The 72089-nt window shown below is 34.2% G+C and overlaps 4 protein-coding genes, 2 non-coding genes and 1 pseudogene across 12 annotated transcripts; 5 read left to right on the top strand and 2 right to left on the bottom strand.

Moving 5' to 3' along the window:
- The first annotated feature begins 14650 nt into the window (after positions 1–14650).
- Positions 14651–21226, top strand: LOC25484135 (kinetochore-associated protein KNL-2 homolog). Of its 5 annotated transcripts, none has more exons than XM_039827820.1 (10): positions 14651–15422; positions 15946–16307; positions 16388–16532; positions 16623–16788; positions 16886–17218; positions 17343–17630; positions 17755–18327; positions 19679–19737; positions 19819–19892; positions 20957–21226. In XM_039827820.1, exons 2-10 carry the CDS (start codon positions 16138–16140, stop codon positions 20958–20960), a joined length of 1812 nt encoding a protein of 603 aa, XP_039683754.1. In that variant the 5' UTR covers positions 14651–15422; positions 15946–16137; the 3' UTR covers positions 20961–21226. The 5 variants fall into 5 exon arrangements, with proteins under 5 accessions (XP_039683754.1, XP_024634936.1, XP_024634939.1 ...); XM_024779168.2 differs by having other exon boundaries at positions 14653–14943; XM_024779171.2 differs by having other exon boundaries at positions 14654–14943; positions 16073–16307.
- A 2042-nt stretch (positions 21227–23268) lies between these two features.
- Positions 23269–27151, top strand: LOC25484134 (kinetochore-associated protein KNL-2 homolog). Of its 3 annotated transcripts, none has more exons than XM_024779159.2 (9): positions 23270–23445; positions 23542–23624; positions 24633–24777; positions 24920–25067; positions 25179–25502; positions 25595–26167; positions 26371–26429; positions 26587–26663; positions 26797–27151. In XM_024779159.2, the coding sequence occupies exons 1-8, from the start codon at positions 23371–23373 to the stop codon at positions 26617–26619; spliced, it is 1440 nt and encodes a 479-aa protein (XP_024634927.1). In that variant the 5' UTR covers positions 23270–23370; the 3' UTR covers positions 26620–26663; positions 26797–27151. The 3 variants fall into 3 exon arrangements, with proteins under 3 accessions (XP_024634931.1, XP_024634927.1, XP_013468353.1); XM_013612899.3 differs by having other exon boundaries at positions 23271–23445; positions 26587–26659; XM_024779163.2 differs by lacking the exon at positions 26587–26663 and having other exon boundaries at positions 23269–23445.
- A 2397-nt stretch (positions 27152–29548) lies between these two features.
- Positions 29549–29620, top strand: TRNAW-CCA (transfer RNA tryptophan (anticodon CCA)). Its single transcript has one exon. It is a non-coding gene; the product is annotated as a tRNA-Trp (tRNA).
- A 67-nt stretch (positions 29621–29687) lies between these two features.
- On the top strand, positions 29688–45256 carry LOC25484132 (nuclear pore complex protein NUP214). The gene is given in 18 exon segments (XM_013612898.3): positions 29688–30050; positions 30141–30334; positions 31772–31940; positions 32344–32490; positions 33155–33279; positions 33678–33790; positions 34405–34553; positions 35145–35313; positions 36485–36620; positions 36743–37783; positions 38370–38522; positions 39432–39489; positions 39826–39959; positions 40036–40160; positions 41120–41465; positions 42703–42892; positions 42979–43835; positions 43838–45256. Coding segments are annotated over 18 exon segments (5493 nt in total). The 5' UTR covers positions 29688–29863; the 3' UTR covers positions 45038–45256.
- Positions 45257–48362: 3106 nt separating this feature from the next.
- On the bottom strand, positions 48363–52306 carry LOC25484131 (ADP-ribosylation factor GTPase-activating protein AGD7). The gene is made up of 4 exons (XM_013612897.3): positions 51445–52306; positions 51164–51241; positions 49293–49902; positions 48363–48774 (listed from the first exon to the last, which is right to left on the bottom strand). The coding sequence occupies exons 1-3, from the start codon at positions 52201–52203 to the stop codon at positions 49294–49296; spliced, it is 1446 nt and encodes a 481-aa protein (XP_013468351.1). The 5' UTR covers positions 52204–52306; the 3' UTR covers positions 48363–48774; position 49293.
- A 5926-nt stretch (positions 52307–58232) lies between these two features.
- On the bottom strand, positions 58233–58333 carry LOC112418768 (uncharacterized; annotated as a pseudogene).
- Positions 58334–70763: 12430 nt separating this feature from the next.
- TRNAK-UUU (transfer RNA lysine (anticodon UUU)) lies at positions 70764–70835 on the top strand. Its single transcript has one exon. It is a non-coding gene; the product is annotated as a tRNA-Lys (tRNA).
- Positions 70836–72089: the final 1254 nt, after the last annotated feature.

The following is a 72089-nucleotide window of genomic DNA, read 5'->3' as shown; positions in this document are numbered from 1 at the left end:
AGGTTATTGAAATGATGTTAATTTTATTATTATTTTTGTAGATATGGCCGATCAGGACCCCATTGATCCATCTAAGATGATTGGTGGTAGGCGTGCGATGACTCAGAGCCACCGCAGGGAGAGGCAGAGCGGCCACATCCCAAAGAGGGGTAGAGGTCGGAGGGCAGATGGCTCAAGAAGCTCTCAGGCTACACAGCCTGAGGAGTCACAGGTTGTTGACCCGTCACAGCCTGTTGACCAGACTGGGGTTGAGTACCTGAACTATCAGGATCAGGTACAACATGATGTGACGGATGGTGGATATGACCAGGATCATATACCACAACAGCAGGATGCAGGAGACGAGGATGACATTGCAGCAGCTGCTGCACCGGAGGTGTTACCTACGGACCCTCCCTTTTCTGGTAGACCGGCTGACTTGTCCTTGCTCCACTCTTATGCCGGTCATGTGGCGTTGCCACTCTGGTATAATTCAAATAATGTAAGTGTATTTTTTTTAATTGTTTTTTCTTTATGTTAAAATATTTTCTTTAATTTAAATGTGTGTTTGTTTAATTATTATATCCACTTTTATATGTTTTTTTTTTAATTCTTTTTCTTTATGTTTAATTATTTTCTTTAAATGTGTGTTTGTTTTAATTATTATATACACTTTTATATGTTTTTTTTTTTAATTCTATTTTTTATGTTTAATTGTTTTCTTTATATGTGTTTTTGTTTTAACCATATTTATTTTTCTATTATTTCAGGTTCGTAAGCTCCGCGTGCTTAAACCGATTAATCATGGGGCCAAGATTCTCACTCTCGGACGCCCTAACGGGAATGAGAATTGGTTTTGGGATCCGCTTAAGCAGAGCGGGCTACATGATTTGGTTTACTTGGGGTACTCCACCGTGCCTCATGCCCTGCTAATGACTTTATGCGAGAGGTGGCATCTGGAGACCAGCACCTTTCACATGCCCATGGGGGAGATGACCTTGACATTGGATGATGTCGCATGTCTCACGCATCTTCCTATTGAGGGGCGGATGTTGGATCATGGGAAGAAGATGCCGAGGCATGAGGGAGCGGCACTGCTGATGAGGTATCTGCGTGTGTCCCAGCATGAGGCTGAAAAGATCTGCAACCAGGAGTACGGTGGGTACATTAGCTACCCGAGGCTGAGGGACTTCTATACCACGTACCTTGGTAGGGCCAAATTTTTGGCAGGTACGGAGGATCCTGAGGAGCTTGAGGAGCTTGCGAGGGTTAGGACTTATTGCGTCCGGTGTTACCTTCTCTACTTGGTCGGATTTTTGGCGCATTTTCCAGGGTTTTACAGTGTTGATCTCAACACTGACTATGTGGAAAACTATCCAGTTGCAGCGAGGTGGAAGCTCCAGAAGGGTCATGGGGAGGGGATCACGTATCGGTCACTGCTTGATCGTATACAGTTAGATGATGTATGCTGGAGGCCGTACGAGGAGCACAGAGAGATCCAGGACTTCGAGGAGGTTTTCTGGTATTCTGGGTGGATTATGTGCGGTGTCCGTAGGGTGTACCGTCACTTGCCCGAGAGGGTTTTGAGGCAGTACGGATACGTCCAGACCATCCCCAGACATCCAACTGCTGTTAGGGACCTCCCACCGTCTTCCATTGTGCAGGTGTTCGTCGACTTCCGCACTCACACGATTAAGGCGGACGGTCGGGGTGAGCAGGCAGGAGAGGATACATGGCGGGTGGCGGATGGCTATGTCATATGGTACACTAGAGTGTCTCACCCTCAGATCTTGCCACCTATTCCAGGAGATCTTCCGAGGCCTGCAAATGAAGAGCAGATCATTGCAGACCAGTGGGAGCGGTATGAGGCGAGAAGCTCGCCTGACACCTATGACATGGTTAGTGGCGCTGTTGCCTACGCTGATGTGCAGTTAGGCCAGGAGGAGGTCATGAGCATGACCCCTCAGCAGTGGTTTGAGGCCATGACCCATATGAGGGAGCAGATCGCGCCGATTTTGACCAGGAGGAGAGCCCAGAGGCCGAGGAGGAGGCACCATCAGCAGGATCAGGACCAGTAGTACTATTTTCCTTTTTTAGGACTTATTTTTTAGTTTTAGTCTTTTGATGACATTGATTTGTATATTTGTATATTTGTATATTTCTACTTTGACGACATTATTTTTAATTTCATGGGCTTGTTTTACTTTGTTTAATGTACAAAAATGTTGGTTTAATTAAGTTGTGCATTTGCACCAATATTTTTTTGTTATTTGAACCGTTATGATGAATTTTAAACGTTTGTGTAAAAATCTGGCTTTCAAAATAATTTAGAATGATTTTGAAATGTTTTTTAGAATGATGAAGATTTCCTCGGCATGAAAATTAAAGTTTGTTCTTGTAACTTCATGTATTGATAATAAGCAATTTTCAATGAGACGTGATCGTTACTGTAACGCCCTAATTATTTATTTAATTATTTTATTATGTGGAGTATATATATATTATTATATATGATGTTTGATGCTTTATGCGGAGTATATGTACGCATATACTTGTATATATGTGATTTTTTGGATGTTTTATGTGGTGCATTATTTTATTATATGGTTTATTTAATAATAATTAAAATAAGTATGAAATAGTAATTATTTTGAGGGTTGGGGAAATAATAGGAGTTATCAGAGAAGTTAAGTGTAATTAGGAGGGAGTTACTTTTAAGAGGGAAGTTATCAGAGAAGTTAGAATTAGTTTTACGTAGAAGCAGTTTTTGGGAGAAAGCAAGAGAGAACCAAAGAGGAACCAAGAGTGGACTTTTGCTGCACATTTCTTTCTGCAATTTTAAGGTAAGGGTGAGGTTTACTTCAGTATTGTAGCTATTAAAGTCTGATTTTGAGTTTGACAGGTTTTGGTGAGGAATTGGGAATTTGGGGTTTTATGATAGAATGATGATTTTGAAGTTGTAAGCATGTTTTTGATGTTAGAATTGGGTTCTGGTTGCATAGAACACTTAATTATGTATCTGTAAACTGATTTGGGGAGTGATTGGAAGGAAAATGGAATTTTTGGGAAAAACCAGTTTTCTGCCCGTACAGAAGTTCATCGCTCGCCTCGCGAGTAGCTGTGCTCGCCATGGCGAGTGAGCAACTTCATAGCTCGCCTCGCGAGCAGTCCAACTCGCCATGGCGAGTAGCCCATAATAAAACTTGATTTTTGAAAAGTTGTTATAAGATGTTTTGGGGATGGTTTAAGGTACCTAGATGATTTTAATGATGAATGGTGAAAGTTTTAGGTTAAAAAGATGAGTAGGGAACTTAGAATTTGGATTTGAGTGAGAAAATGGCATTTTTCCCGAGAGCACCTGATTTTCACTCGCCTCGAGTTCGCCTTGAACTCGCCATGGCGAGCTAGTGTTTTTGTGAACTCGCCATGGCGAGCAGATGTGCTCGCGAGGCGAGTTGCACAGTTCCTGAGTGCTAACTTGCTTGTATGATTAGTAGTGGTTTGAGGTTGTTGGATTTGAGCATATTTATATTTAATTGTGCATTATTATGGATTGATGAATTGCTGGTTGTTGTTATTGCTGATGGCTATGATGTATGATTATTTATTAAACCATACATGTTGTATTAATTGGAGTCACATGGAGTTGCATTGCATGGTCAGTTGTATGTAGATATACACAAGTAGGTCCATTGCATATGCATAAAACAGCGGTGAGGGCTTCGGTCCTGGAGTACTAGTTGCTCAACAGCGGTGAGGGCTTCGGTCCTGATTGGTACCACATGCATAATGCATTTCATTAAGAAGTCTAAGATGGTGTCTTAGCAGTGGTCATGTCATTTGCATGAGTCTTGGTTGTTGTTCGGTTTTATCTGATGTTGATGTTGATGTTGAATATACATTTATTTATATATATTCATTGTGATCTTGATGTGTTGTTGATGTTATTGGTAATATGTACATTGTATACATACTTGCTAAATGGATTATTATGGTGATGTTGTTGTGACTTGTGAATTAAATATTGATATTTGCAAGATTAATAAGTTTGAAGTAATAGAGTGTTAGATTCATTTGATGATTTTAATATCTATATTTATTGTTGTGAATCTCACCCCTTCTGCTTGAAAACGTTGCCCTTCCTATGGGTAACTTGCAGGTGATCCTGAGTAGTAGGTGGTGGCTCAAAGTCGTGTCTAGGGCTCTGATACGTGGGATGGGAATTATCATTTTTTTTTGTTATTGTTGCTTTTCCTTTCCATGTATCAAATTTTGGAACTTGTGGTGTGGAGCCTTTTGTTGTCTTGAACTATGATGTTGAACTATGTTAAGGCCTTTAATGCCAAAGATTAGTGTTGGATGTTCATGAGGTTATGGATTTTGAAAACTATTCCGCTGCTATGTTTTCATATATATAAGTTGATTTGATTTAAATAGTTTTATTTTCTATTTAAGGATTTTGAAATGACGTGTAGCATGCCCGTTGTGGGATTACTCTGATGTTTATATGCTATTTTATTGCTTTTGGGTAACGGGGTGTTATAGTTACTTTTTTTCTAGAGTGTAGTAGTAGTATTTTATTACTAATGACAAAGTTTTAGTTGTCTAGTCAAACCTGAACACTACTATATAATATAAGTGTGCTGTTGATTTGCTTGCAATTCGTGAAAGAAGATTTGGCGAAGATTGGAGAGAAATTGAGAATTTTGTGAAGTTTTGGATGTTCAGTTTTCCTCGGCAGTTAACTACCGAGGTTTTCTTCGACAGTTTTCTTCAGCAGTTAACTGCCGAAATTTTGAAAATCTGGCTGCAGTTAACTGCCGAGGAAACCTCGGTAGTTAACTGCCGAGGATCTTATGCTCTACAAAATCTGAGAGAATCTCCTCTCATCCATTATTCATCTTATCTTCCAAATAATTTCTTCAAATTTCTCTCAAAATCTCTCTAAAAAACACAATCAAATCCAACCAACTTTATTCAACAAAATCACAAGTAAGTAATTATAATGTTATTAACTTACATTTTAGTTGTTATAAATGTTAGTATTTTTTAGTTTTTGAGTACATTTATTATTTTTTAGTAGATTTACATGTTATAATTAATTTTTAGGGTATATGTTAGTTGATTAATGTTGTTAAAATATTTGCATGATGTTTATGTTATATGATTAATTTTTTTATTTTAGTAAGAGTGTATGATTTAAAATTTTAGGGTTATTTTTATGAATTTTAGACTCTATGTATAATGCGCACATCAAGTGTTCGATGAAATGTTTGAACGAGTTTTTCATTGATTGTTTTTAGTTTCTTATTGTGTAGATTTAAAACAATGGCCGGGTGGATCCACGTTCATGCGCAATTCAACGGCGGAGAACCTCAGAGGTTGAAGGTTCGGTGCCTTGGTGTAACGTTAAGAGGTCTCAAGGATAAACTGACTGAATTCAACCAAAGAGTCAACCCCAGAGACACAAGGATGGTGGAACACGTTTGGTATAAACGTCCAACGCTCGACGAGGGGAGAGTATCATTCACTTGGGTGGAATTAACGAACGACGAAAACGTGACGACCATGTTTTGGGAGCACAACATGTTCCAATGGATCGATATGCGGGTGAAGTTGCTTAGATCACCTGAAGATATCATCAAAAGTTTGATTCCGCCAGAAGAATGTCATTAGTTAGGGTAAGGTGCATTCCAACTACAACAATTGTCTTCCTTTGAATGAGGTAATTCAAACCTGTCAAACAACAGGACTCGAGCATTTCGCGAGCACCTCATGTTTCTCCTTTGAAAATATTAAATTCTTGTTATGCTGGTTTAGATGAAGGTATTAAGTGTCAAGGATTGAACCTCAATTCTGTGGCACTTGAATACCATCATCTAAACCAAGCCTCACAAAAATTTATTCTTTTCAAAGGGAAAACATGAAGTGCTCGGCGAAATGCTTGAGTCCTGTTGTTTTGTAGGTTTAAATTTATCCCATTCAAAGGTAACACAATTGTTGTGGTTGGAATGCACATTCCAACTGCAACAATTGTCTTACCCTGGATGGGAAAATTCAAACTTGTTAATCGGCAGGACTCCAGTATTCGATAAGCCTCTTGAACACTGGTATTCAAGTGTCAAGGAATGCACCTCATTCTTTTGACACTTGAATACCAGCGTTCAAGATGCTGATCGAATACTGGAGTCCTACTGCTTAGCAAGTTTGAATTTGCCCCATTCAGTGGTAAGATGATTGTTGCAGCTGGAAGGTAAATTTCGGAATCTAATGTGTAATGCAATGTAATGTCATAACATATATTTTGTTTTGAATGGAACAATAATTATCTTATTTTGTTTTCAAATTTATTTATTCCAAATGCAATTTTATTCTAAATACCATAATGTCAAACAAAATGTGCGCGACACAAAAATAAAACATAAAAAAATCCAAAACAATTAGGCATTAAAAGCCATTACATTCATTCTTCCTCGTCTCACAAATCAATCGGCTTGTCCGCTACAGTCCCTGCGGTACCTTGTTTTGGTTGAGGACCAAAATAGCATGTCCTCCCGCTCCTCCTCAACCTCGACTGATTGTACACTGGCACCTTCGAACCCTTCTTTTTTTCGGAACCATCGCAAACAATTCCATGCCACGTCATAGGTGATTTTTCTTTTTTCTTCTCATCACCCTGAACGTTACCCTGATTCTGATTCTGAGACATATCTACATTAAAAAAAAATGGCGATCAATTCAACCTATACTAACCTAAACTATCCTAACAATTCTAACCGTTCTAACCTAAACTATCCTAACATATCATAAAATCAACAAATCAATATAATCGAACCTATATAATCGAAATTTAACAAAAAATAACATACAATTCGACCACAAAGCAACAATGCAATAGAATTCAAAAAACTTACTTGTTTTTGTGATTGAAATTGGCTTGTAATGGCTTCAAATGACTCAAAATCGCACCTTGGATAATTCAAAATGCAACAATGGAGTTTTGGAAACTCCTATGCAGTTCTGTTCTTATAACATTTTCCTCGGCAGTTAACTGCCGCCGGTTTCCTAAAAACTTCGGCAGTTTACTATCGAAGGACATTTCCGTATTTTACTCGTGTGGCAAGCCATACTATATGTGGGAACAGCAATTCTCTAAACGCTTCTACTTGAGATCCTTTCGTCTTAACTCAAAGTCTAACAAAATATACAACAGGTTCATGGCTACAAATTTTGACCATAATGTGTTCATGTGAATTTTATATTAACAAAAATGATTTTAAAATCATAAAAAAAAAATAAAAAAAATCAAATGAGTCATAGAAAATCAATTTATGTGATAGGGCAGAAAAACTACTTCAAGTGATACTAATTTAAAACAAACATGGGCAAAAAGAGACCCCTTTATTTATTTTTTGTTTTTTGGTCTCATCCTTTAAAACTCTCTTAGAAATCAAAACCAACCCTACAAGTATAGAAAATCAGAGAATGCATTTTAACATGAAGTCATGAGTCAATCAATTTCAAAAGTGCATAATTTTACTCTTTTTTTTTTTTTTTTTTTTTTTTTTTCATGTTTCAAGACCTCTCAAGATATATATTTAGTAAATTTAAAACCTCAAACAATATAGAACCAACTTATAAGTAGTATACAAAGAAACTCAATAATTTTAAATCACATAATCTGTAAGTTAAGTTTTCATATATAATTTTTTTTTTTGAGGGAATATATAAATTTTAATTGTATCATAAGGAACGCTAGATCTGATTATGTACATAAGCACTTCTAAGATTTCAATTAAAACATGTAATGTACTATTTAATCTAAAATTCTACTTGAGATCCTACTTGATATTTTTTGTCAAGCCTCTGGTCAAAAGATAAATAGAAATAAAACTTGTGTATATTTCTCCAAGAATGTTGATACCCAACTTCGCGAGGATATTTTACATCACACAGGGTTTAATCAGGTTAATAGCTTGGGCATGTATCTTGGGGCTAATCTTGCTCCTGGAAGGAGTTTGAGAGGCAAATTTATTCATATTGTTAACAAAATTCAGAGCAAGTTGAATGGTTGGAAGCAACAATGTTTAACTTTGGCAGGTAGGATCACTCTCGCTAAGTCTGTTATAAGCACAATTCCTTACTACCATATGCAATATGCTAAAATTCCCAAGACAATATGTGATGAGATTGATAAAATTCAGAGGGGTTTCATTTGGGGAGACTCTGATCAAGGTAGGAAAGCCCACCTTATTAGTTGGGATGTTTGTTGCTTGCCTAAAGCTGATGGCGGTCTTGGATTTCGACAAACTCATAAGATGAATGAAGCTTTTCTCATGAAGATCCTTTGAAATTTGATTAAAAATCCGGAAGACCTTTGGTGTAGAGTTCTTCGCAGCAAATATGGACGTAATAATGACCTCATTGCTAGCATTAATGCGCAACCTTACGATTCTCCTCTTTGGAAAGCCTTGGTAAATATTTGGAATGATTTTAAAGGTCATGTGGTGTGGAATATTGGGGATGGTCGTAATACTAACTTTTGGCTAGATAAGTGGGTTCCTAACAATGGATCACTTATGTCTATAGGTAACCAGACCTACATGGATATAACTCTATCGGTTAGGGATGTTCTTAGTCCTTCTGGAGATTGGAACACTGATTTCCTCATAAATAACTTGCCAACTGACACTGTTAATCAAATTCTTGCGCTTCCAATCCCTAATGATGATGATGGTCTAGACACTATTGGGTGGGGTGGAACCAATACCCACCATTTCACAGTTCAAAGTGCTTATTCTTTGCAACATCAGGATTGCCCGATTTTGGAAGGTGACTGGAAAAGTATTTGGAAGTGGCATGGCCCACATCGCATCCAAACCTTTATTTGGTTGGCTACGCACGAGCGCATTCTTACAAATTTCCAAAGGAGTAAATGGGGTGGTGGAATCTCTCCTACTTGCCCGTGTTGTGGAAATGAAGATGAAACTGTTCTTCATGTGCTTCGCGATTGCATCCACGCTACCTAGGTATGGCTTTACATCGTTCCATATGATTTTATAACTAATTTCTTTTCTTTCAATTGCAGGGATTGGTTCTTCAATAACCTCATCAAGAAAGACATTGGGACGAACACTTTAAGTTGGAAGACAACTTTCATGACAACATGTTGGTACTTGTGGAAGTGGAGGAATAAAACTATTTTTGAAGCTGATTTTATTAGGCCGAACAACCCAATTTCTTTAATTTGGAGATTTGTCCAAAATATTGAAGATTGTAACTTGGAGCATGTTCATATTGGTCGAAAGTTGAAGGAAATCATCTATATAGGTTGGAAGCGGCCTCAAGAAGGTTGGATCAAGCTTAATAGTGATGGTGCTTGCAAGGATATGGGGGTTATTGCTGGATGTGGCGGCCTTTTTCGTGATTCAGACGGTAGATGGATCAAAGGCTACACTAAGAAGATTGGAGCTTGTGATGCCTTACATGCTGAGATGTGGGGACTATATTTGGGTTTGGACATGGCTTGGAGGGAACATTACTCTCATCTTATAGTGGAAAGTGATTCAAAGATTTTGATCGACATGATTTCTGATAATTTCAAGTTCAATGGGAATATTCCTGTTTTAGTTTACCGTATCCGGAAGCTGCTGAAGATGAGTTGGAATGTTCAACTCACCCATACTTGGCGTGAAGGAAATAGGAGTGCTGATTGGCTCGCTAATTTAAGCATTTCTACAGATCATTTAAATTTTCTTGTGCTGGAGTCTCCTCCTTGTGAGGTCAAAAGAATCCTTTTTGATGATTTATCCGGGGCTTGCATGCCTAGGAATGTTCGATTAACTTCTTAATTTTGTTTTCTTTTGGGCTTTGCCCTCTCTTGTACCAAAAAAAAAAAAAAAAAAAAACCTCAAACAATATAGAACCAACTTATAAGTAGTATACAAAGAAACTCAATAATTTTAAATCACATAATCTGTAAGTTAAGTTTTCATATATAATTTTTTTTTTGAGGGAATATATAAATTTTAATTGTATCATAAGGAACGCTAGATCTGATTATGTACATAAGCACTTCTAAGATTTCAATTAAAACATGTAATGTACTATTTAATCTAAAATTCTACTTGAGATCCTTTCATCTTAACTCTAATGTTAAAATAAATAACAGTGCATGAAAATGAATGAAAAAAAAAAAAAAAAAAAAACAGTGCTTGAAAATGGACAACAAAATTTGTTTTATGATTGAAAAGAAATGACAAGAAAATTGAGAAAGAAAGGAATATGGTTAAGATACGATGATTAACGCGTAAATACTTTCAATGTATTATTTATTTAGGAGAAAACTTAGGTACAATTCGTTAGGTACTTTTTGTATGGTTCTTAACTAAATTCACTTAACTAAATTCACTATGATTTCCTTAAATCCATAATTTTCTCAAAGTTTGTTATATTAAAAAAATATGTATTTTTAGTTGATAACCATACGAAAAAGCTTGTACATAAGTTTTCTCCATTTATTTATATTTATTTTTTGATCAACATAAATCATGTTACATTTTATTCAAAAAAATAAATAAATCATGTTACATTATGAGTAAGACTACGTTGCTTCTCTCTCAAAACAACATTAGAATTCCAATGAAAGCAATCTTTGGAGTCCTTTTTAATCTTACATGGTCCTGATTCGTTTATTACCCAACTACAATCAAATCCGCAATCTTGATCTCGCTTTTGAATATAAAAGTCAAAGTGATGATCTCCATTGATCCAATTAACACCACAGAAATATTGGGATCTTCCTATAATAAATGTAGGTCTAAACTTGAAGACATAACTTTCGCTAAACTTTATTGTTCGAAACCCAAAATCATAATTTTTATCTTTACAATCAACACCGACTTGCAAATCAGTTAAATTGTTAGTAACAGTCACAGTTACTTTTGTAAAGCCAGGTAGCGTACTTTCACTCTTATTGAACTGTAATGTAACAAAAATTGGCAGTAAGATAGAAGCTAATAACACAAATTTAGAGATTGGAATCATATTGACCGGTACAATGATATCTACTCAAACATTTGATTAGTTTATTGTTATTTATACTATGGAGCTGGATGAATGGGGACCCTTTTTTTCCTTCCACAATTACAATACTAATAAATGCAAAGAATATTAAAGAATACTAAAAGTTTTTTATATGGTCAACGTCATATAATAAATGTGGACATAAGTATAGTTGTAAAAAATACATAAGGTTATAATGATTTTTTTTTAGAGAAAGTAAATCATAGCATATATAACTATTTAAATAAACAACTGTCAAACATCAATAAACTTGCAGCGGAATATTTGTTTCAATATCAACAATTATTTAAATCTCCAATAATATCTTGGCATTAAGCCTAAACAACAATAAATCAACCAACAAAGGGTCACATCATCAAGTTCCAAAAATTGATACATAGGAAGGAAAACAACAACAACAATAATAATAATTCTCATCCCACGTATCAGAGTCCTAGACACGACTCTTGAGCCACCACCGGCTACTCAGGATCACCTGCAAGTTACCCATAGGAAGGACAACATTTTCAAGCAGAAGGGGTGAGATTCACAACAATAAAATATAGATATTAAAATCTTCAATTGAATCTAACACCCTATAAATATCATTTTATCATCTTGCAAATATATATATATATATATATTTCACAAGCAACAACAACATCTCATCAAATCTATTCATCATAATATGTATATAAATATGTATATATCCATCAACAACATCATTATCATTAATATGTCAACTACAACCAACGACCAAGACTCATGCATGACATGACGACACTACTAAGACTCCTCAGATATGCAATTATGCATGTGGTACCAAACAGGACCGAAGCCCTCACCGCTTTTGAATGGTTAAAGCATTCATCAGGACCGAAGCCCTCACCGCTGTGAACAACTAGTGCTCCAGGACATGAGTCCTCTCCGCTGTTTATGCATATGCAATGGACCCACTCGTGTATATCTACATACAACTAGACCATGCATACATTCTCCATATGACTCCAAATAATACAACACGTATGATTCAATAATTATAGCATACATTACAGCCATCAGCAACAACATCAAACAATGATCCAACAATCCAGAATAATGCATAATTAAATATAACTATGCTCAAAACAACAACATCAATCACTACCATTCACACAATAGAATTCAGCACTAAAAAACTGGGTAGCTCGCCTCGCGAGCACTTCTGCTCGCTATGGCGAGTTCACAAAACAGGTTACTCGCCATGGCGAGTTCAAGGCAAACTCGAGGCGAGTGAAAAGTAGGCGCTCTCGGGAGTTTTGACATTTTTCTCACTCAAACCTCAATTCTAAGCTCCCTATTCATCTTTTTAACTTAAAACTTGCTCCAGTCATCATTAAAATCATTTAGGCACATTAAACCATCCCTAAAACATCTTATAACAACAATTTGAAAATCCAGTTTTGATCTGGGTTACTCGACATGGCGAGTTGGTCTGCTCGCGAGGCGAGCTATGAAGTTGCTCACTCGCCATGGCGAGCACGGCTACTCGCGAGGCGAGCGATGAACTTCTGTACGGGCAGAAAACAGGTTTTTCCCAAAAATCCCATTTTTCTTCAATTCACTCCCCAAATTAGTTTACAGATAGGTAATGAAGTGTTCTATACATCCAGCACCTAATTCTAACATCAGAACAGCAATATCTACCCCAAAAACCATTAATTCAACTTATACCCAATTCCTCAATTTCCACTAAAACCTGTTAAACTCCAATTCAGAATTTCATAACTATACTACTGAAGTAAAACTCACCCTTACCTTAATTCAGAATGAAAAATGCACAGCAAATGGATTCTCTTGGTTCTCCTCTCTTGTTCCTGGTTTTCTCTCCCAAAGTTTGGTTTCACGTAAAACAGTTCTGACTCTCTTTTCCTAACTTCCCATTACTTAACTCCCCTTAATTATCACTTAACTCCCCATAATTCTAATAATTTCTATTATTTTCCCAAACCCAAAATAATTATTATTTCTCACTTATTCTAATTATTATTAAAATAACTATATAATAAAATAAATACACCACATAAATCACCAAAAATCATATATTAGACTCCACTTAAATCAAAATAAATAAAACAACATTTAGAGTGTTACATGGTTGCCTTAGCTAAAGCATGTGCAACCTCATTTGCTTGCCTCCTAATAAACTCGACATGAGAGTTTGATAAATTGGTGTTACAGAATTGGACACTGCTGTCCATGATAGAGCCGAACTCGGTGACATCTCCACGACCATTGTTGAAATAATCAGCTATTCTTTTAGAGTCTACCTCGAAATCAACATTTGAGAGTTGAAGTTCATGTATCCACCGAATCGCGTGATATAACGCCAGAGCCTCCCCAACATCCACAGAGCAGATTGGTGTAAACCACATAGTTTTAGAACGAAAATGGTTCCCATCCGAGTCTCGAATACACATACCAAGACTTACCTTATTTGTTGTGTTAGGAAAAGAGGCGTCGACATTACATTTGTATTGGCCACTTCCTGGTTTCCTCCATCTAAGATTTGCATGGTCGTTGAGATTTGAGGAACTTGGGAGGAGATCTGGATTGCCTGATCTTAAAGGGGCTTGCTTACTATTGGCCTTTCTCCAACCATCGAGAAGGTGTTTTGCTCTTTCCAATATGGTAGTAGTTGAATCAGACACCTGTTGCCATAGCTTGAGGTTCCTAGCCTTCCATATACTCCATATGGTAGTGACAATGATTGCAATTTGAGCTGCTGACAATCTTTGCAATTGATTGAAGATGATATCAGGAGCATTATCGAACTGATTTAGAGACGGAGAAATCAAATGCCACATGTTAGCTGTTTGCCAAATATCGATTGAACTTGGGCAATGAAATAGGATGTGATAGCTATCTTCATGTGGGTCGTCACACCTAACACACTCAGAGGGACAATTGACACCCCTGCTTCGTAGCTTCACTCTAGTTGGAAAACAGTCTCTACAAATTCTCCATATCAAATTCTTGACTTTGGGAGGCACTTTCAGTCTCCAGATACCACTCCAATATCCAGGTTTGCGCAGATGATCATTGTTTATGATATCTTCAATGCAGATTCGATAAGCACTTTTGACAGAATAGTGCCCATTCTTCTCCGCCTTCCATATCAGTTTGTCCATCTAAACCTGATGATGTAAGGGAGTCTTTAAGATATTGGTGGTCGTATCTTCCAAAAACAATTGACGAACTAACTGTTCATTCCAGACTTTAACCTCTTGATCAATTAGGTGGCATACAGTGTAAGATTGAAGAGCTATTATGTCATCACCCACAGGGGGATACTATTTCCTGATCCAACCCATGGTGCATTGATTAGGAATATTAAAACCGTTACCAATTTTCCATCAAGCTCCTTGGCGGACCACAACCTTTGCGCTGACTGAAAATAGTATCAAAACGTTGGTTTCCACTGCAGGTCCACGCAAACGTTGGTTTTCCATCTGCAGGTCCACGCAAACGTACCCTCTTTTCCTCTCGATAAGTTTTGATCGGTGGCGGAACCGGGGTGGCAAGGGGGAGCCACCCCATCTCTAAAAAAAAAATAAAAATATTTATACACTGGAAATTCCTATAATGCCCTTAACTAATATGAATATTACCAATTCAATTTCATTTCCTCTTCCCCTTTCTCTTTCATCTGATGCGCGTTCCTCTTTTTTCTTCTCCCAGCCAAAGCAAAACCACCGAACAACATCCACCACCACACCACTGCCGGCGAGCCGCGACCACTCTTCTCCTTCTCCATCCATCACCGCCGCACCCCCCTCAATCTTCTGTATTGATTCTTTAGTTTAGAGAGCTATCTCCATCCATCTCTCTCCACAAACCCTAATTGTTGTAACTTGTAAGGTAATGTGAAATTGAATGTAATTTCCTTCAATTCTGATTCTGATTTGATGATTACATGTTCTTTAGTAATGTGAAATTGAATTTTTTTAGTTTTCGATTGCCACTGATTACTACAGAACTCTGAATGTTTTACTAAGATAAGACATGAATGTTCTGCTTATTATTATGGTTTAGAACATGAACTCTGATTGCTACTGAACTGTTACTTGTGTTTAAATAATTGTATTGAGTGTGAGAGACGAATTCCAATTGAAAGCCTCGGTTTTAAATAATTGTCTTAAACAATAGTAGAATATGAAAGCCTGATAACTAGTCAAATTGTTTTAGAGTTACTATATGTAATTAAGAAAAGTTAACTTACTTCCTTTGCCAATTTTAATCATGTATGGCAATGACTTTGAGAGGAGGACGTAATCAATAATCCTAAATAGTAGAGGTGGAAAAGATGGAAAATGTAAGCTTATTTGATTCAAAAAAATGTAAGCATATCTTCAACTTCTAGCATGCCTAGATGAGCTAATCTTCCTCTATTTTTGATAGTGTTTGGTTTTTCTGTTATGACTAGCATGTTCTAGCAACTTGTCATGAAAAGTAGCAACATTCATGGCATTTTCCATCAGAAAGATCTATCAAACCTGGCTCAACTTTTGAATTCAGCTATCATCGTCTTCTGTTTATGAAAATCAAGTGAAATTGGTTCATTTTGAAATCATTTATGTTATTTCAATGAAATTGAAACCGGCTATTGTTATGAAATTTGAATGTTATTAGAATTGATGTAACATTGAAACCATGTATTGTTAGTTGATTTTGAAACTGTTTCAACAGGAAAAGTTAAGATGAAAAGTCGGGATGCGTAAAGCATCACTTTGAATATGATGATCGGTTTTTAGTATTATTTTGTTGAAATTTTTTATGAACGAGACCGAAATGGGTCGTATTGTATATTATATGATTTATATATTTTAGTTTATTTTTAAAGCTGCCACCCCAAAATTTTAGGTCTGGCTCCGCCACTGGTTTTGATACGAATAAATTTCATTTTAATTACAATATTCAACAAAGATCTACATTGGTAAAGGTGGTTTCACTTTGTTGATTATACTTTCGCGACTGTCCAATGTGATAGAGTCTCCTCTCCTCTCCTCTCCTCTGGGCACATATAGCATTCAGTATCGGCGATTCACACAATCAATGGCTGATTTCACTCCCAATTCTTCTAATTGCACCCCCACAACTTCTTCTTCTTCTACTTCTTCTTCTTCTTGCTTCCAACGAACGGTTACATTGTACGATTGGTGGCTCGTTAAATCATCCCAAGGAAACAACCACCGTTTAGCCATCTCCGGCATCTCTTCCACAAAGTAAGTATTCTTTTCAGATACCCTTGACGTTATGCTTAATTCAATATTATGCTTATTACACATTTAATGTTGTGATTCAGGGAAGAAGCCGTTCGGGTGTTTAATTCCGCTCCTATTATCAAAAGATATGATGAGGTTTCCCTTGAGACTGTCGATGCTCTATATGTTTTGATTAGGGGTTTCATCAATAAACAGCGCACACTGGATAATGGTTTTACTCCTCAGGTTTGTTTGTATTCATAAATGTCAATGTTTTTGGTTGTTTATAATGGTGTTTCAATAGTTTCATTGTTTTTTCTTCTATTTCATGGTTAGATTTTCAAGAGTTTTTTATTTGGCTTTCCTCAAAACTGGGAAAGCTCTTTTCTATCTTGCGTTAGAGAAGAATCAGAAACCGGTACTGATTCGGGCAATGCTGTTTTGGATAATGAATTTGCATTTTATCAAGGAACTTTCTCTGTCGGTAAATATTTCGATGATGGTTGTTAATGATTTGTTGTCATATAGTTGCTGTTTCTTTTGTTAGTTATCTCTTTAATCTCTATATCTCAATGCTGTTTTATTAATTTTTCTTGCAGGTGAGGAAAAGTCCATTCCTACTTCGTCGGTATTGCTTGAAGAGGCCCCAGAGAATTGCAAGACTCCATTCCCCGGAGATGAATGCAAAGTCTCAAAGAAGATGACTGGGGTTGATATTGCTTGTAGTAGTGGTAAAAATAGACGTAGTACCAGGTTGCATAATATTAAAGTCTGTCAGCAGAAGAAGCCGAAGCAGCATCCTGAGTCTAGAGGCCCTTTCAAGCATCCAGATGGAGAGCCGAGCTCTACCACAATGGCCGTGGAAAATCATGATTCGGATAGTGTTGTTCCGGATGATGTACCAGCAAATCTTCCAGAAATATCATTTGATGGTAAATATTTAGATATGTTTGTAAATGATTTGTATGTATGTTTATTCATGTCTTATTTGTTTAATGTTTTATCATTTCCTATACCTACAGTCTCTATATCTTAGTATTTTAATTGTTGTCGCAGCTTTGGAAAATTCTGTTCCTACCTCTTTGGTCACGACAGATTGCAATATGTCGTTCCTTGAAGATGAACAAGATATGTCAATTAAGATGAGTGAGGTCAACAATGTTCATGGTAGTGGCCGGTTGCATAATACTAAGGACTGCCAGAAGAAGCAGCCTGCGTCTGGAGATCCTCTCAAGAATCCAGAGAAAGAGCAGAGCTCTACCTTGAAGGTTGTGGAAAATCATGATTTGGATACTGCTGTTCCTGATAATGTATCAACAAATCTTCCCGAAATATTATCCGATGGTAAATATTTAGACATGTGTGTAAATGATTCGTATGTATGTTTATTCATGATTTATTTGCTTAATGTTTTATCATTTCCTATACCTACAGTCTCTATATCTTAATATTTCAAATTTTGTCGCAGCTGTGGAGAAGTCTTTTCCTACTTCTTTGGTATCACTGGATAAGACCACGGGAGATCGCAATAAGGCATTCCTCGAAGATGAACGGGATATGTCAATTAAGACGGGTAGGGTCAATGTTGTTCATGGTAGTGGCGGGAATAAACGTAGTGCCCGGATGCATAATGTTAAACCCTACCAGAAGAAGCAACCTGCTACTGGAGATCCTGCAACACATCCAGATAAAGACCAGATCTCTGCCTCAGCAGTCTTGAAAATGAGTGATGGAGGACTGGAAAGTCTATCGACACCCGTTCAATCACAAAAGGGAAGAGTAAACACAATGTCTGGGCAGGTCACTAATAAATTGAGTTCCAGAATTTCCAAATCCTTTTCAGCAAAAACCCAAGGACGTTGTAAGAAAAAAAGGGCGACAATTGAAACAGAAGTGGTCACACCTAAGAGAAAAATTATTAAACATGCATCTTCTGTAAAATCTCCTCAAGGAAGGAATGTAAGTCACTCGAACAAGGGAAGTCAACAGAGATTATCCACAGTTTCTCCAGAGTCATTGAGTCTCAAAAAATCCAGATCTGGTAAATTTTCCAATCATTATTTTTTTTTTTACAAAATTTTCCAACCATTGTTCATCTATTCTATAAAGGGCTATACATGTATAAAAGAGAGGCTTAAGAATTTTGATGAAAATGTCATCCTGACAAATTGAATTGGAATTCATAAACTCATCAAAATACATGTGCTTCAGTCAACTTAGTTTCCTAATCTATAGAATGTATCTATTACTCAATTGGTTCCAAATTATACCAAAAAAAACAATAAAACCAAGTACTAGCATTTCAATGAGTTTTTCCCTATACCCTTTGTGTGGGACATTTCTTTACATGTTATTTTACTGTTATATCCAACATTTCAATTAGCAAAGATAGTGAAATTCAAGGACAGAGGGCAATTAATTTTCTGTTCTTGTAATTAGCTTTAAAGCATGCTTGCCTCAGCTTCTTGATTTCGTCATTCAAATCCATTCCCGGAAGTTTCTCCAACATCTTTTTTGGCTTCTCCAACATGGCAATTTCCTCAGTCAAACCCTTTTCCTTAAGGTTCTCGATGAGTAACATCAAACTCCTCAATTTTCTGTGAGACCACCTAGTGATGTTGAGCTCCCTGCATCTTTTTTTCAAAAGGGTCACACCAACATTCATTTTCTCAGCAGCCATTGTTATAGGAACATCAAAATGTTTCTTTATGTCATCATACTGCAATGAAGATGACCTCTTCCTAATGATGCCAGTGCTGCTGCTTGGCAATGCCAATGGAACTAATGACAATTCCTGATTCTCCCATTCATTCTCTTTCTTCACAAAACTCACAAATCCACTTCCAGTTTTCACAGAATCTTCAACATAACCACTCTCAGCAACAGTCTCACCTTTATGATTGTAATGCCCCAACTCAGGCAAGACAACATTGAGGGGTTTTTGATCAACCTCAAAATTATTCTGATCAAGGTGTGGGAGGTTGAAATTAAAGTTGAAATTTTCAAGATCATCGAAGTCATTCTTGTAAATATGATTACTTCGGTATGAAAATTGAGTTGCCCAATCAAACTCAAAGAAATCATCAAATGGCGCAATACCCATGATTTTGTATTTGTCGTTTTGTTGAGGTTGAACATTGTGATACCAGTTGGAGCCTTGAGTGATTTCAGGTTGGGAGGGAGGGAGGGTACTTGATCACTCAGAGTGAGGCACCATTGTTCATTCATGAAGCAACACATCTTATTTACATATACACTCTATTTTCTTTTCATGCACTGTCATTCATATTGTCCAACACTTCTCACCCAATGCTATTGTTAGCATTTTTGTACATGGTAATTTGAAAAGTCATTTACTTTACTCTATTCTTTATGTTTGGGTTATTTTGTAGGAAGGTGGCTTCTACCTCCCTTAGAGTTTTGGCGCAATCAACAACCTATTTATAATATGGTATGTGATATCTTCAACAACCTACTGGAAGATTTACAAATACAATCTTTTAACTTGTTCTTTTTACATTTTACCGTCCAGGACCGTGAGATTACAGAAATTCAGGAAGGTTCATCTTTGATATCACCTTTTAGAGGCTCTTCATCATTGGGCAGGTACATATTTCTTTGTTGAGAAACATGTTCTAGTTAAATCTGATTTTTCACTGCAGAATGACATTTCCTTGTTTTGTGTAATTATCTCTGCCCGTAGTTATCTCTGCCCAACTAACTTAAAAAATTCTCACTAATACTTAACTGAGGTTCTGAAGAAGGGTAGGGTGAGCCCCAGCTTATTTAGAATGTTTCTTCAGTGGGTTAAGAGTTTAATAAGTATAACAAAGTCAAAGTTGTATTTTGAAACATGCCGGCTCATGTTTAAGTTACCAGATCCAAATCCAATGTTAGAATAGTAATTGTCTTCTATGAATTCAATATCTAATCTTTAAGTGTCTGCAAGTTTTGCAATATATGGGTGATTAACTGGCTTCAATATTGGCTTGTCACAAATCTCCACCGCTTGGAGAGGAAAAACAATTCAGTGCCTTAATGTGGGTAAAATCGTGCATTGCACAGAATAATTAGTGATGTCGTTCGGTATGAGACGCATAAGCTAAACCAAGCCTGTTTCTCCTCCTTTTTGAATCCGCTGTCAGCAGATTAGATAAATGTATTTTGCTTTAAATGTTTTAGTTCCCCCATCAAAAATTTGTCGTTATTGACCAATTCCATCTGTCTTTGTTTTCTTTTCACATTATTTCTATGTGGTTTTGGAAACTCAATCATAGTTATTTTCAGCTTTTATTTAAATACCTTACACAGTTACACTTCAAATGGCTTGTCTTTATTTTTGTTAACCGTTAATTTATTTATTTTTCCAACCATATGTCCCACTATCACTGATATTACAATTGATTTATTTCATGAGCTTTCTGAGTTTGAAATTTGTATACATTGTATGACTTATATTTTGAATTACCATCTCCTTTCTTTGAGTATATTCAAACCACGCCAATTTGATTTATTTTTCTGTCTTGTTAATCTCAATTAACTTTTTTTGTATGACTTATCTTTGAACTGTTTTTTAACTTGGCTATGGAGTTTGTTTGGTGGTCAAGAGTTTTACTAATGCTTCATAACAACGAAGTTGGATATACTAATGATTCGTTGTTTTTTATTAGGTGAACTTCTGATTCTGGTGTTTTGGATATGGTTTGGGGAAGTACACCTATATAACACAACAATTTGGAAATAAAAATGTAAAACTCGTTCAAAGTATTTACTGGTGTGTATCTCACTGATCTTTTGGTTCTTAGTGTTGTCTGGGTCATGATAGCTACTTCACTTGCATGTCCATATGTAATATCTTGATCAAATTAAGAGGATCAATGACACGTTTATAAGTTTTACAGTTATTAGCATTTTCATGAGCTGCTGGTGTTTATATTGAACATTATTTTATTATCTTTATTACATCATCGAATATGAGAACTATATAGCTATACTGAAAAGATTTTTTTTTGAAGAAAGCTATACTGAAAAGATAAAAGTATCATTCCTGGTGAGAGGATATATTTTTTTGTTGGGAAATGTTAACTTGTGCGTAAGACACAAGTTTTTTTTATTTTGTCTTTAGATGAAGTGGTAATCCACACACAATTGTGAGGTCCCGGGTTCGAACCCAGGTCACGACGTCCGGCCTTGCAATTTCGGCATTTGCCAGTTGAGCTAGGACTTCTAAACTTAATGATTCAAATATAGAAATAAATTATTGGAATGTGTGCATTTTATTTAGTCTTTAACTTTTAAATGCATTGAATGCACATAATTTTAGAGAACATTTATTCTTTTGGGTTTCTTAACATGTGCCCTAAGGGCACAAGTTCACACTACCCTTTTTTGTTTTCCATTGTTAACTCCTCATGAGTTAATTTTATTCCATATGCGTTGGATACTAATATAAATACCTTTTTTCTTTGAGGAGTGCTATTTGAACAACCAATTTGGTGACAACTTAGGCTCTGTTTGGTAAAAATAGCGGATAGCTGATAAGCTAGCTGATAGCTTTTAGCTTATAAGCTAGCTGGTAGCTTTTAGCTGATAAGCTAACTGAAGTGTTTGGTAAAAATAGCGGTTCAACTAGCTGATAAATGTAAAATGACATAAAGGGTATTCTTAATTCATAATAAAAATTATATCATTAATTTAATTATTTGTAATTTTGTAAATTAATTTTTCTTTAAAAAAATACTTTAAATTTATTAATTTAATATATCCTATGTATTATAAATTAAATTAAATTTTATTCACTAAAATTTTATCTTATATTTATTATTATTTAAGTGTTTCTACTTTATAAAGAAAATAACATTTACCTCAAAAACAAAAAAAAAGGTAGCACTAATAGAGTAATACTAATAATAGAGAATAAAGAAAATAACACTTACCTCAAAAAAATAAAAATAAAAAGTAACACTAATAGAATAATAGTATTTTGTTTCGTAAAAAAAAAAACGAAGGTATATATTTTTTTTTTTAAAAAAAAAAAAGGCCAACTGATATATATACAAAAATTGGAATAAAGGGATAGTAGTCTTTATTACGTAGCTTATTATAAAAATTATAATGGATAAAAATACAATTTAAATGAAATAATAAGGGTAAAATTGGAAGAAAAAGTGAGAAGCTATAAGCTATAAGCTCAAACGCTACTTGGAATAGCTTCTGAAAAATAGCTTATAAGCTCGTGAAATAAGCTATAAGCTCATGGTAAAAAAGTGTTACCAAACAGAGCTTTTTTTGTCAAACGAGCTTATAAGCTATAAGCTAAAAGCTAAAAGCTCTTTTTTTAGTTTCCCAAACAGACCCTTATTTGACAACCATACTTTACAAAGAAAATATGGAAACCATAATAATAGAGAGATAAAGTAAAAAATAATGTGAGTATGAGAGAGAAAATTGTTGCAAAAGTTGTTATTAAATAGATGTTCAAATATCATTTTTAAATTGGAAGAGGAAAAGTGGTTGTAAGTGTCACATAGGTGACACACTTATTTTAAAGGTAAAAATAAAGTGAGTGCAAATTTGTGTTAATTATACTAACTAACATGGCACTACCCAAAAAAAAAAATACTAACTAACAGGGAGAGATATTAAACTATCAAAATGAACGATTGTTTTCATTTTTATAAACAATGAAAATGCGAAAGATTTTTTTTTTTTTTTTGTTATTTTAGAAAACGTACCATCTCTTTTAACAAATAAAAGTGCCATCTCTAAGTATCATTTTATTTCCTTAAAAAAAAACTATTATTTTACTAATTTTTCATCAGAATCGTGAAATTGATTCATCTTGCACAATAACTTGAAATGTTTTACTCATCAGAATCGTGTGCAATATTACACACGTCAAACAAACCCATCAAAATATATCAAGTGTTAAATGAATTTAGAAAAATAAAGTAGCTATAATTGTGTAAAAAAGAGGATTTTTACTTTTCAACTCCACCACCTACATACATAAGTCAAAAAAGTCAGGAGAAAACTACGCAAACTTGCGTTTTTGAAGAAAGTGCAACATCACTCTCAAATCTCAATGGTTGATTCCACTCCTCCAACTTCAACTATTTCTTCTAATGGCACCGCCACTTCTTCTTGTTTCCGACGAACGGTTGCTTACTCACTTTCCCCTTCACTTCACTCTCACCCTTCTTCTTATTCTTCTCTCTCTATCATCTTACTTCTTTTCTTTCTTTTTCCTTTCTAGGTTACTTTATACGATTGGTGGCTCGTTAAATCATCCCAAGGAAACAACCACCGTTTAGCCATCTCTGGCATCTCATCCAGAAAGTAAGGGTTTTCACTTTTCTTACATTCATTGTTTCGCTATTAAAGTCTAAGTGTAGCTCATCTCACAATGTCAAAATTGTGTGTGCGAGTTTCAGTAATACTGAAACAATTATTGTTCGTATGTTTTAAGTTAGATGAAAACTTGGCTTAGGTTTTTGAACCTAATGCAAAAGCAGAAGTCACATACTTCTGTTTTTACTGAAATAAAATTATCATTTTTGAGTCTGGTGAGCATATCTCACTTGATAGGAACAATGCATTGCAATATGCAGGGGCTGAGATTCGAACTCCGGATTCTCCACTTATTCACTTTAAGGTGCCTGCTTAACAAAAAAATAAATTATCATGTTTGACAGTGGTAAAATAAAGCTTCAATATGCAAAAGGTCACCACAGCAGCAGATATCAAGAGTTTGATTTTAGTCCTTCTACAAATATTTTTTTATTTTAGTCTTTGCAATTATTTTTTTTACTTTTGGTCCTTATTGTTTTATTTTAATAATTGCGAAATTCATTCATATTGGAATAGGTACCTGTAATATGTAGAATATTCGATTTGTGTCCCTCAAAATAAGGACTAAAATGAATATTAGAGAGACCAACTTCAATATGAATAGATTTTGCAAGGACTAAGACAATACACCAAGTACCAAAATAAAATGGTGCTAAATTTGCAAGGACTAAAAATTAAAAATAAATCACAGGGACTAAAAGCATATCTAAATCTAAAATCAATTATATGGTTTTGTTTCCCTTGTCGCTGCCAGCTCAGCATTGTGACAGTTCAACAGAAATGATGACTAACAGTTAGCAGTTTGTTGGCTGTTTTTTCAGTAGTTAGTGAGCTAGTCTCTATTGTTAGCTTGCAATGCAAGTTTCCATTTCATATATAAATGCTAGTGTGTATTCATTCTCTCGTTTAGATCATTCAATACAAGATGATTCTCTTTCAATTACTATCATAAGAGGTTTCTAACGTTTTTAAAACACACTTAATGTTGTGATTCAGGGAAGAAGCAGTTCAGTTTTTTGTTTCCGCTCCTATTATCAAAAGATATGATGTGTTTTCCCTTGAGACTGCCGATGGTATATATGTTATCACTAGGGGTTTCATGAACGAGCAGCGCACGCTGGAAAATGGTTTTACTCCTCAGGTTTGTTGTAATAAGTGTCAATGTCTTTCGTGATTGGTCTTGCAAGTTGTTATCTGTAATGATATTTGTTCCTTATTTTATGACTTTGAGTTTGAGTGCTAACTGTGATGGATTTTTGTTTTTTTGCCTACTTTATGGTTAGATTTCAAAGATTTTTTTATATGGTTTTCCTCCAAACTGGGAAAGCTATGCTCTAGAATGCATCGGAGAAGGATCTGAAGCTGATATTGATTCGGCCAATGCTATTCCGGATAATGTATCTGCAATTTGTCAAGAAATCTTGTCTGATGGTTAGTATTTTGGTGTTTGTTAATTATTCTTTTCGATGTCTTGTAGAGATGTTTTGACATTTATCTCTTTAGTCTCAATATATAAGTCGTTGGTTTTAATTGTTGTTGCAGGTGAGGAAAATTTCAGTCCTACTTCGTTGGTGTTGCCTGACGAGGCCCTGGGAAAATGCAAGAAACCATTCGCTACAAAAGAATGCAAAGCCTCAAAGGAGATGAGTGGGATTGATGTTACTTATGGTAGTGGCGAAAATAGACATAGTACCAGGTTACGTAATATTAATGTTTTTCAGCGGAAGCAGCAACCTGCATATAGAGGTCCTCGCAAGCATCCAAATAAAAAACAGATCTCTACCTCAACAGAAGTGGAAACTTGTGATTCAGACACTGCTATTTCTGAAAATGTATCAGCAAATCTTCCAGAAATACCATCAGATGGTAAATATTTAGGCATGTTTGTAAATGATCGTATGTATGTTTCTTCATGTTTTTATTTCCTATAGATCTTAATATTTTAAATTTTGTCGTAGCTGTGGAGAAGTCTTTTCCTACTTCTTTGGTATCACCGGATAAGACCATAGGAGATTGCAATAAGGCATTCCTCGAAGATGAACGGGACATGTCAATTAAGAAGTGTGAGGTCAATGTTGTTCATGGTAGTGGCAGGAATAGATGTAGTGCCCGGTTGCATAATGTTAAACTCTGCCAGAAGAAACGGCCTGTTACTGGAGATCCTGCAACACATCCAGATAAAGACCAGATCTCTGCCTCACCAGCCTTGGAAAAGAGTGACGGAGGACTGGAAAGTCTTATGACACCCATTCAGTCACAAAAGGGAATAGTAAACACATTGTCTGGGCAGGTTACTGATAAATTCAGATCCAGAATTCCCAAAACTTTTTCATCAAAGACTGAAGGTTGTTATAAGAGAAAAAGGGTGACATTTGAAACAGAAGCGGTTGGACCTAAGAGAAAAAATATTAAACCCGCATCTTCTGTAAAATCTTCACAAGGAAGGGATATAAGTCACTCGAACAAGGGGAGTACACAAAGATTATCCACAGTTTCTCCAGAGTCATTGGGTCTCAAAAAATCCAGATCTGGTAAATTTTCCAATCATTGTTAATTCATGAAGAAATACATCATATTTTGTAATTGATAATATATACACTCTATTTGCTTCTCATGCACTGTCATTCATGTTGTCTAACACTTCTCACCCAATGCTATTGTTAGCATTTTTGTATATAGTAATTTGAAAAGCGAATTACTTCACTCTATTCTTTATGTTTGGGTTATTTTGTAGGAAGGTGGCTTCTACCTCGCTTAGAGTTTTGGCGCAATCAAACACCTATTTATAATATGGTATGGGATATCTTCATTTGATAGTCCTTATTTTTCCCAGTTGCATACCATTTATGTCTAGGATTTATTTTCTCTTTAAGGTGGGTAAGATAAACAAAGGGTGAAGATTTACAATCTACAATCTTCTAACTAGTTCTTTTTACACTTTACCATCCAGGACCGTGAGATTATAGAAATTCAGGAAGGCTAGTCCTTTATATCACCTTTTAGAGGCTATTCACCATCATTGGGTTGGTACATATTTCTTTGATGAGAAACATTTTCCAGTAAAATTTTATTAGAACTTTCATGTGGAATGACATTTTCTTATTTTGCTGAACTATCTCAGCTCAACTAACCTAACTAATTCTCTCTAACCTTGTTGCAGGTCTGTTAAAAATGAGCGGAAGAAAAGAGTTTGTACTGAGAGCAAATGCAGAAGTTATAAATAGTGAAGACTGAAGTATGAAGTGTGCAAGGGAAGGAATTAATTAGGGTAGATTACAACAGAACAGATAAATGGTATATAATTAACATGGCAGAGATTTGGGCATAATGGAGATGTGAGTAGGTAGCTAGGTGTATGTAAGAAAAATGGAGTAGAGCCATTGCAGATCCTTGTTGTTCGGTCTCTTTTTCCCTTTCTATCTTGTGTTTTGTTCTTGACTCTAGAGGATTCTCTTCCACTGTATGGAGCTGAGCTCCCTTGGTTAGATAAATAACACTCTTTGATTTTTAGTTTATATCATTTGCCTGATCTGTATATTGCTATTATGTTGTAGCTCGTGATATTTGCAGAAAGTTGAGCTTAATCCCAGAAAAAGTTAGTAGAGAACTAAGGCAAGCTTAAGAGGTAGGAGGAGCAACCAATGGTGTCTAAAGTTGGGTAAAACTGATACCACCATTTAATGCACAATCAACTATCAACTAACAGAAGCAACATGTTTTCCTTTGCTATCAAAACTAAAGTATAAAAGAAAAAGACAATAGTTGCAGCTGGTAGGGTTGTGCAGAAACACTAGTGACCACAACCATTTTTTTCTTCGAGAGGACTACAACCATTTTAAAAAGCCTGTTGAACCGGTTTAACATGTTTTCTTTTGGTATCAAAACTAAAATTTATATGTATATTATTCAATTTCATATTGAGCGAAAAAGGGATGTTGTTGAGCTGATTTGTTCCGGGTTTTAATTGAGTCTGTTATAGAAACTGTGATGAGTGAATATCAATGATGAATATGTATTGAATGTAGCAAACAAGATTGGGAACATCTAAGGACACCTGGATTTACTTGGGTTCTATTTAGATGTTAGCCAGTTCTATGGTTGTCATTGAATTGAAACGTTTGGACTCGAGTTTTACTTAAGTTGCCTTCCTATTTTTCCAGTTTTCAACATTTACGCCATTTTATTTCAATTGAGGTATAAATGATGCCTCACATTAAACATGATAAGACAAATCTTGACTTGTTAGAAAGACTGATTGAGCTTTCTGATCGATCCACCAAGCTACTACTATTTTAAATAAGAATGACTTGGTGTAGAATTCTTGATATTATTTTTTTCGTTATTTAAAAAAATTTCAACTAATTTTTGAATGCGTTGGAATAATTCCTTAATTGCTGAATTTTTAGTGATTTTTTTTCATTTCACTTTTATGTTTGTTTTAAAAGAATAATTCTACATTCCTCTCAAAAAAGAAAAAAGCTACGGTGATAATATTATAAATAAAAATGTATAGAAATTAAATACAATCTTACTAATAAATAATGCATTGCGTATTTACTGTTTTTTTAAGTCTAAAAAAAATAAGTAATGTTTATGTATTATTTTCTTTTTTAAAAGCCTAAATTGGTATTAAAGCCTATTGATTTTGGTCAACCACCATTTATACATGCACCAAACCTAATAGTGATAACCGTATTGAGAAAAATTCAAATCTCACGTTAAAAAGATATGACTCTTGGTTCATAATGAATTAGATCTCCTTTATTTTGAGATACTAGTTGGAGATGAAGACCGAATTAAAGAGCGGTCTTAAGAAGTGTGTGAAGTTTTGCCGTGGTGTGAGATTCAATACTAAATAATAGTTAAGGTAAAAGGCATACATAAACTAAATGACATATCTAGAGGTGTCAAATGGGTTGGCCCGGCCCAACCCGCCCCAAGCCCGAGAGGCCCGACTATAGAAATGGGCCAGCCCGACCCGTTTATGATTGGGCCGTGAAATCTAGGGCCCGGCCCGGACCGGGTGGGCCATGGGCCAGCCCGGCCTGGCCCGTTTATGTTTTATTTTTAAATTTTATTCACTTTTTTTTTTATATATTTTCTTATGTATTAGTTACTCACCATTATTTTTTTGCTAAAATATGATCGGATGGACATAAAAATATAAATAATTTTTACATTAACATTGAATAATAATTAAACTCAAGATTATTCTTTCAATTAAATCAAATTAATAATTTATAAACTTTAAAATTTTAAAACTGTAAGCTAAATTAATCCATATTTATTAAGTTTATTTATTTAAATATTTTTTTGTTAATAAATTTTAAATTAGTTGATAATTTTTTTAAAAAATATGTTGTTTTTTAACAAAAATAAAATGAAATATGGGCCAATGGGCCGGCCCAAAGCCCGGTGGGCCAGCCCCGCCCGGCCCAACTTTTGTCTGGCCCAAATGGGCTTGGGCCGAAAAAGCCCGAGCACATTTTTTGCTTAGTTTTTTAGGCCCGGCCTGGCCCAAAAATATGGCCCAATGGGCCGGCCCATGAGCCCGGCCCATTTTTGACAGCTCTAGACATATCTTATGTAAATGATATTAAAGAAGTACTAATTAAAATTGGTCACTTATTATAGTTACTAATATGAGTTGCGTCTATCATAGGAGAAATATTTTTTTTCAAATACAAAATATTTTGCAGGGATCAAAAACAACAAATTTTTTTTACAGGGACTAAAATTAAAATGAGGCATATTTGCAAGGACAAAAACCATATTTTAGTCTAAAAAAAACAGAATCCTAATATAAAACTTTGAAACATTGTCTACGTAAAGCAGAAAATCGGGGAAGAAATTGCATAGAGACAGAAGAAAAATGGTATAATAATTATTAACATGCAATAAAAATATCGAGTGGATCTGTGGCGCAATGGTAGCGCGTCTGACTCCAGATCAGAAGGTTGCGTGTTCGATTCACGTCAGGTTCATGTTTTTTTTTCTTAGAAAAAATAATTAAAAAGAAAAACTTAAACCCCAAATAATCAATCTCTCTGGACCCTGATTAATTTCCTTTCTTCATTAGCAGCATTTTGGAGTGCGGCATTTTAACGCGCGGTGAAATTGAAGAGTACTCGTCGCACTTGAACTATTCAAAAGACGGTGTTATCAGCTACACTCACACTCTTCTTCTGCAACTCCATTCGATTCACTTCTTCGTGCTAATAGCAGCCATGAGTGCGGTGAAGATCGAAGAACTCGAAGGAGATATAATCCCAACCACCGACCACTTCTTCGTCAAAATCGGTGAACCCGTTCCTCTTAACTCCAACGACTCCAATTTCGATCTCCAAACTCCGCCTTCTCAACCTCTCACACTCTCCCAACGCTTTCGTCTCACTTTCGTTGCTCATTCTCAAGGTAACGCAAACGCAGTTTTATGTTCTGAACGCGCTTTTTATTTTCAGTTATAAATTATCATTGTTTAAGCGATTTTATGCCTGTTTTTAGGGTTTTATGTTGTGAAGACGAAGGACCTAATTGATTCTGGTAACCGAAGTGGTTCTTCCGTTGAAAAGCTGTGTCTTGTTGATGTTGCTATTGGTAGGGTTCGGATATTGGCGATTTCTAGTGATAATTTGACGCTTGCTGCTTGTGCTGCCGGTGATATACGGTTTTACGATGTTCAAAGCTTTCTCAATAAGGTTAGGTTTGATGAATGAACAATGTCTTTTAGTTTTCGTAGACATTATTGTTTTGTACAAGTAAATACACACATTCATGTTTTAGGTTTGATGAATAAAATAAGCATAGTGGAAATGAGCATGTTGTGTTGGATGTGTGGTAATAATAGAAGCGATAAGATTAGAAATGAAATGACTAAGTTGGAGAGAGAGAGTTGGCTAGCACCTATAGTAGAAAAAATGGTGGAAAATGGGCTTAGAAGTGTAGAGGACAAATTGGAGAAGCTAGGAGCAAAGAATTAGAGGAAGGGATTAAAGCTTGGAGTAGCATTAGCATTGGAACTTAGAGTTGGGTTCCCATTCCCTCATCCTCATGCATGGATATAGATTAATCAAATTGGGGTTATGGGATTTAAGATTTAATTATGCAATATGATTACCATGATGCATGCTTAGTGAATTTAAGCAATTAATTATGTTGCATATTAAAATTGATTGATTAACCTTACTTATTTATGATTATTGGCTTTAGGGTTTATGACCATCGTTGACCTTTTCATTAAGGGTATTGACATGCTAGTTCAAGAACTCAGGGACTAGACAAGGGATTTTGTATCAATAAGTAGAAAATGAAAGTGTGTTCACTGGTTAATACTTAGGTTGCCTTAGACTTTATTATGTAGTAGTAAGGCAAGATAGTTAACGCAACACTTAAATGGCTTGTGTAAATAGGGAACTACGATATTATTACTTCATGCGCTTGAGCTTTTATTAATCTTGACTTTTGAGTGCAAGAGAGTTATTAAACGGCAGGATGAATAACTTGCAAGATACAATTTCTTAACTCTCAACATTAACCAACAAAGTCATAGAAAACATTCACCAAGCAACAACAACAACCAAGCCTTATCCCACTAAGTGGGGTCGGCTACATGGATCAAATGACGCCATAGTGTTCTATCATACACCAAAATTCAGCAAGCAAATATGTCCAAAATCACTCTCGTATGGGTACGGGAGAAGAAAAATAACTAAGAACTCACTATATATTAATGTCACATGGAAAACAAATAACTAATAACTATAAGGAGATTAGATCAGATGGAAGATAGTAAGATCACTAGAGGTAGAGGAAGACCTAGAAAAACTACAACATAAACTATTAAGAAAGATCTAGAGATTAATGAGCTGGATCAAAATATGGTTATGATAGAACATTATGGCATAATTTATTTCATGTAGCCAACCCCACTTAGTGGGATAGTGCTTGGTTGTTGCTGCTGCTGTTGTATTGTATGCATGATATCTATATTGAAATAGAACTAAAGCAAATTCAAATTCATCCAAATATGCTGCGAATATGTTTTTAGGAACTGAAGCAAATCTTTTTCCGGTTCACTGAATGGTTTTGGCAAGGACACATGACATTAATATTTTTTCTGTATTATCATTTCCCAGGAAGTGAAACAATCCTTTTCCTGTTCACTCGATAATTCAACCTTTGTCAAGGACATGCGATGGACAACAGCATCAGAAAATTCTTATGCTGTTCTTTCTAATACTGGGCAACTATATCACGGCAGAGCTGGTTTTCCTCTTAAACATGTGATGGACAGTGTAGAAGCTGGTATGCTTTATTCTTTTGTTTTTTACTCACTAGTTAAATATGTTCATCCTCATTATCAAATGTAGCATGTTTTATGTTTATTAATTAGAACGATCAAAGGGTACCAATTAACAAATGTTAAAATTTGAATTACGATTCAGTACATTGTACGAGTGGTGCGTGTTATTATTTTAATTGTTATCATTTATTTTTTTCATGCCGTGGTTGGGAGGTACTTATGATATTGTCTATACATTGTCAAGATGCTTCTCTCTATCTTCCTCCCTTCAATTCTCAGTCACTTCATATCTGAACTGGTGGGGGCATTGGGTGTTTCCTGTGTATTGGAATATTCAAATCATATGTCTGGTTCAATGTATTTTGGCATTCTCAGTTACTTGTTTTAATTTGTTTCTTTGTGAAGTTGATTGGTGTATAAAAGGGACATCAGTTGCTGTGGCAAGGAGAAATGTTCTGAGCATTTTATCCACTAATTTTGAAGAAAAGGTTTCAATTTCATTACCCTTCAGATCCTGGATTGGTGATTCTGAGGAAAATGTCAGTGTAAAAGGTTTGTATTTTTTCCCTTCATTTTTTCTTTTAGTTTGTGTGTGGGTGTACATACAAATTATATTACAGTTCCACTTGTAAGTTATTCCTATTCATATATTTGCTTAATGCTCTTTTGGGCTAACGGTTCAATTAAAAGGATAGTTTGTCAAAGCTATGAAAATGAAAGTGGAGTCGATAAAATAAGTAACATCTCTCTTGTCTGATTCTTTTGTAACCTTGGAAACAAAATTTAGTGTCACTACTTGCAACCAGGATGAAATAGAATCTAGTCATGAAGCTCAGTGATGTGCGAGAAAGAAAGGAAAAGTGTAAGAAAGTAAGAGAAAAAAGCTCAGGGAGGGTGATTTGCTAAAAGTTCTTTTGGGTCCAAGATTCAATAAAAAGGATGGTTTGGCAAAAGCTATAAAATGAATAGTCTTAATTATTAAATGAATAGTATTTATTAGTATTATTTATATGATCAGTATTTATTTGATTATTTAATAAATATAAATAGAATAGCGGTCATCCCACACCTCGCTATCCACCAATCCTAGTTCTTGTGTGCTCCTCTCTGCTATCTGGTACTGATAAGTGATAAAATAGTTTAGAAAGAACACATAAAATTGTTTATATGTCGTGCATTACATCTAATCTAAGTCTTTCTTGAACAATTGTACCAGTTGATTCTGTCAAGTGTGTTCGACCTGATGCCATTATAATTGGATGCTTTCAATTTACTGAAGATGGCCAAGAGGAAAATTATCTTATCCAAGTTATTAGCAGCAAGCATGGTGAAATTTCTGATGTAAGTGCAAAACCTCTGCAGTTGCTTAGTTAATAACGAATATTCTACCCATATCTACACCTCACCATTTAATGAGATCTTAGAAGGCCAAAATAACAGCCATATCGTTTGGTTTTTGGTGAAGCAAACATTAGTTCTAAATATTGATTATGTATGTCCTACGCAACACAGCTATCTCTCTCTCTCTCTCTCTCTCTCTCTCTCACACACACACACACACACACACACACACTATATTGATGCTACCCCATTTACTATATTTACATTTGTACTAATGTACATAATTTCTTACAGTTGTGTTTATAGAATGCCTGAATTAAAATGCCCAGCAGCCAGAGAAAATTGCAGTTATTATTCTCATGTAGCATTAAACTCTCAATTTGTATTTTCTCTTGCAGGATTGTTCTGAATTAGTTGTCCAATCATTCTATGATAATTACCCAGCAATGATTGATGATATTGTGTCCCCTGGAAGTGGCCCCTACCTTTTATTGGCTTATTTAGAACAATGGTAAATATTTCCCATTTAAGTTTGTGAAGTTCTAATCTTGTCTCTTTATTCTCTGTTTCTTGCCCTATTTTTTGTCTTAACAAGTTGACATGCCATTACATCTTCCCTGTTTTAAGGTTTTTATATTGTGAAGTTGGTTATTATAATTTTTTTTTTTTGAGGGAGTTATATTTTTATTTTTAAGCATGCATGTAATCTGATATATGTTATATCGGGTTCCTTACACTACGGATTTCTCTAACTATATGAACAGAACCTGCTTTAGGCTAAAAAGTTTAAAGCCAATATTAAATCTGTTTATAAGTCCAGAATTAATGATTCATGAATAATAATGTCATATTAGTTATTTTCCGTTTCTTTCTTTTAATTTTCTTTGTGAGATCTAACGTTATGGACCTTGTCGGTTTGTCACCTGATCATTGTTTAAGACTTTAAGCATGTTTATATACAGTGAAAAAATTGGTTTTTACTTATTTTATCTATCTGCATGTTTTGAACATGTCTACCAGTTATAAACGTCATTTTATATCTTCCATCTATTTTGTTGAATCTATTTCTCCATGAAACAAAACTTAGAAGTCAAGTTAATGGCTAACTTTTTTTCAATACTACAGCCAACTTGTGATCAATGCCAACATGAAGAATACAGATAATCACATTAGCTTGCTTGGTTGGACACAAGATGATGATAAGAGTGAAGCTGAAGTTGTTGATAGACTTGAAATTGACCGATCCAAGTGGATTCCGAAAATTGAGCTTCAAGGTACTTCAAAATTGATAATACTACTTGATGCATGTTTGGCAAGAAACCTGTTATATTCTTCGGATGAAGGCTGCCATCACATTTTTTAAGTCGATTTTCGTATGAGTTTTTGTTTTTAATTTTATTTTATAAAATAATAATTTAACTGCTAAAATCTTCTCCTCTTTTGTCTGGGAAAACCCATTTCAAAATATCACGTGTTTTGGATCCGACTCCTCTAAAGTAAACAACTCACTTTCGAGAATAATAAAGTGAGTAAATATCAACCGTTGATGAACAAATTGTCGATATTATGTACAATTGTACAGTAAATCTTTGGTGGTTAAAATATCAACTATCGATTTACTCACTTTACTTGTGGTCTTGGTTTTAGATTCTTCAATTGCTACTTAGAACTGAAGTTGAAACTTCTCTGTCTCTCCCTTTCTCCTCATTTTAATTCACGGCGTGCCTACATTGCATGTTTATAGAACCTAATACTTATTAACTCTTTCCTGACCTAACACACCAGCATCATAAACTTTTTCTTGACTTATATCTTGGATTGACTTTATTATTTTTCATAACTTTGCTTGCATGCTTCTTTTTCAGAAAATGAAGATGATAATCTTCTCTTGGGGCTATGTATTGACAAAGTTTCCATATATCAAAAAGTTAGAGTTCAAATTGCTGCAGAGGAGGAAGAAACTGAGCTCTCACCTTATTGTGTTCTTATGTGTCTCACGCTTGATGGAAAACTTGTTTTGTTCCATGTTGCCAGGTAAGTTTTTGAAATTTTTGCTATTGTTCTTCCATTTCATGAACAATATATGATTGATTGTGTTGGATAAAAATAGAAATGAAAGATGCATTTTGGCAACAAAATTGGTCTGAGATTACAGGCAACGTTTAAGGTGCACCATCTAAAACATGATGTATCAATGCACCACTTTTTGAATTTTTAATTCATAAAGGATCCTGTTTAACAAGTGTAAAATTGTTCATATCTATTCTTTCTTCCTCACCTCTTCCCCTGCCCCTCTGTCCCCTCATGGCCCACCGCCATATTCAGGTCAAGCCAATAGCCTCCCCACATAACCACCGGGTGACATAGCTCTATGAAAAAGGAAAGTGTCTAAACTTCATTTACCATTGTTAGCATGTAAAAAATGATGGAATGTGTAAAATCATTGACACTCAAAATGCTATGATACCCTTTAGAAATCAGAATTCTGAAGAGAAAAAATAGATTTTGCATCAAAGCCTCCAACAAGCATTAGTCAAGAAGATATTCAAAACTTGAACATGATGAGTGATATAAAAATTACTAAAAATAGTTCCAAGGAAAATTTGTACTGATTATATTTGAAACCTTTACATCTTTCAACTTTGATCTGCTACAAATTAGCAAAAGGGAACAAAGTTTCTTGAGAACATACAGTCAGAGAGGGAAGAAATTTTAAAAATGGCATGAAAGAAAAGAAAATCAAAGATGAGATTACGGTCTTGTAAACCAAGGCGATGATGATGATATGAGATTTTTTAAAATCCACATAATAAAAGAGTAGAAAGAAGAATTGATGAATTTCCAGACCCACACCCACATTCACACCCGTTTTTACAACCGCTACACTGCAACCTGGATGGTTAATTAAGCACAGTGTGGTTTCACATAGGAGGTGTGGTTCCATGCTTCGGCAGTGAGTTTCATATGTGGACGGGAGCAAGTTTTGCTCCCATATAATCACAGTTCATTCAGGACTTTGTGATGGTTAGATGAAAGACACAGAGATACGGGATTGGGGAAAAACAATATACACGGAATTCAATTGTTGTCCATGGTGTACAGGCGAAGGGACAAAGTAGTCCACTTTATAATCTACCAATATTTTATCTTCTCTATGCACTTCAAAATTTTCATACTTCGAAGGTTGAGTAGTTTTTGTCTTTAGTCTTGCAGGAAGTAAAGTTTCTCCCGAGGTTGATTATGCTGAGCATGATGAAAAAGATGCTTCTGTAAAGCTACCTGTGGATGAAAACTCCACCTTCTCTCATGGATTGCAGAAAAAGGAACGGGAATTGGATCAGGTATTTTTTGGGTTGTCAGTTTTTGGATATTAAAAGGGAAAGAGTTAATCCACTGAATACTGATTGTTCGCGCCTTCTGCAAATGACTGTTCTTAAAAAATTTGTTAAAAAATTATGTTCAGGATGTTGAGGTTAGGGAGGAGAATCGGAAGCCCAAGCATTTTGCTGAAGATTACACTAAGTACCGTGAAGTGGGATCAGCAACAAATGTACAGTCTGTGAAGTCTGATGTGCTGCAAATGGTTCCAGGTGCAGATGTGAAGCAAGTTAATGGTAGTCAAAAGACTGCAGTAATTGGAACAAGTTATAGTTCTTTTCCAGTAAACTTTAATTCTGCTGCTCCTGGTTTGTCAAGTAATAAATATTTTCAAGATGATACCGAGAGGACTAAGGAGCTCCCAAATACAAATAGTTCACGAGACTCACAGAGAGCTTCTTATCAATTGCCTGGTGAAACATTTTCATTCCCAAAATCATCTAACGTGACTTCAGTTTCCGGTTCAAGCTATGTTGATGGCAGTGGTTATCAAAATAAAAACTATACTGTGGGCGCTACAAATGCTAATGCTGCAAACGTGCCTGGTAAAGGATACTGTGGAAAGCCTCTTTTTGTAAAAGATGCCAATGTTGAATCTCCTGTCCTCTATTCTGCTGCAACTATTCCCGGTAGCCTTGGTGGAAAGCCCTTTCTCGTAAAGGATGTGAGTGTTGAATCTCCGGGCATCTCTAGACCAGTACAGAGTGGTGGACAACTAACTTCCATAGGAGCAGAAAGTTCACATTTGTCATTACCCGGAAATTCTACAGCAGAAAGTTCACATTTGTCATTACCGGGTAAAGGATACTGTGGAAAGCCTCTTTTTGTAAAAGATGCCAATGTTGAATCTCCTGTCCTCTATTCTGCTGCAACTATTCCCGGTAGCCTTGGTGGAAAGCCCTTTCTCGTAAAGGATGTGAGTGTTGAATCTCCGGGCATCTCTAGACCAGGACAGAGTGGTGGACAACTAACTTCCATAGGAGCAGAAAGTTCACATTTGTCATTACCCGGAAATTCTACAGCTGGAAAATCATCTATACGAAAGTTTCATCCTTCTAATGAGCAGCATGTAAATTCATCCAAGCCTGGGATATCAAGTTCTGATTTGTCAAAGCAGTTTGGAAATGTATTATTTCTGGAAATCTTTCTTAGTTTTTGCATAATTGATGGTAGATTTTTTTCCCATAGTGGGAACTACTGATGAAGATGTGTGTGTGTGGATAAATATGGAAAAATTACACATGTGGTCCCTAAACTTTATTTCAGATAACAATTTGGTCCTGTATCTTTTTTTCATTGCAATTTTGTTCTTTTGGTCCATTTGCATATGTATTTTCAAGCTTCAAATCAAAGATTCATATGCAAACATAGGTGAAAGACCATAGATTTGAAGATTGAGAGGCTATAAGAAAATTTGAAGCTTGAAAATATGTAAATGAACCAAAAGGGCAAAAATGCAATGAAAAAAAAAGATAAAGGACCAAATCATTATCTGAAATTAAGTTAAAGGACCACAGATGTAATTTTGCCTATATTAGTTTATCATCTATCTCCTCTCCTCTCTTCTCCTATAAGTAGGAGCCCTCATCACCCTGTTCTGTATATTTCTTCTGTGCTATTAAATTCTTATTAGTTATTAAATAGATTATGTATTATTAATTAAAGCCCTTTTACATGTTCTTACTGTGTTATCATTTTTGCCTCTGCCTTAGATTAATGAGATGACCAAAGAACTGGATCTGCTTTTGAAGTCAATAGAAGAGCCTGGAGGCTTTAGAGATGCTTGCACCAGGTCACTACAAAGTTCAATAGAGGAAGTGGAGCAAAGCATGGACACACTGTCTAAACAATGCAAAATACGGATGGTGATGTTTCTTTTGTTGCTTGACACTGTCATTTCATTGACTTGTTAAAACTTCGGATTATTTGTTTCACTTTCTTTTAAGATTATTTGTAATAGTAGTTGTTATGATTCCAATCTACATACATATCAAATGCATACAAGAAGAAGTGCATGGCTTATTCTCCCAACCGCTTCTGTCATTGCTTCTTTTTCCCCTCATCTTTTGCACTACTCTGCTCTTTCTCTTTCAACGTGCATAATCTGCAATCTAGTTGGTGCGGGCATGTGTTGGGCCTGTGTATCTTTCCGAAGTTCAATAGTAAGTAATGTCAGTTAAAAACAATTATTAGGGTTATTTTAAGTGCCTTATCCCACTTAGTGGGGTCGGTAATTACTATATTTATTTATTCTCTTCTAATTAATATGTTCAAGTCTTTTTAACTGACAGAACCATTAGGCCCATCTTTATTTATCCTTCTCTATCTCCCGTGATCAAGGGCATGTTACTTTTCACTCTATCCCCTATTAGAAAAATGTGGCAAAACATCTCATGGGCGTCTCATTGTCTAAAATCTCCAAGTCCATCAGTGTTCAATTGACAAGCAATAGCAACCTTGACCACTATGCAAGTAGTGGCATGTTCAAAGCCCATACCCATGAAAACCAACAAAAACTGCAAGTTGAGCTAAAATAGTCAAAACCCCAATCTCCTCCCTTTGACCTTGTCGTATATATGTTTGGCTAGAGTATACTTGAAGTTTCATATTATATTATTATAGTTTACAACCGATTGGCGTTTCTAGTTCTGCATTCATGTGTTAAATGCCTATTTTATTTAAATGTCATTTACTTTTTTTTGCTGTTGCTGTACTCATGGATTTTTTATTAAAATGATTATATGAATTCAAATTTTGCCTGCTTCACTTTGCAGTGCCAAGTGGATCAACATCTTGAGGAGGTTCATTATCTTCTTAACAAGACAGTACAAGGTAGTATTCTTTTATAGGCAAGTTTATATATATGTGTGTGTGTGTGTGTGTGGTGTGGCTTCCCCGTCCACAGTTTCAATCATGGAACCTGAGCTTTCTGTATGGTTTGTATTCAACTGTATTAATAATTTTTCATGGCCCAAACTTCAATTTAGCCTTGCACAATTTATTCATTACACAAAATAAAAACTCAATTTTTAAATATCGAAGACAACATTTTCTATCATGAGTCCCCGATATGCTAGTTTTAATTACGTAAAATCTTTTCTTTTTCTGGTCAAATTAACTAATCAGTTTTTCCTGGTTTGACCTTAATGTTACCTGGTTGAATATCAGTCGTGGCAAGAAAAGTATACTTGGAAGATATATATAAGCAAGCTTGTGATAGCCGATATTGGGACCTATGGAATAGACAAAAGTTGAATTCAGAACTTGAGCTAAAGCGACAGCATATACTGAGTCTGAATCAGGTATGTGGGTTAATTTGCCAACAAAATATTTTCTGTTGCCTGGGAATCAACAAGTTGTCTCAAATCATTATTTCAGGATTTAACTCATCAGTTAGTTGAATTGGAGAGGCATTTCAATGCCCTTGAACTGAACAAGTTCAGTCAATATGGTGGCCATCACATTGGTCGTGGAGCTTCTCAAAACAGACATGGACCTTCAAGGTATGGTTAACTTGTGGTGGCTTTTGCACTTAGTATAATCTAATGCTCAGTCCGCTTAATGCAGTTCTTGTAATTTGAATTGTAGAGATGTTGGTTTTATCTAGAGCAATTGGCCTGTTTGCCTTAGTATAGATCATTTACATACACTAGTCATTAGGCATAGACATTAGGCTGCCTTTAGGTTTCCTAACCATTTTTTTATTTTACAATCTTCAAAATAATCTATTATTTTGCCTTAAGATTCAAAGGTAATATTTTGGGCTGTGCTTAAAGCTAGTATGTTGAAAGGCCATTAGTTATCCGTGCTTATGTCTTGTCTAGCTGTGTTCCTCTTGTGAATTTAGAGAGGTTGAATGCTGTTGTAATGTGGTAGAATATAGAACAGATGTAATGCAACAAGGCTGCTACTACTCTGCTCTATACTTCGAATATTAAATCATTACTCCATCCGTTTCAAAATGAATGTCGTTTAAGGTTTTTACACACATATTAAGAAATGCATTAATTAAAAGAAAGAAATATGTTATTTTACCAAATTATTCTAATCAACTATTGGTTTGTTTTTCATTAAAGAAAAAATAATACTTTGGAAGTAGTGTATATAGTATTAATTGAAGGGTACAATTGAAAAGAAAAAGTTATTATTGCATTGGAAACTGAAAGTGACATTCATTTTGAAACAACTTTTTTTTGCTAAAACGACACTAATTTTGAAACGGAGGGAGTAATAAATTTCATCTCGGGTTTGGTGGTGGGGTCTCTCTTATTTTGCCAATAATTAATTTGTTGATGGGTGCAAAATACAATGGATCAGATATAGAGATGTGCTGTCTAGATATGCATTAGATTCTAGCTTTTTTCAATTTTTTACTGTTTTACTAAAGTGACTTTAATTTATTTGCAGACACATTCAATCGTTGCATACTTTTATTACTGAAGTGTCTTTAATTTATTTGCAGACACATTCAGTCGTTGCATACTTTACAGAATGCAATCAGGTCGCAACTTGTAGCTGCAGAGAATCTCTCTGAATGCCTTTCAAAACAAATGGCTACATTGAGTTTAAGGTCCCCATCTGAGGAACAAAAGAATGTGAAGGAGCTCTTTGAAACAATAGGAATTCCTTATGATGCTTCTTTTAGATCTCCAGATACGAAAGCTTTTATGAAGACCCCTTCTAGCAAGAAGCTCTTGTTTTCTGATTTGACTAGTAATAATAAAGATAAATCAAAGAGAATTCAAGCCAGTGCTATGAAGAGTTGTGAACCAGAAACAGCTAGGAGGAGAAGAGATTCACTTGACCAGGTTTGTTACTCTGCCTTTGCTTGTTATACAAATATATGCCACATAATTAAGTAGTAAGACTGGTTTGTGCTGCTCAGTTAGTTGCTTGAGTAAAGAATGTGTTGATATATTTCTACTTTGTTTCTTCTACTGTTGAGTGTCATGAGTGAATGGTCTCTCTTATTTAATTGCTGCCATTAGATCAAGATTTCCACGACCACATGGTACTTTTATGTGCATCCTTTTCTTAGTCAAAATACATCTATATATGGATTTTAAAGTCGGGATGAAAATTAGTTTACGATTGGCAGTTGAAGATGTGTAAAGAAGAAAAGAGGAATGTTGGGAATAGCTAAATTGTGTTTACAAGAGGAGAAAAGAATCAAACTCGTATTATCCTCAATGACCAATCCGTTTGCTATTCTTGTTGAGTTTTCTAGAATTTGGAATGCTATTATCTACATGATTCTTTTCTTTGCATCGGCCATGGACATTTTCTGGCTACTTGTCCCATCTCACTGATGAGTCATACCTTGATGAAATTATTCACGGTTGTGATGCACACTAGCTTTAGTTTCAATTTTAAATTTAATTTTTAATTGAAAGCTTCCTACTGTTTTTCTTGGTGGATTTGGAGACGTTTTAATGCATTCTGACTATAATTACTTGTCACAAGATTTCCATGGATGATCATTCTAGGTAGTTTCTTCTTGTTGGTCACAGTACACTCTTACCATCTTTTAAAATTGATGCTCGTTCTGGCCAGCTTGCTGGGTTTTTTATTTTAATATTTGGGTTGTAACTTATAATGATAGTGACTTTGAGCATCTTAAATTATTTCGTAGTATTGATTTAGTGTTCCTTATTGAAAACTCTGACTACTAAAACTACTAAGGAGGAATGGTAGAGTGAGTGTAATAAATTGAGAGTGTTTGCAGCAAGCCTTCAGAGAGGAAAATTGTGTAATGGTTGGTAAGAGAAAAGGAAACGTGAATAAAGAAAGAAAGGGTGGGAAAAAGTGAAGAGGCATAGCTGAAGTAAATTGGTGGCCTAAAGTAGAGAGGCAGAGTCTGTGTATATACTTGCGTTGTTATCCCTTATTTATGCAATTTTTCTGTTACAGTATTTGTTTCTGTTTGTAGCATAACTAGAGGATGGGCCTATAGAAATTATCCAAAGTCATTCTTTGGGGAGAAATCTCTAACCTCGCTATGTGTGGTTCTGATAGTTATTGTATGTTTAAACAACCCTTGTGCAGAGTTGGACATGTTCTGAACCGCCTAAAACTATCATCAAAAGGATGCTGCTGCAAGACCTTCAGAAACCAAAGTGGAAAGAATCGTCATTTTCAAAAGAAAAAATTAAAACTTTCATGCCAGTGGAATTCGCTCCTCGACAAATGGATGCCAGAATTCCCTCAGGTGTCCTCCCTGCTACTGAAACAAAAGGTAATCTGAAATTAATTGTTAACCTGATTCAAACTATGGTTTATAATGTCTGACATTCGATTTATTTATTAATAATACACTTGCAGCAAGCTTTCTGGATTCTCGTCTTGCACTTAAAGGTGTGTCAGAACACTCAAAGACATTTACACCGGATGGCAACCTCAAAGCTCACACTCAAGTTTCAGATTCCAAGTCTCATGTTTTGCAAAGAAGCAAAATCTCTGCAGTTCCCCCACGTCCTGCAGTCATGCATGGTCCTTCCACAGAAACAAGAGATTTGGCTGCGGAAAAGTTGAATGTTCAAAAACTTGATTCAAGTTCAAATAGTGAGAGCAAGCCTTCTTCACTCACGGAAATGCCTAAAAAATTCTCATTCTCTACCCGTTCAACCACAGAAACACCTTCATCTCTGTTTAAATCGAGTGAAATGCCCATTACCAACAATAAAGTGACTACAGCTACAAGTTTCATGATGGGAGACAAACTTTCAGGTGCATTTACTCCTGAGTCTTGGAAAAAAAACATTCCATCCTCAGAGTCGCACTCATCCTCTATTTCTGCAGCTTCAACCATGGTTGGAAAAGTTACTGAGTTCAATTTTGATAAAAGCTGGCCTGAAAAGAATATTCCAGCAGTGCTCAATAGTGGTTCTCGTGAACCTCCTTTGTCTTCTACTAACAAAACACCATCAGTTTCTTCAGTATCATCATCTGTTTCGTCTATAGCTGTGCCTCCAGCAACAGTGTCCGTGACATTAAGCAATACTGCCACTAGTTCAAACATCAGTATAGATTCTAATCACACGTCAACATCTTCAGCCTCAGATTCTCTTCACTTATCTAACCAGGTCCCCAAACAAACATTGTCCCTGTTACCTAACCCTCCGTGCTTGAATTCAACATTGGAATCCCCAAATCAGAGATTCAAGCAGCTGTTGTACCTAATTTAAAGACTAATTCAGATGCTGCTGCAGAAGCGGTCACTCAGCTAAAAGAAACTCTAAATGGTGAATCTGAAATGAAACTTGGATCTTCAAGAAACATTAGTCTTACTAATGAACAGCCTGCCAACAAGGCAACAAACTCTGATACCAACACTGTCTCAGTTTCTCAATCAGAACGGCCTTCAGATGCACCTTTGCAACTTTCAACTTCTTTTCTTACTTCTACTAGTGTTTCAAATGGGAAAAATGAGGGTTTGGATGTTGGAATCTCTCAAGAGGATGAGATGGAGGAAGAAGCTCCTGAGACAAGCAACTCACCGGAACTTAGTTTGGGAAGCCTTGGCGGGTTCGGGCTTGGCTCAACCCCTAACCCATCAATTCCTAAATCAAATCCATTTGGGGGTTCTTTTAGTAATGTAGCAACAAGTTTATCAAGCTCTACAAATGCATTATCAGTTCCCAATGGAGCGTTGTTTCGACCTCCATCTTTTACATTCCCAAGCACCCCATCACCTACATCAACTCAGTCAACAAATTCAGGTGCATTTTCTGGTGGCTTTGGTGTTGGAGCAGCTGTTCCTCCACAAGCTCCAAACGCATTTGGGCAACCGGCACAAGTTGGATCAGGGCAGCAGGTTCTTGGATCAGTTCTTGGTACTTTTGGACAATCAAGGCAACTTGGCGGTGCTCTACCGGGAACTGGTTTTGCATCTCCCCCAGGTTTTGGTGGTGGATTTGCTGCCAGTAATAATACTGGTGGATTTCCAAATGCTGCTGCTGGTGGAGGGTTTGCTTCCGTAGCATCCACAGGTGGAGGCTTTGCAAGCGTTACATCCACTGGTAGCGGGTTTTCTGGATTTGGTGCTCCTGCTGGCAGTGGATTTGCCGGTGCTGCTCCCGCTGGTGGTGGGTTTGGTGCTGCTCCCGCTGGTGGTGGGTTTGCTGCTGCTGCTAATTCAACTGGTGGGTTTGGAGGAGCTGGTTCTGGCGGTGGGTTTGGAGGAGCTGGTTCTGGCGGTGGGTTTGGAGGAGCTGGTTCTGGCGGTGGGTTTGGAGGAGCTGGTTCTGGCGGTGGATTTGGAGGAGCTGGTTCTGGCGGTGGATTTGGAGCATTTAGTAGCCAAGGAAGTGGTGGGTTTTCTGCTTTTAGTAACACTGGAGGTAATAAACCACCTGAGCTGTTCACACAGATGAGGAAGTAGTATTGCATTGCATCTTATACTAGAAAGTTCTTACACTAAAACGATTGGAAAGCAGTGAAACTCCATTATGGTTTTCCAAAAAGAAATAGATAGTAGAGTACGATATCTTCTAGTAAAGCAAACGGTGCAATGTTAAAGTGTAGATTTTTGTTGTCCTTAACTCTTCGATGTAAAACTTTTCCTAAGAAATACATGAAATTTGTAGTTATAGTTACGGTATGCTGTGTTCTGCTTTGAAATCATCTCCGAAACTTGGTAAAAAAAATAAAAAATATTTAGTCCACAGGGATGTACACGGATCTCTGTAGGAAATATTAATACTTAGAATTTATTATTTAGTCTTCATTTTAAGTGATTAATTAATTCATACTAATTTTATGATTGATAATACTTGGATGTTATTAATATGTGAAAAAAATCAAACGTGGTAATTACTCCTTTCATTTCAAATTGTCATTTTAACTAAAATAACTCCTGAAGTAAGAAACGAAAGCTACCAACGAGAGTTGCGTTTAACAGAAGAGATTTGTCTCCTAGAATATAGTGATTTAAAGATCGATTGAATTTCTAGATTTATTTATACCTAATGTCCAAGAGTAACTCATATACAATTGACTGGTGAAAAATAGCCTATGAAAAAAAATAAACAACAATATCTGTCAGACTAGCAGACATGATTTTTTTTTTTTTTTTTTTTGTAAAAATAAATAGATGTTAAATTTAGCAACTGCAAAGTTACACTTGGTGGTGTTTATCCGTAAAAAATAATAATTAGTGGTGTTTAAATGAGTGGTCAAAGACAAGCTATGCACATGCCACATCCTCCATTCGATCCAAAATTTTGCTTAGTCAAATTTTAATTTCAGACTTAATCATAGAACCAGACAATCTCATTATGTGCAGGTCTAATTAGATCAGGTGTCCAGGTCATGAAATGAAAGTTTAAGCAAAATAAAATTATAAAATGATCATAATATTAATATTGTCTATAAGAAAAATCATGTAACTTTGAGGGAAACGAATTTGGTATCTCAATAGTCTTACTTACGGCTAAGTTCCATGTCTCTCATTGCAAGAAACAATCACTTAAATTCTCCACACCCAATCAATTCAGCAAAAGAATGGCTTTAAAGGTGAAGCATGAAAAAAAAAAAAGTCTTAAGAAACCAAATATTTAGATTCCTACCTTAGGTAAGAAATTACATTCCTTGAAATGATACTCACATAAATAATATATTTCTAAGAATAATATTTATATCCATATGTTTTTGATAAAAAAAAATAATTATTTAATTAAAAGAAGTGCAAATAATGTGAGTGGTAACTGGAAGTTATAGCAAGTTGAGATATATTTTCAAGGAAATGTTAGATTCTCATCATTTAAGCATGTGAATAACAATTGTAAAAATTATATGTAAATAACATTTTGGAAAATATAAAATTCTTGAGAATAAATTTTTTAAACTTCAAACAAGTATGAGATTATTGTATTTTCAATCTCACATTCGAAGAATAACAATATAAACCCTGAAGCAAATACACTCACTATGTTGGCTCAAGCTGAGTGACAAAGCAATATGTGAGAAGTAACATACGAGTTGGAGGATAAGGTGTATTTTTTAATCAGAAGGGATAAGGTGTTGTGAATTAATTTTTCTACTTATATTTCTAACAAAATAATTTATTAATATTTGCAATTAAAAACAAGCTCAAGCTCTACAATAAAAGACGAAGTAAGGATGAAAGAAACAGAGGATGCATGTGAAGAGGGAAATGAGGTGTAATGTCTCAAACTAGTTTATATATTAGTGCATGATCATCAAATTCAATTTGGGAATAGAGAAAAGTGGTACTAAAAGTATGAATTGGATTTGTTATATTCAGCGTTCTCAAGCAAAATTAAATTATGCTCCATAATATGTTTTATCTTCAAAAATTTTGATCAATTCACTAATTTTTAACATAAAATTCATTTTTAATCAAAATTAAATAACTTAATTAATAATAGATAATCATTCGAGAATATGAAATAATAATTAAAAGTAATAAAAGTAAAATGAATTGTTGAGAATAAAGAAATTGAGGAGTGTAGGAATAGGACCAAGATTGCAATTTAACGCATTTACAAAGATTGGATTGGATATGAAGTCTAGTTCATATTTCAAGCTCGATGTTTTTATTAAAACAAAATCATAATCAAAGACAGTCTTAACTAACGACCATTGAGTGCATGAATTCAATTTTTTTATAGGAATAGATTGTATTTATAGGGGTAGATCAACTGGTTTGATCTAAGTGTTAAGTAGTTGAAAGTCATGAGTTCAAACTCAGACAAAGGATTTTTCAGACAAAGGATTTTATTCTTGAATGACAAATATTATTAGTTAATTATTAGATTAATATTTACTCATTTGTATGGGTTTGAACTCAAAATCTTCAACTTCTTAATTCTAAACTCAAACCAGTTATAACCCCCAATACAAACGAATAAGGGGATATTAATCTAAGAACTAATCACTAACATTTTCATTAAAAAATAATTGTATTTGGGTGAAGCTGAATGTACATTAAATAACGACAAATGGTGGAGTAGCCCACTTGAGTTAGTGTATACACCTAAAAACAATACATCAAAAAAATACACCTAAAAACTGAAATAAATGAATAAAATAAGTGAAGAAAAAATAAAAGTAAGCTAAGAATATGGAAGTGGAGGAATATTGGGCATGAGCTGTGACGGCTGTTAGCAAATGAGCTGGAGCGCATGACTCATAATTGCTTCTATCTGAAATAACTATGTTTGCACCTTATAAAGATTGTTATAGAATGCCAATGGTGTGTCTTTACTTGCGTTGGAAAGTCACGTCTTTACTTGTGTTGGAAAGTCACGTTAGGAAGTGAAGTTACCCCTTGGAGAAGTGACTGAATAAAGTTATACTCTAAGAACGAAATGAGTGAGTTATGATAATCTATTCTAAGGCAATGTATAGTAGCTATAACCATGAGAGGTCCATGATTTTACCATAACTATTGATGACTTCGAAGTTTTGCATGTAAGTGAACTTAGCCTTGGCGACGTGAGTATGCAACAGAAATGTTTAAGTGCAATCAATCTTCCTAGGATTAGAATACTGAATACGTATGAATTTAAGTGATTCATACATAGAAGTACTCATACATGGCCACGGTGCCAACTAGAAGGCTTTATGTTAAATGAAACAATCAGAAACTATTTGATACACATAATAATGAAAAACTATGAGAGACGCGACGAAGGAAGAACTGCTTATTCAACATCAAGGCAATAAAACCATACACAGTCAAATTAAGAAGCAACACATTCAAAACAATTCTGAAATTTTCTTGTCACAACACTGTTACATCGCATCGCAGGTAGTACTGCTCTGAAGAATTAAGATTTGGGCAATTATGCCTTTCTTTCAACACTCGTAAATGTAGAACTATATTTTTCCAACCGGAGTTCCCAAAATGTTACATAGGAAAAAATTACAAGTGGACAAAGTATACTAACCTCAAAAAAACAATTCTTCCTGCACATAGGGTTTTTGAGTTTAAAAGTGAAAAATACACTAATAAGTTACAGTTGACAGTCCTTTCACATGCATAGTTGTTTTAGGGGCACCATGGCTTTGCCTGCATGTCATCAGTCCGAAAGCTGCGGTAATTTTTGTCATCAATGGAACAATCTCGAGACTGGTAATGTGGATGGATGAAACCTGGTCCAAAAATTATGATATTTTTACTTCAAATAAGAGGTAGAACATAACATACACTAAACCAAACAAAACATAAGTGAATGAATCTTTTCATGTCTGCATAATATGACTATGTCAGGATAAAGTATCAAAACCATTTATTTCCTTTATAGGTTAGTGAGTGCCTTTCTAATTCAATTTCCCTTCTACTTGTCTGCAATGCCATCTACCTTCCACTCAAAAGCTAGAAGCATTCTCCGCACTTAGAGTTGGAATTGTTTAACACGGCAAGGTCATATTAAAGGGAGAGATGAGAGGATCCACTCCCAAAAAATTATAACACTGATATCAATTTCCAACTCCAAGATGCTAAGTGCAGAGTGATAACAATTTACATAAAACCTAGGGAATAGAGACTGGGATGTGCTATAAGAATCTATTTCATTAAATGGTAATATCCTCTCATATACACAGTTATAGGTGTACGCCAGAAATAAAATGTGAAAGCCTACAAAAGAAGATTTGCATGATATACAAACCTTAGAGAAAGCCACCCCCTGTCCAAGCGTCATCTGATTTCCCATTATGTCCAGCAGCTTTCTTATTAGATGCACCTTCATAAAAGTTATCAAATCCATCATCTTTTGCATTATCCCAGCCAGCCCAACCAACATCATTATTGTGGGGAGCCGATGATTTAGCTGGTTCTTCCTTCCTAGAATCTTTGTGGTCCCAATCATCCCAAGAGCTGGGATTGTGAGTACCAGACTGCCCACCAGATGAATAAGGAGTTGATCCTTTATTAGCAGGTTCTCCCTTCCAACTATCTTTTTGGCCCCAATCGTCCCAAGAGTTTGAGCTTTGAGTTTTGTATTGCCCTGATGAAGATTGTTCTCTTCCAGTAGAAGAATTACCTCCTTTGTTCCCTTGATTGAAATCCTGATAGTAGCCATTTCTATCACTCTCATTTCGTTGCCAGTTATTAGTAGTCGAATTTGAGTTTTCTTTAGTGTACTCCTCAACCTTTTGTGAAGCCAAAGCCATAACCCCTTTCATTAAACCCCATGTCCTTTGACCAATCTCTGATGTCTTTTGAGTAACAACAGTGACAGTTTCGTTGACCTTTTGATCATAACCGCCTTCCTTGACCTGAAACAAAGAGCAAAAAAAAATTAGGCAAAGAAAAAATGGGACCAGCAAAAATACCGTGAAAAGCAAACAGTTAGCAGACGTATCATGAAGGTACTTTATCTTTTACTAATATACCAATTAATGCAAAAATGAAAAGGAAAGAAACTAACTGAGAGAGATATGTAAATTGTTTTATGATTTTATTTCAATTGCATTGGACACTTTGTTCCCTATTGAGTATTGACCTCATTCAACAGGCTTTCCTCTATCCCACACTATGCTAAAAGTCATAACTGCATTTGAAAATTCTAATCCAATTAACATCCACTGTTATGAGCAACGAGGCAAAACTAAATGAAAATGGAAATTATACACAAAAAACAAATATTTTATTCACACTTCTCAAACGCCGAGTTAACATTATCAATACGCAAAGAAAAACATTCATTTTTGTCTCATTTCTCCCTTCATTTATTTCTTTTTAGCAGGCAAAGCGACAAATGAATGATTGCATTAAAAAGATAACGGTAAACCAGTATAGTCAATCACACATCATAGCAGACATAAACATTTGTTCAAATTCTACTAGTATGTTATAGCACTACAGGCTGTAGTCTATTTGACAACACTTATCTCGGCATATCACAAATCGTGGACAATAGCCGTTTTTCGAATTCCACGGCTATATCAGCTATTTGATAACACTATAGTGGACTATAGAAGAAGCAACAAATTGAACGAATATTTTATCCACTGTTCTGAGCAACGAGGCAAAACTAAATGAAAATGGAAATTATACACACAAAAAAAAAAAAAATTATTCACACTTCTCAAACGCCGAGTTAACATTATCAATACGCAAAGAAAAACATTCATTTTTGTCTCATTTCTCCCTTCATTTATTTCTTTTTAGCAGGCAAAGCGACAAATGAATGACTGCATTAAAAAGATAACGGTAAACCAGTATTGTCAATCACACATCATAGCAGACATAAACATTTGTTCAAATTCTACTAGTATGTTATAGCACTACAGGCTGTAGTCTATTTGACAACACTTATCTCGGCATATCACAAATCGTAGACAATAGCCGTTTTTCGAATCCCACGGCTATATCGGCTATTTGATAACGCTATAGTGGACTATAGAAGAAGCAACAAATTGAACTAATACATGGCAGAAATATCTCTAAGGTGCATTCCGTGAAACAAATACACATTTTCATCATCAAAATATCAATAACAATCATCTCACCCCATGAACAAAATAATCCAAATACCTTAGAAGTAATCTCTTTTGTGCCAGTCTGAACAGCATTAGCAGCGGAAGCAGCAACCAATGACAACTTCCCAATCCCCTGAAATAATTAAATACAATAATTAAACAAATAAGCAAACACAGACCACTAATCAACTATAAAGCACTCACACAGACAACGGACACAACACTGACACTAGTAGTAATTGAATGTAATCAAATGTGTCGGGTCGTATTCATATCTACAGAGCTAATCAATTCATGACTGGTTTAAAAACAAACGAACTCAAACAATTCCATCACCTGTGAAACAACAGAAAAATAATCATTTTGCTGCGGATTACTCCTCTGCGAAGGCATCGGACTAGATCCAAACCCAACATACTTCCCACCCTGCGAAGGCGGAAGTCCTTCAGGCCTCGACTCATTCTCCGCCATCTTCTTCGCAAAAAATCCCTCTTTACCCGCCGCAGAAGCTTCTAATTGCGACCGCGTATAAATATCCTCCGTCGACCTCGATCTCGCCGGTGCACCACCGCCGTTCAAATTCCTAAAATCCCCCGTCGACTTACTCCTCACATCACCACCCGAACCTCCTTCCCTATCCCAATCATCCCAACCGGAATCATTAATCCGGCGACTCTGCCCCATCGGCGGCCTTCCCTTAGAACCTAAATTCTCCTTAACAACCGGTGGATCACGCCACGACCGACCTTCCGACAAAGCCTGAATCCGATCACGATATACCGAAGCAGCGTTGGTGTTATACTTGGTAACAATATCCGTTTCCTTCGGAATTGAATACTTGGCAAGGAAAGCGTTGAGATTGTCATTACCACCAGCTTCCATTTTCTTGATTTGAATTTCGGACCAAGCATCCATGGTGACGGATCGGACGAAGGAGATGTGAACGCCGAGACCACGGTGTTTGCCGGAGCATTCTAAGCACATGAAGATGCCGTAGGAGACTGATGCCCACTGTGGATTCTTCTGAGAGCAATCGACGCAGATCTTGTTGCCAGGTTGGGATTGGAGGTCCCGGAGCCGCCGTGATGCCGCCATGGATGATCGGAGAATGAAGTGTGGAAGGATGGAAATGAGGGAGAAACGCGGTGGGTGAGGTGTGAGGAGTTTGGAGAAAGTGGTTTGATGATGTGTCGTAGATTATTAACAATCTACTTACTATACGTTGGATTTCGACGTTGATTATTGAAATCGGACGGTAATAAATTTTTTATAATTATTATATTTTTATACGTAAGTCTCGTTTGTTTTTAATTGTTTTCTGCGTAAAACTTTTTGGTAAAGTGAAGGGATAAAAAATAAGAGAGTACTGTAATTTTTATGCGAGGATGAATCAAATTAAATAATACATTAAGGATGGTGTATTGAATTAGGATTTTAAAGAACAATTTTTGTTTAAAAAAGTCTTGAGAATTTTAATAATTTTGAAGATTTTAAAAGACTATTAAGGATTTTAATTTATAAGATTTAAAGTATTTTAAATTATTTTATAGATTTCAAGAGATTTTAACAGATTTTATGAATTTTAAGAAATAATTGAAAAAAATATCATAACACACTCTCTTTCACAAAATCTCAAAAAAGACTCTTTTATTTATTTAACCTTATTTTTTACGGGAGAGCTACACAGAGGGAGAGGAAGAGAGGAAAAGATAGATATATAGAGAGATAGTTAAATCTTAAAAGAAAAAACAATCCTAAGAAATCTCATGTGTTTCATAAAAGACTTTTTCAAGCTAAAATTTCATTAGAAAATCCCATAAAATCCATCAAAATCTAATTTATTAAACAATCTTTCGAAATTTGAATGATTTTGAATAACACTAGATTTTTTTTAAGTGATTAAGAGTCTTGATTGAATAACACAAGACTTTTTTTAAATAACAATGAATCTTAATTGAATAACACAAGACTTTTTTTAAATTGAAAAGAGTCTTGATTGAATACCACAAAACTTTTTATAAAAAAGTCTTTTAAAATCCCTTAGAATCAAATACACCCCCTAAATAAATTGTTAGATTCTTTTTGAAGGAATACTAAATTGTCACATATTAGTTAAAATATATTTGTAAATACTTTTACGATATAATTTGATTGGATGGATGAGTAAAAATTATGTCTACAAATTAATTCCAAGCATTATTACTTAATTCTTAAAGTTTTTAATAATGAGTCCTCAAATTCTAAGAAGAATATACATTGTTTTACTTTCTTATTTTATTTTATTTTCTGAAAAAATACACCGTTTAAATATAAAGTAGGGAGTGGAGATTTTAGGAAGATATTCTGGATTAAATGGGATAATTTTATTTTTTTTGAAAAAAGAACAAGGATGCTTGGGGTTAAGAGGTTAAGAAAATTTAATTTAGTGTTGTTAGATAAATGGTGTTGAGGATGTTGCAGGAGAAGGGGAGTTTATGGTATAGGGTGTGTGCTTGTTACGGGGAGGTTAGGGGGAGGCTGTGTGTTGGAGAGGGAGAGGGTCGGTGTGGTGGAAGACGGTAAATAATATTAGAGACGATGTTGGTATGTTGGATGTGGGTTGGTTGACCGACAACATTAGCCAAGAGGTAGCGAATGGGTCTTCTACGTTGTTTTGGAAAGATCCTTGGTTGGATGGTGAGTCGTTGGAGGTTAGGTTCCATAGGTTATTTGAGCTGGCTTATATTAAGTTGGCGACGGTGGCGGAGATGTTTACTTTGGGGTGGGATGTGAATGGCGAGGCTTGGAAGTGGTGTAGGAGGTTATTTGCGTGGGAGAGGGAGTTGATAAGGGGGTGTGTAACACCCCGTTACCCAAAATCAATTTAATAATAAATAAACATGCATCAGAGTAATTTCCAAACGGGCATGTCACACTACATTTTCAAAATTTCTTAAATAGAATATAAAATCTATTTAATAAACATCCTTCAAAATCATCATTAATTTTGCAGCGGTATATTTGCATCAAAACAACAACAACAACTGTTTAAACCTCCATAATTAAATCTTTGCATAAAAGCCTTATCAACATAAATTCAACAACAATATGGCTACATCAGCAATATCCAAAATTTGATACATAGGAATGAAAGTAAGCATTAAAATCCCATCCCACGTATCAGAGCCCTAGACACTTGAGCCACCACCTACTACTCAGGATCACCTGCAAATTCCCCATAGGAAGGGCAACATTTTCAAGCAGAAGGGCTGAGATTCACAACAATAAATATAGATAAATAATTCATCAATTTGAATCTAACACCCTATTGTAATAGTATTTCATCAACATATATAAACATCATCATTTTCAACATCAACAACAAAAGGTAATTAAAACCAACAACTTCAAGTCATGCAACACTCGACACCTCCACTAAGACTCCTCTACCAATGCATGTGGTACCATAATCAGGGCCGAAGCCCTCACTGCTAATTGAATGGTTAAAGCATTCATTTTCAGGACATAAGTCCTCACCGCTAAACACCGCTTTGAACAACAAGTGTTCCACCGCTTTGAACGACAAGGCGTTCCAGGGCCGGAGCCCTCCCGCTTTTGTGCTTATGCAACTGACTCCACTTGTGTATATCTACATACAACTCCAACAAATGCATATGTATTTATATGACTCACCACTCCATAATGCAACATCATGTATGACTTAATTAAATAGATGCATACATCCCAGTCAATAACAAATCATAATCAATCCAATCATCCCAAAAAAATACACCATTTATAATAGTCATGCTTAGACATCAATATCAATCAACATTCATCAAAACAGAACCAACAACTCAAATACTAGGTAACTCGCCTCGCAAGTACTTCTACTCTCTAGGGCGAGCACAAGAAAAAGGCTGCTCGCCGTGGCGAACTCAAGGCGAACTCAAAACAGGTGCTCTCGAGAGTTTTGACATTTTTTTCACTAAATCTTCATTTTTAAGTTCCATATTCATCTTTTTAATCTAAAAATTGTCTCAGACCTCTCTAAAAACATCTAGGCACTCCAAACTATCCAAATTACACCTTATAACAACAATCTGAAAATCCAGTTTTTCTCACAGGTACTCGCCATGGCGAGTTGTCTTGCTCACGAGGCGAGCTATGAAGTTGCTCACTCGCTAAGGCGAGCACAAGCTACTCGCGAGGCGAGCGATGAACTTATGTACGGACAGAATGCAGGTTTTTCTCAAAAACCCCATTTTCCTCAAATTCACTCCCCAAATTAGTTTACATATGCTAAATTAAGTGTTATATGCAACCAGAACCTAATTCTAACATCAGAACCACAATCTCTACTCTCAAAACCCACTAATTCAACATAAACCTAAAATTCTCAATTTCTACCAAAACCTGTTAAACTCAAAATCAGAACACAATAACTATACTACTGAAGCAAACCTCACCCTTACCTTAGATTTGCAGAAAGAAATGCGCAGCAAAAATCGGTTCCTTGGCTCTCCTCCCTTGTTCTTGGTTTTCTCTCCCAAAACTTGTTTCACGTAAAACGTTTCTTTGACTCTTTCTTTTCTTAACTCCCCAAAATGTAACTTCCCTATATTTCATTAAACTCCCTTAATTCTATTAAATTCTAATTAACTCCTCAACCTCCAAAATAATATTAAATTCCCACTTATTATTATTATTATTATTATAAAAATAAACTATATAATAAAATTTAACACATCACATAAATCACAAATATTAATTAAAATCATTTAAAAGACTCTAATTAACTCCAAAATAAATAAAATAACGACTAGGGCGTTACAGGGTGTGTGGAACGACTTAATTCTATTGTTTTGCAGGTAGCGGATGAGGATAGATGGATTTGGCATTTACACTCTTCTCAGAGTTACACAGTTAGCAATGCGTATAATAAATTGATGGAGGGTTTGCAGAACTCCACTCCTCAGAATTCTCAGGTTCTTTGGCTTAAAATGGTTCCTCTCAAAGTCTCTATTTTTGCTTGGCGATTGGGTCTGAATCGTATTCCTACTAAAAACAATTTATTTAAAAGGAGGGTCTTAGCGGATGGCGAGCAGGGTTGTTCGGCGAACTGTGGTTTAAATGAGGACAGAGATCATTTATTTGTTCGATGTGCTTTTTATGGCAAAATTTGGCAGCTTATTGGCAGTTGGCTCTGTTTTTCTACAACTCTTTACGACAATTTAATGGCTCATCTTCTCCAATTTGGTGGTCTAGGAGGATTTTCTAATAAACTTTGTTATTACATGATTTGGATCGCTGTTGTTTGGGTCATATGGAAGGAGCGGAATCAGTGCATTTTCCAAAATAAAGAGGAAAACATTCGGGTACTTTGTGAAATGGTCAAGCTTTTATCCTTTTGGTGGTCAAAGTCGAAATATGTTGCTTTCGATTATGATTACCAATTTTGGAGGCTTAATCCTATTTTGTATTTTTCTACTGTTATTTAGTGTTGTTTGTTTCTCTGTTTTTTTGTTGTTTTGTACAATAAACTTGACTGATTGTATGATTCTCTGATTTGGTGGGTTGTTTTTAGTACATCTTGTGCTGAAACAACTTAATATTTTTTGTTAAAATATATCATTCTTTGGTCTTTTCAAAAAAAAAAAAGTAGGGATATTTTAATCATTAAGATGTATATGAATTAAAAACATATTGGAAATCAATGATCGTGGATGACAAAATATATGTATTAGAGTTAATGTTTTTTAATTTTAAAATACATTTTAGCTTATATTTATAGAATACTGCACATATAAATAAATATAAATACAAAAACAAATACTGATAAAATATTTTGCATTTACGTGTTTCAAAAAAAGATGAAGGTGAATGACAAAACAAGCGAGTCGGTGTTGTAAGAAATTCAGTTGAGATATAAATTTAAGATGTGAATTAGTAGAATTGTCCATACTTTGTATCAAAAAAAAAAAAAAGAATTGTCCATACTTTTTTTTTGACACAAGAATTGTCATACTTAAAAGTTGCATTTTATGTGGATATATATATATATATATATAAGTACAAGTATTTTCTTTTTACTTTATTTCTCTCTTTTCCCTTTTCTAAACCATAGGAGTTGTAACAAAAAAAAAACCATAGGAGTCATAACTTTTCTTCTTCTTGATTTATCAAAAAGGAGTGACTTAGGGTTGATTTTGACTCGAAATCACGCCTCTAAACTGTTTTTTCCTTTTAGTTAAATAAATGATTTTGACATATTTTCAGTTATCTTTGGTTTATTTTTGTGATTTCGGCGTCTAGCACGACTTTGTTTATTTTGATTTTTCGTCTTTGAGCGATGTGTTTCTTTATTTCCCTTCTTAGTGTGGTGTTTATTTGATTAAGGTTGAAATATTAGTTTTGATCAAGTGCATATTCAATCAAAGACTTTTGCATACAACATTGCAGATTTGAAAACATGAGTACCTTGGTAGCTTGAATTTTGTCATATTTGTAGGCATATATACTCTGCTGTTCTATGCTATTAGCATGAATGTTAGTGAGTTTGTTTGCATATTCATCCTTTTTGTTTTTAGCGACTTTGAAATTGTATTGTATCGATGTAATCTATCAATTTAAATGAATAAATCCTAAGAAGATGGAGAAAAAATCGTAACGCACACAAAATATAGCAAGCATAATAATGGTCGCTCGTAACGCCACATTACAATTTTTTTTTTTTTTTGAGCAAACGCCGCATTACAATTGTAATATGAGATTTGGGAGTTATGCTTTGTGAATTCCAATAGTTTCTTGTAATGATCGGCACTTATATCTTAGTGGGTACATAATGCACGAAATTTGTGGCTTCCTAGTTCTATATTGCTTATAATCTAAGTTTTTCTTTGATACAATATATTCAATTTTTTGGTTTGACAATGGATGATTTGTATCATCATTTTTATGATTATTATGACCTTTTTAGAATAAAAGAAGTTTCTAATGATATAGCGTAAGACTTAGACTTTTCCCTTTTTCACTAAGAAACTGAACTAGAGATTGACTACATTCTATGTGTGCAGATCCATAAAGACTTGGCAGGAATTGAGACAAGCCTTCTTCGAAAATATTCCCCATGTCTAAAATGATGCAATTGAGACGAAAAATAACTAGCTTTTCACAAAAAGAGGGAGAGTCGTTATATGAAGCTTAAGAGTGTTTCAATGGAATTCTTAAGTCATGTCATTCAAATGAGTTAAAAAAATGGTTGATCACTGAAACTTACCAACATGGTTCTAACAATACATACTTTATGTTATGATTTTGTTTTTAGAAGTCGTGTTTATAAGGTTTTTATTTTTATAAACATTGTTGCATCATATGTGCAAATACTAAACTCATACCTAAGGACCTTAGTTTGATCTTACTAAAGTCTTCAATTAGACCATTTCAAACTAGACATGACTTAGATACAACTTGGCTCTAACAATACATACTTTATATTATGATTTTGTTTTTAGAAATCAGTTATTATCTACTAACTACCTATCAAAAGAATATATAGCGTAAGTTACAAGTTAACCCTTTTTTAAATTAAGTCTCATAGTGATAGAAGTTACATTTTAAACCGGTTGTTCCTGCCCTCGGATGCAAAGAAGGTTTTTTTTTCTTCTAAATTTCAAATGCAAAACAACTGATAACTGATGCCTCAAGAAAACACTAAAAAAATCGTGGGAGTCAAAGTGGAATTGAAGCAAGGAAGAGTGAAGATGAAAGATTCATGGAAATAGAGAGAAGGAGAAGAAATTTTTTTCTCCGCTACTTTTTCCACAAATTAATATTTTGCTAAAAATGAAAGTATATATTCTCTTTTTCCAAATTTATTCTTTGAAATAGTTTGACACTTTCATGAAATTTTTCTTTTTCTCTTTTTTAGGATTTGTTGTTATATATTTGTTGCTAATATGTGTATTGGTTTTGAGTAGCAGACATTGAAAATTAAGATACTGAAGTTTTTCCAATTGATCCACCATCAATTATATTCGTTATCTCAAGTCTCAACCTTTTTTTATGTAAGAAATGTGTTTCTTTTCTTATATTTCATCATTGAGCACCATGAGAGTAAAAATTTGGTGTTCTATCTATTATATTTGATGCACAACAATGTATTTTGAACCGATGAATGAGTTCAAATGTTTTGGATTTGCTTAATCTACCATGTATAGCCAAATTGTTCACTAATCTATGATTTTCCTTTTCTTATATGTTGTTTTTAAGGTGGAAGTGAGATTTTTTTTTACCTGACTTATTTGTCTTTGTATGTAGTAAAAGTGGCACTAGAAAAACTAAGACAACTAAATTGATTATGCACTTTCTTAACTTTGTTGTGCAGGTGGTTGTAATAGAGTAGCTGTGGAACAAGTTATTGAAGTCTTTTTTTTTAATCTAATCATGATTTAAGAGATCAATTTACATCCAGTTTTTTATATGCTTGATTGAATTTAATCAACTTTTAGTAACATTCACTACTAGAAAAAGCAAAATTAGCGAGGGAAATTAGTGACGAAAAAAATAAAATTTCTCACAAATTTTTTAGTCGCGAAATTTAGTGACGGAATTAGAGAGGGATTTTACGTTTTCCCTCACTAAATTTCCCTCACTAAATTTAGTTTTTTTAGTAGTGATTGGCCATGCAATGATCTAGGTCTAACAAATTCAAAGTGAATCTAACTCATATGTTTTATGATTATGTGTTCGTATTTGAAGTATTAAGTAAAAGTAAGCTATTCTATCACAAGATGGTTGAAAATTGTTAAACATTATATAAATCAAGAGCAAGATCAGTGTCTAGAGACAGGATTGGAGTCTGAAAGCAACACCATGACATGGATTGATCTGCTACAATTTTATTGAAATTGTAACTTTAAGTGAATATGATTTGAAATGTCAATTAATCATTAGCTTTTATGTCTACTTTTATGATATTAATAAATGATCTTGTAACTTTGAATTTGTTTATAGTTTGGTATAAAATTTGATCTAATGATATTTTATATTAGTTTTTTTTTGTTACAATGATATTTTATATTAGTGGTCATGTATGAAATTTTAGATTACTTTATTAAATTATGGATTATAATTATATATACAATGGTAATAGCTACTAATTTTTTTAGGTTTAAATGTGTCATTGGTCCCTGCACTTTTTTTTGTTTGGCATTGGTCCCTGCACTTTGTAAAAATATTGGTATTGGTCCCTCTGTTAACTTTCTGTTAAAAAAAAAAACACAAAACCAACGGAGTGCCACGTGGCCCAATCATTTCACGCCACGTGGCAACAATATCAATATTTTTACAAAGTGTAGGGACCAATACCAATATTTTTACAAAGTGCAGGGACCAATACCAATAGTTTTGTGTTTTTTTTTTAACAGAAAGTTAATAGAGGGACCAATACCAATATTTTTACAAAGTGCAGGGACCAATTCCAAACAAAAAAAAATATAGGGACCAATGCCAAAATCTGATGAAAGTGCAAGGACTAAAGGCATATTTAAACCATTTTTTTAAAGCAGGTTATTAGGTGAGATCACAAGACCGACTTAAAAACTGTGATTTTTTTTTTTTTTTATCCTTTTTCAGTTTTTTTAAGTGGGTGACCCAACTTAATAAAACATTTTTAAATCGGACGATTCGTCTGACTTAAAATCAAAATAGTTACTAAGTCCGCCACCTATAAGTGGGATTCCCAAGTCCTCAACCCACTTAAAAAGTCATTTTCACCCTATTTAAAAAGTGTTTTCTATACTAGTAAATGTATATTCAATGATATATTTCAATTTTTGTAGTAACTAAAATCAATTTTAATATTATGTACTTTGAAGGATTTCGATGTCTTGATACTCATAATACAAAGACATATATATCCAATGAATTAGCACACATGTCTCTATTTTTCTCATACAATTTATGTTGAAGAAATTTCTTAGGTGACGAATCATAATTTTATTTTAACAAATAGAACATGCTTAATCATGTTCATATCATTCATTCTTAACTAATTATAGATTTTGGTTCTATAACAAAATACAGTGCAACATGAATATGACACAGGGTTTATAATTTTACCTCAATTTCTTCCTTCATATTAGAATCATTGTTATGAAATAAACTAAAAGCACAAGATTAAAGAAGAAGATCGGAAGAAGAAGATGAAAATATTTTGTATTATTCTCTTTTTCAAGTGTGTTCTTTACATTACAATATAGGTCCTATTTATAGGACATAAATGAGCAAGTGAATGATCAAACAAATTAAGGACCACTAACCATGCATTTACTAATGGGGATTATAGGAAGGTGGAAGATTGAAGGACATGGACATCAACTAATATTCATAACACTCCCCCTTGGATGTCCATCGAGGATATGCCTCATTAAAACCTTACTATGGAAAAACCCGATGGAAAAAAATTTCTAGTGAAGGAAAAAGAGTACAACATCCTTTTGTGTCATAATCTGCCTCATTAAAAACCTTATCAGGAAAACACAGTGGGATAAAACCATGGTTAAGGAAAAAAGAGTGCATAACACATTTTTGTCTCCTCACATAAAGACAACGAATAAGTTTAAATAATCTTTTATACTAGTTACTCAAAATCCTTACTTGGCGATAACTCTGTAGAAAGATATGATATATCATACTCTTCTCCAAATTTGCGGCTCTTGAGATATCTTCATGTTGAGTTGTTGAAAGAATCTCCTTTTAAAATTAAAAAACCGTAAGTTTCTTGTATGTATAAAATCATAATTTTTAATAAGGAGCATTCTCCACTTCCTTGATGTGGTGTTAGCATTTTCAAACAATTGGGTGATATTGTTCTTTCTCTAAGATAAAATTGTATGCTTGACTTTGCTGCAATATCTATATTGACAAAACTAAAACACCACAATATATATATATATATATATATATATATATATATATATATATATATATATATATATATATATAATAAGCAAAATACATTAGTGTCCTCATTGACCAATTCAAGTTGTTCATAAGTTTCTTGAGGGTATGATATTACAATCATTCTAGTACATAATCAATTAGATTTGTCCATATCAACATTTGTATAATAACAAATTTTAGAATCTCTTTAGGATTTCTAATATTATTTTTTATACCATTATCATAAAATCAATTATAAAGAATTCATTTCCAAATCCTTAAAATGGACAAATGATGTCATCTTTTCAATAATTTTGATAGTATGTATTACACAAATAAAATCCTTTAGGGAGTTTCATATATCACTATCAAGTGAGTCATATAAACAAATTGTAACACATCTTTCATATAATTTGAGCATTTCATGTACTACCGAGCGTGCGAACTATAGGTCCAAAAGATTCAGCTTTACAAAGCGAGTTTAATTTGACTGGAATTGTCTATTTCCATTGCAGATATTTTATCTTTAATAGACTTGAATTCATGGTCCTCGTTATCACTTGTCACATATAGCGCTATATTATATCAAAAAATACGTCGACGTTGACTTTATTTTGGTTCCATCTCATTCCATTCATGACATAATTTATTGAGATCTCTTTCTTTTTCATACATTCCAGGTACCTGATCAGTTCTTCTAGAACATAAAAAATCAATTATGTCATAAAACTCTTTTAGATTTTCTATATCCTTGGTTGAATTATCTTTCCTTTAAGCTCCTTTTCTTATTCAAGGATATTTATATTTAGAACCGATTGATTTATCATGCTTCAGGCACGACTGAGACTCATTTGCATATTAGATTATTCGACAAGGAAATCTATTTTGTTTGGAGTATTAGCAACTGATATTTGATTTATTTACCTTTGCAAATGAGTTATATCTTGAGGATCAAGACGAGACAATAATATTTCCTTTCAAATAATTTATTTGAACTTCAAGTTCACATTCTCAACTGCTTATTATCTCCCCCAAATATTGGGAAAACTAATCCATCAATTGATAATCAGCCTACTAGGATGTAAATAAATTGGCTTAGCACAATTAATGATAGATGGAGATTCATATAAAATATATTTTCCCAATATTCTTTCAATATTTATCTTAGTGCATTATATTGGAGCAATTGTTATATACACAACAAATCCAAAATTCACTTGGATGAGAAATATTAGGTTGTTAACCTAAAATCAATGTTAGATTAAGGGGGGCTTATATATAATAATTTGTTGGCTTGATGCAGATCAATATCTCAACAAGATTATTGATTTCCAAAATAGAGTTTATAAGACATGGTCTAATAACCAAACTAGAGTTTATAAGGTATGATGTAACGCCCTAGTCGTTATTTATTTATTTATGATTTATTTATAGTCTTTTATATGATTTTAAATAATATTTGTTGATTATGTGGTGTGTTATATTTTATTATATAGTTTATTTTGATAATAAATAGAATAATGTGAGAATTATAATTAATTGGAGTCTTGGGGGTTTTATTTTAATTAATAGAAATTAAGTGGGAGTTAAAGGAATTAAAGGGAGTTAAGTTTTGGGAGTTAAGAATAAGGGAGAGTCAGAGAAAACTGTTTCACGTACAATCAGTTTTCGGAGAAAACCAAGAGAAAGCTAGGAGAAGAGTCAAGTGAGGAGAATCAGATTTTCTGTAGAGTTTTATTCTTCAATCAAATGTAAGGGTGAGACTAACTCTCAATAATTATAGATTATATAACTTCTGATTTTGATTTAACATAAGGGTGTTGGTTAAATTGGGATTTTGGGTTTAGGTTTTGATTATAGATTGTTGAATTGAAAGTGTAGAAACCATGAAAATGATGAGAGATTGCGTATAGATCAATAGTATAATCATATAGCAATGCTGTAATCATTTTTGGGGATCGAATTGGGGAAAATTGGGACTTTTGGTGAAAAACTGCAGAATTCACATAGTCTGGTCTGTCGCGATTCGCCATGGCGGAGAGATATTTCGCCTGGCGGATATTTTCGCCATTTCCTCGCCATTAGTTCGCCTGACGAAACGTCACAGTAGCTACTCGCCTTGAGCTCGCCATTAGTTCGCCTGGCGAAATGTTCAGTGGCAGACTACCCTGTTTCGCGTTCTTGCGTCTTTTTCACACGTTTCTGTTTTGAATTAGCCTTTGGTGTAAACATGAAAATTTTAGATAATTTTGTTAGCTTTCCAATGGCTTTGGTTTTACTTGAAAATGATTTTTAGCTTTTGAGATATGATGGAAATACTCCAAGTAGGTCTTAGTGAATTTTTATGAATTTCAACACAACTTTGTCCGAATTTGAAATGAAAACTGGTATTGATTGGTACATAATTGGTCTTAGGTATAAACACGAAAGTTGTATGTATGGATGTTAGCTTTCTAGTGTCGTTGGTTTGACTTCAAAAGAATTTATAGAACTTGAGTTATGGTCAAATTACTACACGTAGGTCACAGTGAATAATTGAATATGATTGATGAATTAGTATGATGTTGTTTATGATTAATTGTGTATTTTCTGGAATCGTTGGATTAATTATGATGGATTATTGTTGACTGTGATGTATATTTATATTTAAATAAATTATACGTGTTGCTGAATTCTTTTCAAAAGTTGAAGTATTATTAATTGGATTGTCGAGGTGAAGTCATATTTACATATATGCATTGATGAGTAGTGGTTGTCGTTGATGTTGTTGAGTTGCATAATCATAAAAGCGGGAGGGCCCTGGCCCTGGAACGCCTTGTCGTTCAAAGCGGTGGAACACTTTGTTGTTCAAAGCGGTGAGGACTTATGTCCTGAATGAATGCTTTAACCATTCAATTAGCGGTGAGGGCTCCGACCCTGAATATGGTACCACATGCATGCGCATTGTTGAGGAGTCTTAGTGGATTCGTTGAGTAGTTGCATGAGTCGATGTTGTTGGCTTTAATTACCATTTGTTGTTGATGTTGTTAATGATGATATACTTATATATTGATGAATTATTATTATGACAGGGTGTTAGATTTAATTGATGAATTAGATATCTATTATTGATGAAATTAAGATGATTAATGATGTTGTTAATGACGATTGATGTTGTTAATGATGTGGTATATTTTCAAATGCATTATGTGGAATTTTATATGATGTTTAAGTTGTGTTGATTATCATTTGATATCGTTATATCTTGAGATGTCTATGTGCTACCTGTGATGCTGTCGAATCTTAACTAAGATGTAAATGTTGGTCTGAGTTGTAAGCGTTGTTGAGTTGTACGTTGTCGAATAAGTCATAAATATGTTATGCAAATTGCCGATGTTGTAATCATCGTCCGTGTTGTTGTTGAAGTCGTAGTTGTAGCCATTGTTGGTGAATGATTATGTCAGGTGTTGTGTAAGAGGTAGTGTACTCTTACTTTGTTGTTGTTTTATAAGAGGTGGTGTACTCTTACGTTGTTGAGTTATGAGAGGTGGTGTACTCTCACGTTGTTTATGTTGTCGATTAAGTTGTTGTCGTTGTTGATTAAGTTGTTGTTGTTGTTGTTGGGAGAGTTGTTGTCGTTGTTGTAGAATCTTGTTGTTGTCGTCGTTGTTGGTTGAATTAGTAAGTGTTACTAAAGTTAAAGAAGTAAGAATATTATTATGATGATTTGTTGATGTTTACATTATTATACGATGAGGATTATGTTGTGTTGTCTATATTATTATGAGAAGATGTTTATGATGTGATGAATTATGTTGTTATACAATGAGGTTTATGATATGATGAATTATGTTGTTATGATGTTGTTTATGATATTGATTATAATGTTATGATGACTGTTTATGGTGTTGAATATGAGGTTGTTATGATATTACATGATGTTAAGCTATGAGTTGTTAAATGTGTTTGATGATGGTTATGTTAAGTTGATAAGTTGTCTTTTATTCATGAATTGCTAATGAAATGTTTGATGAATAATTATTATTATGAATTGATGATGTTACGTATAGTTGTTAAGTTGTCTTCTATTCATGAGTTGTTAATGAGATGCTTGGTGGAGAATGTTAATACGAATTAATGATGTTGTTATGTTGTATATGATTATGATTAAGATGTTGATTATGATGTTGTTATGATGTTGTTTATGATATCGAGTTATGACTGTTGATATGATGAGTACATGATATGGTTTAGGAGTCGTTAAAAGAATTATTATTACTAATTGATAGAGTTTAAGTTGTTAGATGCATTTGATGAATTATATGCTTATTATTATTGTTTGTGAAATCTCACCCTTCTGATTGAAAATGTTCCCCTTCGTATGGATAACTTGCAGGTATTAAAGATTAGTAGGAGTGGTGGCTCAAGTGTCTTAGGGCTCTCATACGTAACGGGATGAAAATTGTTGCTAAGTTTATCATTCCTTTATGTATCAATTTTGGAGCATGTTGTTGAAGCTTTTATTGTCGTTGAATTAATTCCGCTGCAAAGTTTTAATTATTACGTTGTTGAAATTTGAAGGATAATTATTTAATTATTCCATTTGTGATTTTTAAGAAAAGAAGTGTAACATTCCGTTTAAGGTGTTTTACTCTGATTAATTTATGAAATTTTTTATGTTGGGAAAACGGGGTGTTATATATGATATGATAAGTATCAATTATACAATTAACTTTAGACGTCTAAAGAATGGATCTTCGAGTCCATTTTTATGAGCATATGCTACTAGTTGTTCAATATCAATTGACAAATGATACTTATCAAATGATTTCTAAAAAGTTTAGAAAATAAACTCTTTGTTAAATCTGTTGACATAATAATCTCCATTTTTTTTATCTAGTTTTTGCAACATAATAGATCCAGGATAACCCAACCGGTCTTGCCAACAATTTGTAAACTTCTGGTTTACAATAATATGTGTTTCCATTGCACTAATATAAGTGCAATCAAATCAAAGACAAAAATAACTTTTTCCACTACACTTATTTTCTTCAGATACAAAAATATTTAATATCTCCATTTTTTTTAATATGGTATCCATTTAGATGGCTATCTTAAAATTCAACGAAATTTTATGAGACTTAGATTAATATAATTAAATCTCAATGTGTAACTTTATTCCTTCATGTAACAATATTACAGCTCTTCAAGAGCCTTCGTTGATCTTGTAGTTCTTCGGAAAATATATTACAAATGATCAAAATGAATCATTATTTAAGCAATCCTTCAGGAATTGTTTAATACACTCAGAGTGGACATTTTATTTGTAAACATCTTATTTACAATAATATATGATTAATTTGTTTTAATCCATTTGAAGCAATAACGAACAACAAAATAATTATGTTCAAATGAAATTATATAATAAATATACTAAATCCTTGAATCATCTTCTGCATTATTATAGATATATCAAATATAAAAAGAACTAAACACAATTTTTCCAACAAATAAAACTTTATAAATCATACGCATTTATCGGGTGAGTAATTTACATCACATATTGTCAGTAAGACATATTTTCAAGTTTGACATCTCCAAATTTTATATTATATGTAAGATCAAGATCGAATAAATTTATTTCGTAAGAAAATATACATATCTAACATATAATAATCTTGAAGGATTTAGAAGTAAATAAAAGAATGTCAATTCATAGAAGATGTTTTCAAGAGTTATGTAGAAAAGAGTTTGTGCTTGCTTACTTTGTAATTCAGGCCTTCCAGAAGTCTTATGCAATAAGAAAGAAGAAAATCATAATCAAACTTTGATCGTAGAATAAGGAAACAATATTGCACGTTTCAATCCATATAATAGAAATATGATCGTACCAAGAAAATCATTGATCAAACGATCTAAGTCCATACTAATGGAATTTAATGATCTTGACATGTATTGTATCACTAGTAGACTCTACTAAATTAATTACCATAACCGCAACATTGATTATATGAAACTAATAGTATGAACCATTCACGAATGACGTTCAATGTGACCTTTCGCCATTTTGATCAAGAGCCACTCTTTGTTCAATTACAAATGTGACTAATCTTTCAAAAATATTCTTGAAGATACTCACTTATTTTGCTACTTCAGGAGCATTCGAATGACATAGGAATATACATATTGTCTCATATTTTCTCTCTTTTATTTTTATAGATCAAATAGATCTTATAAATATCAAGTTTTAAATGTGTTGTTCTTCAGGAACTCAAACACGAACCTCTATCAACAATGACAAAGGAAATCACAATAGTTGTATTATGCAATATTCCTTCACGAATGCTTGTTATTAAGTTATTAGTTCTTCTAGAACTATATCTCAAATCTTCATAAACAACGGGGGGAAAAATCATTCTTTGAGCAATTCTTTACAGATGTTTTAATATTAAATTTTAGTTCTTCAAGAACTATATTACATACTCAACGCATAACACTTCAATACTTTCATTTTAAAAATTATACAAAGATAAAATAGGTTTTATTTTCAACCATAAATCTATCAACGCCAAGGAAGATCATGATTTTTATCATTTTGTGAGGATGTTTGATGTCAAATATTTAGTTCTTCAATAACTATGTATATATCTCAAACCTTCATAAACAATGATAAAAAAATTGATTGTTTGCAATCCTTCGGGGACAATTCTATTGATCTTCATACATATTTAGTTCTTCATACATTGATCTTCATAATGATCAAGAACAATTCTTTTGCGCAATCCTTCAGGGATATTTAATATTACAATATTCAAAAATTTCATATGACGAAAATCTTAAAGGAAGCCACGATCACAAATATCTAAGTAACATGGCTTAAAACATTAGTTTTTTTTTTTTAGGGAGGCTTAAACATTAGTTATCATGTCAATGTGTACCGTAATGTGCAAAAACTTAATTGAGACACTCTATCACATAATACATTACATAATTATATGGATCATACTTGGATATAATAATTGCTTACCTTTTGAGATTTCATATCATTAAGTTAAATTATATTAGTATTTGCAAATTATGTTGAAAATCTTATATTCGTATTAAAGAATAAACTTTTCCATTGCCATATGCCAAATATTATACAATTCAATCTAGAGAACATATTTGATAGTGGTAATCACATATTGCAATAACTAGTTCGAATAGCATAAAGTAAAAGAAAGTTACAATTAACATAAAGTAAAAGAAAGTTAAGAAACTATCACTAAGTAGTTTTAATAGCATAAAGTAAAATAAACTTTTCTTTGAGAATGTTAAGAAACTAGTATAAAGTAATCCAGAAAGTTGCAATTAACCAAAGAACTAAAAGGAAATTAAGAAACCACTGAAACAAGAAGTTCATCATGCATGCATCAATGTTTTTATTGATATTATAATAGTCATTATCAAAAACATGCTAATGAACATACACGGCTGGATGTTATTAACAGTGATAGAATAACACAACATGCAATACCAAAACAATAGGAATCAATTTTACCTCGGATTGTTAGAGCTTCGTGCTGATAACATGTAATGAAATAAACTAAAAGCACAAGATCAAAGAAGAAGAGGAAGAAGGAGATGAAAACACTTTGTATTATTCTATTTTTCAAGTGTGTTCTTTACATTACAATATAGGTCCTATTTATATGACACAAATGAGCAAGTGAATGATCAAACCAATTAAGGACCACTAACCATGCATTTACTGATGGGGTTTACAGGAAAGTGGAAGATTGAAGGACATGGACATCCACTAATATTCATAACAATCATGATATTATAACACATATCGATATACTTATTTCCGGCTAAAATATAAATGTGATTTCACTTATTTCAATTGAAGTTTCTCTTGATTTGCTTCAACGATAAAACAACTATGTTTTTGTATATTAGATTCTCATTTATTGATACATGTATAACTCGTGACTATGCTACATCTATGTTAGAGGTGTTTAAATCAAAACCGATCTAACTAACAAATGTTACATCTGCGTTAATAAATTGTTAGAAATATTCTTACTATGTTTTATTGACAAAATTTTAGTAATTAGGAGTTTTTAATCAGAACCCTTAACTAATATGATTTTTGTAATTAGTTTTATTTATTTTTCAAATGTTTTGTAACTACGTTCTTCTTTTACATTGTCATTAGTTAACAATTAATCAAACTTAATGAAAGAACTAATTACAAAATGATAGTAGTAGAGGGACATAATTACAATTTTTTAGATTAGAACATAATCATAGAGAGAGAGAGGGGAGAGAGAGAACGGAGAGTGCAGAGGGTGAGAGAGACATGGAAGAAAAAGGAGAGTGACATGAAAAGGTATAGAAAGAGAGCAGAGATACTAAGACATAATATGGAATGAAGAAGAGAGAGGAAGAGGGAGAGAGAGTTACATTACTTAGTTAAAAACTAAATTTAGTTGTACACCGATTAAAAAAGATGGTAAAAAAGAAAGTCTAAAAATGAGGATGAGTTTGAAGAATTATGTAAGCATCTTTGATTCATTGTTGGAGGGATATTTAAAAGAAATTATGTTAGAGTTTTATTTACAAATCATGTCATGTGTGCTACAAAGCAATCAGCATATATGTGTAGTTAATAATGATTTCATTTTAATATCTTAAAGTCAATGATAAAGAAATATATTGCATTACTACACAAATAAAAGTAAGAATATCATCATCAAAGAACCAATTATGCCGACTTAGCTCAGTGGTAGAGCGCGTGGCTTTTAACCACGTGGTCGTGGGTTCGATCCCCACGGTCGGCGATAATGTAATTTTTTGTATTCCACTATATTTAGTGGGATAAAACATGGTTCTTAGTGGGAACTTGGTTCTATTTGTATCAAAATCTAATTATTTTGGAGAGTTTGTAACTAGTTGTTATAAACATCGATGCATCATGTTGTTAAAAACCACATTGCATGTAATTTCCATGTTAGATGTGGAGTGTGGACCAATTGTAAAGGGGAGTTTAAAAATAAATAACCTTTAGATGCGTACCTAAATAAATCTCTTCTAATTAAAATATTTTATCCTAAAATTGAAGTATAATAGATATGAAAGTAAAAGTCATAATTTTTTCTTCTTATGGTAAATCAAATGTATCATCAGCGCGCAAGTATATAGACTTATCCTCTAAGATAACTCTTAAAATATTTTATCCTAAAATTGAAGTATACTAGATATGAAAGTGAAAATCATAGTTTTTTTTCTTGATAAATCAAATGTATCATCCGCACATAAGTATATAGACTAATCCTTAAAAATAAACGAGATTTATTTAAGAGGTTGATATCTTCCAATAAATATTTTTCTATATGCATCGAGCAAGAGTGAAAGTCATAGTTTTAATTGAGGGACAGAGTTTTAACTAAAGATAGTGAGTGATACTATACTAGTACCTACTAACAATCAACTAAACTAGTCTCACCCCCACTCATATATTGCTCTTCTTGGAGAGGACAAATCCCAAAATGGCTTGGAGAGAAATGCGAGGAGACATCAGAAATCAAGTAATATGGATTGCAACAGAGATAATGTTCCGTCTAAATATATTAGTGAAGCTTAATTATTTACCTGAAATTGGTTAAAAGAACAAAAACTGGCATTTCTTCCATATGTGTGGAGCAGCAAATTAAATTAAGAATGACTCTTATACCAAACATTCATCTTGTGGCTAAGAATTTTTCTCTAAAGTTATTCTAGTAAAAAAACGTGACGTCGGTATTGAGTATTGGACATAGAAACTCTAATTGGGTTGAGTGTTATACACGTCACTATAAAAAAAAATTGAACTTATATGAAGGAAGTGCGGTTTGCGTAGTTCACATGGTTGCAACTTTGTTTGTATTTCAACCTTTGTGTACCAGGTGCAATATCTTTAAACTTGAAAAAAAGACAATTAAAGTGGATTATATTTAGGTCGGTTTGATTTGATTTTTTAAACTTAAATTTCAAGGCAATCTGAAAACAAATCAATCCAATTAAAGTTTAATTTGGTTTGGCCATCGAGTCAAAAT

This window comes from Medicago truncatula, chromosome 1, assembly GCF_003473485.1.
Source record: "Medicago truncatula cultivar Jemalong A17 chromosome 1, MtrunA17r5.0-ANR, whole genome shotgun sequence".
Classification (NCBI taxonomy): Eukaryota; Viridiplantae; Streptophyta; class Magnoliopsida; order Fabales; family Fabaceae; genus Medicago; species Medicago truncatula.
This window is presented reverse-complemented; position numbering and strand designations above follow the sequence as displayed.

Bases quoted from the DNA above. Each gene is read 5' to 3' on its own strand.
- LOC25484135 (XM_039827820.1), top strand. From the start codon at position 16,138: ATGGCTGATTTCACTCCCAATTCTTCTAATTGCACCCCCACAACTTCT. The intron at 16,789-16,885 runs GTTGTTAATGAT...TTTTTCTTGCAG, and splicing joins CGGTAAATATTTCGATGATG to GTGAGGAAAAGTCCATTCCT. The intron at 17,219-17,342 runs GTAAATATTTAG...TTGTTGTCGCAG, and splicing joins TCCAGAAATATCATTTGATG to CTTTGGAAAATTCTGTTCCT.
- LOC25484134 (XM_024779159.2), top strand. From the start codon at position 23,371: ATGGTTGATTCCACTCCTCCAACTTCAACTATTTCTTCTAATGGCACC. The intron at 23,625-24,632 runs GTAAGGGTTTTC...GTTGTGATTCAG, and splicing joins TCTGGCATCTCATCCAGAAA to GGAAGAAGCAGTTCAGTTTT. The intron at 25,068-25,178 runs GTTAGTATTTTG...TTGTTGTTGCAG, and splicing joins TCAAGAAATCTTGTCTGATG to GTGAGGAAAATTTCAGTCCT.
- LOC25484131 (XM_013612897.3), bottom strand. From the start codon at position 52,203: ATGGCGGCATCACGGCGGCTCCGGGACCTCCAATCCCAACCTGGCAAC. The intron at 51,242-51,444 runs GTGATGGAATTG...TAATTATTTCAG, and splicing joins ATTTTTCTGTTGTTTCACAG to GGGATTGGGAAGTTGTCATT. The intron at 49,903-51,163 runs GTATTTGGATTA...TCTTTGTTTCAG, and splicing joins CAAAAGAGATTACTTCTAAG to GTCAAGGAAGGCGGTTATGA.